The sequence below is a fragment of the Pristiophorus japonicus genome, chromosome 4, assembly GCF_044704955.1.
Source record: "Pristiophorus japonicus isolate sPriJap1 chromosome 4, sPriJap1.hap1, whole genome shotgun sequence".
NCBI classification, from domain to species: domain Eukaryota; kingdom Metazoa; phylum Chordata; class Chondrichthyes; family Pristiophoridae; genus Pristiophorus; species Pristiophorus japonicus.
In genome coordinates this window covers 129,476,692-129,547,540 of record NC_091980.1, presented here as the reverse complement: position 1 = coordinate 129,547,540, position 70,849 = coordinate 129,476,692, and the positions used below count along the sequence as shown (strand labels likewise).

The 70,849-nt window shown below is 45.1% G+C and overlaps 5 protein-coding genes across 5 annotated transcripts; 1 reads left to right on the top strand and 4 right to left on the bottom strand.

Moving 5' to 3' along the window:
• Positions 1-6,190: 6,190 nt before the first annotated feature.
• On the bottom strand, positions 6,191-11,418 carry LOC139262546 (ferritin heavy chain, oocyte isoform-like). Its single transcript, XM_070877710.1, has 4 exons — positions 11,332-11,418; positions 7,468-7,614; positions 6,938-7,063; positions 6,191-6,352 (listed from the first exon to the last, which is right to left on the bottom strand). The coding sequence occupies exons 1-4, from the start codon at positions 11,416-11,418 to the stop codon at positions 6,191-6,193; spliced, it is 522 nt and encodes a 173-aa protein (XP_070733811.1).
• A 4,477-nt stretch (positions 11,419-15,895) lies between these two features.
• Positions 15,896-18,522, bottom strand: LOC139262545 (ferritin, higher subunit-like). The gene is made up of 4 exons (XM_070877709.1): positions 18,421-18,522; positions 16,891-17,037; positions 16,367-16,492; positions 15,896-16,072 (listed from the first exon to the last, which is right to left on the bottom strand). Exons 1-4 carry the CDS (start codon positions 18,520-18,522, stop codon positions 15,896-15,898), a joined length of 552 nt encoding a protein of 183 aa, XP_070733810.1.
• Positions 18,523-37,760: 19,238 nt separating this feature from the next.
• Positions 37,761-39,773, bottom strand: LOC139262544 (ferritin, higher subunit-like). Its single transcript, XM_070877708.1, has 4 exons — positions 39,669-39,773; positions 38,673-38,819; positions 38,296-38,421; positions 37,761-37,967 (listed from the first exon to the last, which is right to left on the bottom strand). The coding sequence occupies exons 1-4, from the start codon at positions 39,771-39,773 to the stop codon at positions 37,761-37,763; spliced, it is 585 nt and encodes a 194-aa protein (XP_070733809.1).
• An 11,400-nt stretch (positions 39,774-51,173) lies between these two features.
• LOC139262205 (ferritin heavy chain, oocyte isoform-like) lies at positions 51,174-53,725 on the bottom strand. Its single transcript, XM_070877350.1, has 4 exons — positions 53,624-53,725; positions 52,143-52,289; positions 51,616-51,741; positions 51,174-51,323 (listed from the first exon to the last, which is right to left on the bottom strand). Exons 1-4 carry the CDS (start codon positions 53,723-53,725, stop codon positions 51,174-51,176), a joined length of 525 nt encoding a protein of 174 aa, XP_070733451.1.
• Positions 53,726-67,821: 14,096 nt separating this feature from the next.
• Positions 67,822-70,376, top strand: LOC139262204 (ferritin heavy chain, oocyte isoform-like). The gene is made up of 4 exons (XM_070877349.1): positions 67,822-67,923; positions 69,262-69,408; positions 69,810-69,935; positions 70,227-70,376. Exons 1-4 carry the CDS (start codon positions 67,822-67,824, stop codon positions 70,374-70,376), a joined length of 525 nt encoding a protein of 174 aa, XP_070733450.1.
• The last annotated feature ends 473 nt before the right edge of the window (positions 70,377-70,849 follow it).

Genomic DNA, 70,849 nt, shown 5'->3' with positions numbered 1-70,849 from the left:
GAATTTTTTCCAGCATCCCCACCCTCTCATTTGATTTTACCTCTTGGTCCTCTTAAGATAGGACACATGCAGCAGAATTCTAAATGAGCGGATATTTACGGAGAGTTGAGGATGGTAGGCTGGCCAGGAGAGCTTTGGAATAGTCGAGACTAAAGGTGACAAAGGCATGGAAGAGAGTTTCGGCAGCAGATAGACTGGGAAGGCAGTGAGCAATATTATGGAGATGAAAGTTGTTATATATGTAAACTTGTATATACTCTGTACAGCCACCAGAGGGCTCATCCCCTGGAGTCCCAAGGGATTCCATAATCCCTTGTGAGCGCAGGTATTTAAGGAGGCCTCACAAGTTGGAGAGGCGCTCTGGAGACCTGCAATAAAAGACTACGGTCACACTTTACTTTGAGCTCAGTCTCACTCTTTCTCCATACATAACAACTGGCAACGAGATACAGATAGCCAACCCAAAGATGCAGAAAACAGTGGGCAGCCTTGAGTAATTCTCGGAGAGAAATGATTGGGAAACCTTTGTGGGTTGACTCGATCAATACTTCGTAACCAACGAGCTGGATGGAAAACAGAACGCTACCAAACGAAGGGCAATTCTCCTCACTGTCTGTGGGGCACCAAAATATGGCCTCATGAAAATCTGCTTACTCCAGCGAAACCCACGAAGAAATCGTACGATGATTTGTGCACACTGGTCCGGGAGCATTTGAACCCAAAGGAAAGCGTTCTGATGGCGAGGTAACGGTTCTACACCTGCAAAAGTTCTGAAGGCCAGGAAGCAGCGAATTATGTCACCGAGCTAAGATGCCTTGCAGGACTTTGTGAATTTGAAGGACATTTGGAGCACATGCGCAGAGGCTTTTTCGTACTTGGCATTGGCCACGAAACCATACTTCGCAAACTTTTGACTGTAGAGGCCCCAACCTTGAGTAAAGCCATAGCGAGAGCCCAGGCATTCATTGCCACCAGTGACAATATGAAGCAAATCTCTCAGCACACAAGTGTTGCTACAAGTACTGTGAAAAAAGTGATGTTGTTTTCAAATCGCAACGTATAGGGCAGGTCACGCATGCCTGCAGCTGCACGTCCGCAGATGTCTCAGAGTCCACCATCAAGGGTGATGAATGCAAGGCCATTAAAACCTTGTTGGCGCTGCGGGGGTGATCATTGTTTTCATTCATGCCAATTCAAAGGGTACAGTTGCAAGGGCTGTGGAACAATGCGGCACCTCCAACGTATGTGCAGGCGAGCTGTAAATCCTGCAAACCACCATGGTGCAGAGGAGGACAGATCCACGGAGGATCACGATGAACCAGAGCATCAGACCGAGGTGGCAGAGGTACATGGGGTGCACACATTCACCACAAAGTGTCCCCTGATAATGCTGAATGTTGAACTAAATGAACTCCCGGTGTCAATGGAGATGGACACAGGTGCGAGCCAGTGAATCATGGGCAAAAAGACTTTGGAAAAATTGTGGTGCAGCAAGGTCTCAAGGCTAGTTTTAACTCCAATTCGCACAAAATTAAGAACTTACACAAAGGAATTGATTCCCGTAATGGGCAGTGCTACTGTAAAGGTCTCCTATGATGGAGCATGGCACAAGCTACCACTCTGGGTGGTACCGGGCGATGGTCTCATGCTACTCGGCAGGAACTAGCTGGGAAAGATATGCTGGAAGTGGAACGACGTCCGAGCCCTATCACCCGCTGACGACACTTCGTGTGCCCAGGTCTTAAACAAGTTCCCTTCGCTGTTCGAACCAGGCACGGGAAATTCCAAGGAGCAAAAGTGCAGATCCATCCATCAGAAGGCGAGAGCAGTATCGTACATGGTGAGAGAATGGATAGATATCAAGCTCGACCGGCTGCAAACAGAAGGCACCATTTCAATGATCGAGTTCAATGAGTGGGCCTGTCCTATTGTCCCAGTCCTCAAGGGAGATTGCACCGTCAGAATCTGTGGTGATTACAAAGTAAATGTCAATCGTTTCTCCCTGCATGACCAATATCCGCTACCACAGGCCAGTGACCTCTTTGCAACGCTGGCGGGAGGAAAGATGTTCACGAAGCTGGGTTTGACTTCAGCCTACATGATGCAGGAACTGGAGGAATCATTGAAGGGCCTCATCTGCATCCACACGCACAAAGGTATTTTCATTGATGACAGATGCCCGCTTGGAATTTGATCAGCGGCGGCGATATTCCAGAGAAACATGGAAAGCTTCCTGAAGTCAGTCCCGCGCACTGTGGTCTTCCAGGACGACATCTTGGTTACAGGTCGGGATACAGTTGAGCATCTGCAGAACCCGGAGGAGGTTCTTAGTGGACTCAACTGCGTGGGGCTCAAGTTAAAATGTTCGAAGTGCGTTTTCCTGGTGCCTGAAGTGGAGTTCCTGGGGAGGAAGGTCACGGCGGACGGCATGAGGCCCACCAATTCGAAGGTGGAGGCAATCGAGAACGCATCGAGGCCACAGAACGTGACAAAGCTGCAGTCATTTCGAGGACACCTGAACTATTTTGGTAACTTCTTACCGGGTCTCAGCACATTGTTATTGTCCCTCGTGAAAAACTGTGTGCTTCACTGGAGCTGGTCCAATGTCCCAGTGGAAATGCAGGAAGAGATAAAGCCGTACCAGTGGCGCAAAGATGAAATATCTATACAGGCAGACTGCCTTCTGTGGGGCAATGGAGTAGTGGTTCCCAGGAAGGGCAGAGACACCTTCGTTAGTGACCTCCACAGTACCCACCCAGGCATCGTAATGATGAAAGCGATAGCCAGATCCTAAGCAATGCACCCAGGGAGGCGCTGCTAAGTTTATGGTCTTGGCCCTCCAATCCATGGTCTAGGGTACACGTCGACTATGCAGGCCCGTTCTTGGGTAAAATGTTCCTTGTGGTTGTAGATGCGTACTCCAAATGGATTGAATGTGATATAATGTCGGCGAGCATGTCCGCTGCCACTACTAAAAGCCTGCGGGCCATGTTTGCCACACACGGCCTACTCAATGTCCTGGTGAACGACAATGGGCCATGTTTTACCAGTGCTGAGTTGAAAGAATTCATGAACCGTAATGGGATCAAACATGTCACATCTGCCCTGTTTAAACCAGCATCCAATGGTCAGGCAGAGAGAGCAGTGCAAACCATCAAGCAGGGTTTGAAGAGGGTAACGGAAGGCTCACTGCAGACTCGCCTATCCCGAGTCCTACTTAGCTACCGCGCGATACCCCATTCGCTCACTGGGATCCCACCTGCTGAACTGCTCATGAAAAGAGCACTTAAGACAAGGCTCTCGTTAGTTCATTCTGATCTACATGAACAGATAGAGAGTAGGCGGCTTCAACAAAGTACATACCATGATAGCACAAATGTGTCATGCGAGATTGAAGTCAATGATCCTGTATTTGTATTGAATTATGGACAAGGTCCCAAGTGGCTTCCCGGCATTGTCATGGCCAAAGAGGGGAGCAGGGTGTTGCTGGTCAAGCTTTCAAATTAACTCATTCACCGGAAACACTTGGACCAAATCAAACTCAGATTCACGGACTAACCTGAGCAACCCACATTGGACCCTACATTTTTTGACCCCCCAACATACACACCAGTGGCAACTGGCACCGCGGTTGGCCATGAAGCAGAACCCATCATCCACAGCAGCCCAGCAGGACCCACCACACCGGGCAGCCCAGCAAGGCCAGCGGCAGAGCAGCCCAGCCAGGGCCCAATAGATGATTCGCTAATACCGGCATTCACACCGAGACGATCAACCAGGGCAAGAAAGGTCCCAGATCGACTCACCTTCTAGTTACACTGTTAACTTTATGGGGGAGTGTTGTTATATATGTAAACTTGTCGATACTCTGTACAGCCACCAGAGGGCTCATCCCCTGGAGTCCCAAGGGATCCCACAATCCCTTGGGAGCACAGGTATTTAAGGAGGCCTCACAGATTGGAGAAGCACTCTGGAGACCTGCAATAAAAGACAAAGGTCACACTTTACTTTGAGCTCAGTGTTCAGTCTGACTCTTTCTCCATACATAACAGAAGTACGTGGTCTTTGTGATGGAAATGATATTGGATCAGATAGATTAACTGTGAGGAAGGCTGTAAGCAACTTTAGGACACAGATAAGTCAGTTGGCTCGGCAGATGGTTGTTCGATGAAATTTTAGGTGCAAAAACATGACATGGATAAATACAGTTGTAGTGTCAACATTTGAATCCATTCCTGCGGTGAAGGAGACACATGGGGATCCAACAGGATTTGGAGAGGATGATTGTTATTTGGTATGGAATGCACAAGTGGATATGTTTATGGAGGAGCTGTATTGGGTTTATTAATTGCTGTAACAGAAAGTGTTGAAGGGTCCGCGGGCAGGAGAAATATCTATTGTTCTTGCTTGGTGTTTTAAGTTAACTGCTTTGTGTGTTTAATTAATACATTTACTCCTTCTAGAAGGATTACATTTTATTCGAGTACAGTTCATGATTACCTCTCCCTTTAATGCCTTGGAAAACTTCTTATTCATGTAAGAACCGAGGTAGACAGGTTATTCAATCAAGAGAGAGACAAACACAGAAAAAATGTTAAGAACCAAGTTCAATCCTCTCCCCAAAAGGAATTCACACTTTCTGCCCCAAGTGGCCAGTGGCTTGGAAGTAAATATGGCATTTCAGCTGCATTTCCCAATCACCCAATTGTATTGCCTTTAGTACTGTAAGCATCAGCGCAAACATCGACACAAACTTCAGGATTTTGGACTTTAAGTTTGGACATTGCTTTTTCATATTTCATTTACTGCAGAAGAGCTGACAGCATGACTGGGACAGGCCCAGACGTGTTCTACAGGAATACACATCAGGTGCGTGTGATTGTCAATGTCTGAAAGCAGGAACCTCATCACAGGTAGATGGCTAATAGGTTCCCATTACATGACAAAGGGGCCCTCCATCAGTGTGTGATCAGATAATCTGGTCAGTGCTCAAGCTATCAAAGTGGAATGAGATAGCCCTGAACACAGGAACCTCAGGACAAAGGAAGCTGACTCATTCGGCCAGACTCATTGGAGCTTTTATCCCCAGGAGGAGCCCAGTAACAAAGGTACAGGCCGGAGATGTGATTTATGCTCTTTAGTTGGACTGCCTCAGGCAAAGGACTGGTTTTTGGCACGAGGATTCAGCAAGCATTGTTCAGGTATAAGAAGTGTCAGTTTGCTGCCATCTCTCTCTCTCTTCGACACTTGCTTGCCTCATTCAATGCATTCAAGGACCGAGCACTCCATCTGGGGCGGAAAGAAGAAACCATCTTTGAAAAAAAGAGCACCTCGCTATTTCAATTATGACTTGGAAACCACAGCTTGATACGGAACCAGAAGATACACCTCGTCTGGAGAAGCAGTGAGTAAGGCAAAGGGGTAACTGATGAGCATTATCCCAACCCACACATCGTTTAGACCACCGCATAGTGTGGAGGGGTGTCGTGTGACCCAACCAAACCTAAGGAGTTTAGTAGGGAGGTTCTGCGCGGATCATAGGCATACGCACAGTCTGTTGCACAGATTCAGTGGTGCGCTATTGGTCCAAGCAGGACTATTAGTTGTGGCTACTTTGCGATTTGGGGGGGGGGGCACGCAGTGTTGTTTGTTGTGCTGTGTTTGTTTTATGCTAGCAGGGTGTGTTTTACAAGAAGCATGTGTGAGATTTAATTTGAATAAAAGCATTGTGACGGTTGAGACCAAAAGATCTGTCTATAACTGAGTATTCTGTTCACTGCTATAATTCCCGGGTCTCAAACTGATGTGGGAGGTGTTGATTTGAGACCACCAACCACTTCCATACCATGGATTCAGGGAGCTCCCACAATGCGCTGAGACATTTCTGGTCTCTCACCAAAGTCATTCTGTGCTACTGTATCCACAAACCCGACCAGCAAGTCAGCAGCAACAATATGGAGTTTGGTTCCATGAAGGACCTGCAGTGTTTCCCACTGAAATAATATATATATTTTGGGATTGTTCCTGGGAATGAAATAGTTCTGCTCTAATTTATTGGCAAACTCTCCTTGCATTTTAACAAAATTACAGCAATTGAGAGTTTGTTGTATTGCATCAGTTACCATTGATGCAAATAGCAGAAAGACTACTTATTACCAGTGGAAACAGTTACTTTGGCCCAAGCTCCAGATCACACACGCGCACACACACTTAGTGTGTGCTTGTCAAACAGATACTCTCCCAGGCCATTCTCAGGGGCTCCCAGTCTCTTCAGGTTGGTGATGTGGTCGCCAAGCTTCTTGATTATCTTCACTTGTTCATCCAAGTAGTGGGTCTCCAAGAAGTCACACAACTGAAGGAGGGAAACTAGTTAAGATGGAGCAGATATCAAGGAACATTGGAGCTTACCCCTCAGGAGTTTGGATTTTAATCGTCTTGAACTGGAGGAGTTAAGTGGTGCAATTGAAATCAATGGAATTACTGGATCATTTAGATTAAACTTGTGCACAATAGTTGCTGGGACACATGTACTAGTCAATGTCCACAATAGACCGACCTCCTGTCCTTTCCTACCCTACTCACCCCCCAAAAAAAAAACCTGTAAATCCTTACACAATACCACAAATCCACACGAGGCACATTATATGGACAAGGTCACTCCATGACCTGAACCTTTAATCACAGGAATAAGAAGTGATGACCCTGCATGGGACCTCCCTTTATATACCTGGATGACCAGGTGAGGAGTGTCTGCGACAAGTTCACCCCGTGGTCAAGGTGTGCATTTCTTACGTATATTCAGTATTGCAGTGTTGTTACATTCATGACAAAACCCACCCCAACATAAAGCTCTTGGGCAGAGATCTTTTGAAACAGCTCAAGGATAGCAAGGTTCCACCACCTCCAACTTATCCAGAAACCTACATGAGGTACTTACATGAGGGTCAGTGCTCCCAGTGGAGAGTTTATGCAGATACAGCAGACTCTGGTTCACATTCTTCTCCATCTGCAGAGCTCTCTGCATCTCCTCCAGACCATTGTTCCACTCCGCCTGCTCTGGTTTCTGAAGAAGAAAGTCACAGTTCCTTGACAATGGATTAAACAAAACACAAGTTTGAAGGAAATAAGGGATGAAAAAATGGCATCAGAAGTCTAGGATACCATGAACCAATGTGTTAGAATATAGAATTACTGCATTCAGCCATCAACCACTGGAGTCAAATTGATGAGGTGAATAGCAGATGGTTTTAAGCTAAATAAGTACACGAGGTTAAAAGAAATAGAAGGATCTGTTGCTAGATAAAGCAAGGTGGGAGCAGATGTTTGGAGCCTGATCACTGGCAGAGACCAGTTTGTCAGAATGGCTGGTTTCTGTGCTGTAAATTGGAACCAACTGCTTTAGAATGTATTGGGAGCAATCAGTTTAAGGAGAGCCAGACAAAAGGCACCTCATTTATTGAGCCAAACCTTGACGTCCACCAAAATGATCTGTCCTCCACGCCGATTCTGGAATTCGATTAGTTTCTCAGCGTGCTCACGTTCCTCATGTGACTGCTCCTTGAAGAACTCAGCAAAGTGACGCAGGGCAACATCATCCCGGTCAAAGTAGAAGGACTGCAGAAAGATCAGAAAATTGGTTGGATATCACATGGCAGATCTATTATTGTCACTATTGTACATAAAGCCAAACTCAATTTTGCTTCCTTCAAATAATTCAAAGTCTCCCTGAATTTCCATGTACAATATTACACAAGCTCGCAACTGCCTACCGACTTCACTAATGTGGTGGAATGAATAATCCCCTAGCAATAGGGAAACTGGCTAATGGAAAATCAAAAAAGTGATTGGCGAAAGGACGAGGACCAGAGGTAACTTTTTTTAAAATGCATGGGCAGCTTGAAAGGATGGTGGAAGTAAATTAAATGGCAACATTTAAAAAAAAAGACTTAATATGGACAAATCTAAAGGGCTATGAGATCAAGCAGGAGAGAGACTAGTTGGATAGCTCCAGCCAACAGTCAGCACAGGCATGATGGGCCAAATGGCCTCCTTCAGTGCTGTAGTATTCCATGGTTATCAATTCAGCTTTGTTAGAACAAGCTCAAAACCATATCCTTAATCTTGGCACCCTATACTCAATTGTAGGTTTAGAAATTAGTGAAAGATTATTAACAGTACCACTGCAATCATGGTTTATTGAACCCAATCTACTGTGTATAGGCTAGCCAAGGGGCACTACTGGAACTAGAAGTAAAGTAAAGTAGCGATTTAGTCACAGTGCACAATTCACATAGTACATCTGGCCCAAGTGTTACTGGCTACATTCATCCCATGGAAGCAAAACTAAGCAGCATTCATTTCATACCTACAGCACTAAATATCAAGGCATTCCAGCAGACAACCATTACCACCCCTCAGAGTTTTAGGTCATCAAAGAAGATCAGGAGAAGCAGAGGGGTTGAGGGAGAGTTCCACCAAGTAGGGGGAAACATGGCTGAAGGCTTTACCACCAATAAAATCAAAAGGGAGTTTGAGAAAAGACAGAAGGGCAAAAACTGGTACCTAAAGCGAAGAGGTCAAGAACATTAGGAACAGGAGCAGGCCATTCAGCCCCTCAAACCTGTTCCACCATTCAATTCGGTCAGATCTGTAGCTAACTCCATTTATCTAGCAAATAATTAGGAAAGCAAATGGTATGTTGAAATCTAATTCCTTTGTAACAAATGTTAAGAGTAAAGAAGTCTTGCTACAATTATACAGGGTATTGGTGAGGACACACCGAGAATACATAAGAACATAAGAATTGGGAACAGGAGTAGGCCATCTAGCCCCTCGAGCCTGCTCTGCCATTCAACAAGATCATGGCTGATCTGGCCATGGATTCAGCTCCACTTACCCGCCGGCTCCCCAAAACCCTTAATTCCCTTATTGGTTAAAAATCTATATCTATCTGTGCTTTGATTACATTCAATGAGCTCGCCTCAACTGCTTCCCTGGGCAGAGAATTCCACAGATTCACAACCCTCTGGGAGAAGAAATTCCTTCTCAACTCAGTTTTTAAATTGGCTCACCCGTATTTTGAGGCTGTGCCTCCTAGTTCTAGTCTCCCCGACCAGTGGAAACAACCTCTCTGCCTCTATCTTGTCTATCCCTTTCATTATTTTAAATGTTTCTATAAGATCACCCCTCATCCTTCTGAACTCCAACGAGTAAAGACCCAGTCTACTCAATCTATCATCATAAGGTAACCCCCTCATCACCGGAATCAGCCTAGTGAATCATCTCTGTACCCCCTCCAAAGCTAGTATATCCTTCCTTAATTAAGGTGACCAAAACTGCACGTAGTACTCCAGGTGTGGCCTCACCAATACCCTATACAGTTGCAGCAGGACCTCCCTGCTTTTGTACTCCATCCCTCTCGCAATGAAGGCCAACATTCCATTCACCTTCCTGATTACCTGCTGCACCTGCAAACTAACTTTTTGAGATTTATGCACAAGGACCCCCAGGTCCCTCTGCACCACAGCATGTTGTAATTTCTCCCCATTCAAATAATATTCCCTTTTACCGTTCCCCCCCCCCCCCGCCAAGGTGGATGACCTCACATTTTCCAACATTGTATTCCATCTGCCAAACCTTAGCCCATTCACTTAACCTATCTAAATCTCTTTGCAGCCTCTGTGTCCTCTACACAACCCGCTTTCCCACTAATCATTGTGTCATCTGCAAATTTTGTTACACTACACTCTGTCTCCCTCTTCCAGGTCATCTATGTATATTGTAAACAGTTATGCTCCCAGCACCGATCCCTGTGGCACACCACTAACCACTGATTTCCAACCCGAAAAAGGAACCATTTATCCCGACTCTCTACTTTCTGTTAGCCAGCCAATTCTCTATCCATGCTAATACATTTCCTCTGACTCCATGTACCTTTATCTTCTGCAGTAACCTTGTGTGGCACCTTATCGAATGCCTTTTGGAAATCTAAATACACCACATCCATCAGTACACCTCTATCCACCATGCTCGTTATATCCTCAAAGAATTCCAGTAAGTTAGTTAAACATGATTTCCCTTTCATGAATCCATGTTGCGTCTGCTTGATTGCACTATTCCTATCTCGATGTCCCACTATTTCTTCCTTAAATGATAGCTTCAAGCATTTTCCCCCACTACAGATGTTAAACTAATCGACCTATAGTTATCTGCCTTTTGTCTGCCCCCTTTTTTAAACAGAGGCGTTACATTAGCTGCTTTCCAATCCGATGGTACCTGTCCAGAGAATTTTGGTAGATTATAAAGAATGCATCTGCTATAACTTCCGCCATCTCTTAATACCCTGTGTACAGTTCTGGTTTCCTGACCAAACAAAGGACATACTTGCCTTAGAGATGGAACAAAGGTTCACTAGACTTGTTCCTGGAATGAGGAGATGGCCCTATGTAGAGAGATTGAGTAGACTGGGCCAATGTTCTAGAGTTTAGTAGAATGAGGTGCAAATCTAATTCTTGAGGGGCTTGACAGGGTTAATGCAGATATAATGTTTACCCTAACTGGAGAAATCTAGAACCAGGGGGTCACAGTCTGAGAATAAGGGGTGGGCCATTAAAGACTGAGAGGAGTTGAAATTTCTTCACTCAGAGGACTGTGGATGCTCAGTCATTGAGTATATTCAAGACAGAGTTCAATCGACTTTTGGGAATGAAATAAATTATGGACTATGGGGATAGTGCGTGAAGGTGGAATTCAGGGAGGAGATCAGCCAAATGGCCTACTCCTATTTCTTATATTCTAATCCCTTGATCCCCTTACCCAACAAAAACCTTGCCTTGGCAACCACAGCGTTGGGTGGGTGGAATTTGGGAAGCAGAGAGAGAGAGAGAGAGAGAGTGTATATGTTCCAGTCCACCACAAATGAGAAAAATTGCTTCCCGACTTCCCCCCCTAAATGGTCTGGTTCTAATTTGAAGACTGAATCCCCTCATTGCAAAAAGCAAGGTAGGGAAAGGCTATGGAGTGATTTAGAAATGAGGATGGGAATTCTGAATTGCATACATTGAATGCAGGGTGTATTCCAAATAAACTTCAACTACAAGCTCACAAGAGCCCAGGAAAGAAAGTCATCAAGATTCTCCAAATATGGCTCAGGTACTGCATGGAACAGAGAGGCAGTTTGTTAATGAATACACAAGGTGATAATTTCTATTATAGTATAGATTTAACAAATGAATTCACTGTGCATCAAGTGGGCAGGATACAGCATAGAATCTAGTAAATTCACATTGCAGAGGTTCCATTGTGAAGTGCTCAGAAATACGAGACTTAAACATAGGAGGAACAGAGCTCCATGTTGACCTGCTGGTTAACAGCAGCCTCACAGTCCTTGTGGTAGTTCTGACACACTTGAGAAGCCATCCTAATTTGCTTTTCCAAAAATCTAAACCTTGTTGAAGCAAGAAACTGGGAATTAGTTAATTGCAAACTCCTATATTTATACTGCTGGATAATCCAGGGCGGGACAGCCCAGCTGTGAGTGACATTCCTCAATACCCAATCACAAGTTGCAGTCTCTGTCAGAGCACCAATCAAGTGAAGGGAGGCGGGGCCACGACTCCAGAGCCAGTCATGAACTTTGAAGAATGAGCATCATTGTTTGACCCTTCTTTTTGCCAGCAACTGTCAATTTAAAGTCAAGCATGGTCCCCTGTTTAAAGGCACACAACTATCTTTGTTGAAACTAATAATCAAGTGCCCCCTGATTAAAGGGGGTGCACACTCCAAAAACTTTTCAAGTGTCCCTTTTTTTTTGTTTTTTTTAGGGCATTGAAACACAAATTATACAAGTGACCCCTGGCTAAAAGTGTGGGGTGGGGGGCGGGGGCCACTAAAACCGGCACAGTAAACGAATTAAACTTTAAACAACAGTAATCAAATTAAAATTTGGTTGCCAGGGGTGATAATGCACTCCAGTCCCTTCGGCACCCACCTCTCACAGAAGGCCGTGAGCGTACCGGTGGACACCGCGTGCTCCATCTCCGGTTGCGAACATAGCCATGGAAGAGAGGCGTACAGTCGGGCAATACGACGACCTCGAACGGCCGCTGGCGTGCCTTGTTGATGGCCCACTTACCCAGATTAGTTGAATCCTCCGTTGTTTGCGAGTCAGTGTCTTTTTAATAGTTCTGCACGGTTCAGTGGGTTGGTCATTTTCAGGTATCTGTAGATGCAACATCCAAAGACAGAGCAGTGAGTCTGCAAAGCAACCGACAGCGGGTCAGGTGAACGGACAGTTCGTGAAATGAATGTGACAAGCGTAAGTGCTCAGATACTCCATCACTTCCAAGTTCAGTGAGCACCTGTACACACAGGAGCTAGAATGTGGCGCGGACCATGGGATTTTGAATTCTTATTATGTTACCATGACATTTTACAAGCAATAAAATGGACTGCTGTCCAAAAAGAAAGAAAGACTTGCATCCGATTATCTCCTTGCACCTGGACTTCATTGTGGCAGCCTTGGGAACGCATATCCACTTAGAAAGAAGAAAGAATTCCATTTATATAGCCCTTTCACGGCCGCAGGATGTCTCAAAGCTCTTTACAGCCAATCAAGTTCAGCAGTGTGTTAATAACCAGAGAATCTGTTTTGGTTAGGGATAGATATTGTCAAGGACACTGGAGAGATCACCTCCTGCGCTTCTTCGAAATAGCATCCTGAGATCTTTGACGTCCATCTAAGAGAGCAGATGGTCTAGCGTCTCATTTTAAAGATAGCACCTCCGATAGTGCAGCGCTCTCGCAGTACTGCCCCCTCCGACAGTGTAGCGTTCCCTCAATACTGTCTGTCTGCATTTCCTCAGTATTGTATGTGTGTGTGTGTGTGTGTGTGTGTGTGAAGGCAGGGTCATTGAATACATTTAAGGTGGAGATAGATAGCTATTTGAGAGATAGTGGAGTCAAGGGTTATGGGGAACAGGCAGGAAAGTGGAGTTGAGGCCAAGATCAGACCAGCCAGCATCTTATTGAATGGCGGAGCAGGCACGAGGTGACAAATGGCATACGCATGTTATTATGTAAATCTCTCTGCCTCCTTTAAGACACTAAAATCTACTTGTGGTCCCACTGCCTTATGTGGCTGAACACACATGAACATTTTCAGCTATTGTATTACAGTATTGCAACGCTAGATTGAAATGCATGAATAGAATTTGCATGATATACTGTTATGTATTAATGTTTGGGGGTCACCAGACACCAGAGCACGCCACGTTCGGACGTCATCGGGCTGCATGCATGTGTGCTTGGTCACCTGTATATAAGCTGGGTGTCTTTGTCACTCTGGTACTCTTGGGCTGGAATAAAGATGGATCAGGTTGCACCTGAGTGAATTTACAGTAACCAGACTTTTGAGTCATTATATACACAAAGAATTGAAATTAGGTCTTCAACATGTCTGAATAGCTATCGTAGATTGGGTATTGTGCAATGAGAAGGGGTTACTTAATAGTCTTGTTGTGCGGGGTCCTTTACGGAAGAGTGACCATAACATGATTGAATTCTTCATGAAGATGGAAAGTGAAGTAGTCCAAGCCAAAACCAGGGTCCTAAATCTAAACAAAGGAAACTACGAAGGTATGAGGAATGGCTATGATAGTTTGGGAAGAGTGATTAAAAGGCATGAGGTGGACAGTCAATGGATAACATTTAAGGAACGAATGCATGAATTGCATTCTGACACAAAAACACAAAAGGAAAAGTGGCCCAACCATGGTTTACAAAAGAAATTAAGGATAGTATTCAATTCAAAGAGTCGTCTGTTATGTATTTAACCCTTTGTAACCTGCATTACACCTGACCACAGAGGGCCCACCCATTGGAGTCCCAAGGGATCCCAGCATCCCTTGGGAGCACAGTATATAAGCAGACCACCCACGAGGTACCTGCACTCTGTAATCTTATTAAAGGAGCTACGGTCACACTAGCTCTTCATACACAGTTCTCAGTCTCACTGTTTATTATGAGTGTAACAGAGTCATACAATGTTGCCAGAAAAAGTAGCAAGCTTGAGGATTGGGAGCAGTTTAGAATTCAGCAAAAAAGGACCAAGAGATTGATTAAGAGGGGGAAAATAGAATATGAGACGAAACGTGCAAGGAACATAAAAACCGACGTAAATGTTTCTCCAAGTGTGTAAAAAGAAAAAGATTAGTGAAGACAAATGTAGGTCCTTTAGTCAGAAATGAGATAATTTATAATGGGGAACAAGGAGATGGCAGAACAATTAAAAAATACTTTGGTTGTGTCTTCTCAGAAGAGAACACAAATAACATCCCAGAAATGCTAGGGAACTAAGGATCTAGTGAGCAAGAGGAATTAAAGGAAATTATTATTAGTCAACATGAATTTATGAAAGGAAAACCGTGTTTGACAAACCTACTGGAGTTTTTTTTTGAGGCTATAACTGATAAATTAGATAAGGGAGAACCAGTGGATGTAATGTATTTGGATTTTCAGAAGGCCTTGGATAAAGTCCCACAAGAGTTGTGTGCAAAATTAAAGCACATCGAATTGGGGGTAATATACTGGCATAGATTGAAAATTGGTTAATTGATAGGAAACAGCGAATAGGAATAAACAGGTCTTTTCCTGGGTGGTGGGCAGTGACTAGTGTGATACAAGGATCAGTGCTTGAACTCTAGTCAATCACAAATAGGTTGAGGAGGAAACCAAATGTATTATTTCCAATTTTTTCCCCAATACATGTCCTGCTACAGTTTTACAGGGCCTTGGTGAGACCACACCTGGAGTATTGTGCGCAGTTTTGGGTCTCTAAGCACGAGAAAGCGCAGCAAAGGCTTACCAGACTGATTCCTGGGATGGAAGGATTGTCGAACAAAGAGATTGGGGTCGATTAGGCCTACATTCACTAGAAGAGCGATAGCAGATCTTATTGAAACATAAAATTCTGACTGGGTTAGATAGACTGGATGCAGGGAGGATGTTTCCCCTGGCTAGGAAGTCTAGAATAAAAAAAAAGGGGCACAAGCTCAGGATACAGGGTAGGAAATTTAGCACTGAGATGAGACATTTTCAGTCAGTCAGAGAGTGGTGAAGCTAGGGAATTCTTCACCACAGAAGGTAGTGGAGCCAAGTCATTGAATATATTTTTTTAGGAAGGATATAGATATCTTGATACAAAGGCATGAAGGACAATGGGGTAAAAGCAGGAATATGGTGACTTAAAGGATCAATTATCATATTGAATGGCATTGAAGGGCATAAAGGGCCAAATAGCCTACTACTGCTTCTATTTATGTTTTTATGAATATATGTCATGAATATTTAAATTACCACAGCAAAAAAAAAAAAATTATAGGACTGTTCCCACCTGCAGAAGGGTAGACAACCAGCAGACAGATTTAAGGCAATTGGCAGAAGAACCACAACTGACTTCAGGAAAAACTTTTATGCAGGGAGTGGTTAATATCTGGACTGCACTGCCTGAGAGGGTGGTCGTGGTAGATTGAATCATGGAATTGGACAAGCACCTGAAGGAAAAAAAAAATTACAGGGCTACAGGGAAAGTGCATGGGAGTGGAACTTGCTGAAGTGTTCTTGCTGAGAGCCAGCACAGGCTCAACCAGCTGAATGGCCTCCTGTGCTGTTAGCATTCTATGACTGAATCCCAGGGCAAGACTATTGTATAGCCTTGTGCAATATTGGGACTGTAACAAGTTATGATAAATAGAAAATAAGCAACCAATCAAATTTGCAAGGAGAGAAAACCAATCCAATATTGGACATTTTATTTACAGTCCAATACTGTAAATTACATTTCACATCAAGAGCCCAGGTCTCTTAGCCTGTACTAAGTCAAAAGTAGGTCAGAGTCTCAATTACATAAACACAAGCTTCCATCACTCTCCCCCAAGGTGTGCTTGTCAAACAGGTACTCTCCCAGGCCATTCTCAGGGGCTCCCAGCCTCTTCAGGTTGGTGATGTGATCTCCAAGCTTCTTGATCATCTTCACTTGTTCATCCAAGTAGTGGGTCTCCAGGAAATCACATAACTGGAGAAGAGGGAAATGAGTTATGGCCAGTAGCAGATATCAAGGAACATTGGAGGTTACCCCTGAAGAGTTTGGATTTTAATCCTCTTGAACTAAGAGGATAGTTAAGTGGTGCAATTGAAATTGATAAAAACTTGCTGTACAAGAGGTGCTGGGATCACAGGGACACATTTACAATATCTACCCCATAAAAGACAACACAACTATTGGGCATGGATATCTTTTTAAATTAGGTTCAAGGACAGCAAGGTTCCAACTTAGCCAAAGGCCCACATTAAAGCATGAGGAACTTACATGAGGGTCGGTTCTCCCAGTGGAGAGTTTGTGCAGATCCAGCAGACTCTGGTTCACATTCTTCTCCATCTGCAGAGCTCTCTGCATCACCTCCAGACCATTGCGCCACTCATCCTGCTCTGGTTTCTGAAGAGGAAATTCTCATGTTCACTTACAATGTATTGAAGGAATTAGGGCTGAAAAAAATGCAATCAGAATTCTAGGATACCATGAAGCAATGTGTTAGAATATAGAATTACTGCATTAAGCCATCAACCACTGGAGTCAAATTGATCAGGTGAATAGCACAGATGTATTTAAGGGGGAGCTTAATAAGTACACCTGGGAAAAATTAACAGAAGGATATGTTGCAAGACAAAGTAAGGTGGGAGATGATGTCTGGAGCCTGATCACCAGCATAGACCAGTTTGTCCAAATGGCTGGTTTCTATGCTATAAATTGGAACCAACCGCTTTAGAGAATGTATTGGGAACATTCAGTTTAAGGGGAGCCAGACAGAAGGCCCCTCGTTTATGGAGCCAAACCTTGATGTCCGCCAAGATAACCCGGCCTCCACGTCGATTCTGGAATTTCATCAGTTTCTCAGCATGTTCACGTTCCTCATGTGACTGCTCCTTGAAGAACTCAGCAAAGTGACGCAGGGCAACGTCATCCCGGTCAAAGTAGAAGGACTGCGGAGAGATCAGAAGAGTAGTTTATTGCAAGGTAGACCCATGATCATGGGCATTGTACATAAAGCCAAGCTCATTGCTCTTGCTTTCAAGGGCTCAGTCTCATTGAACTTGTATGTAGTTATGGAAACTAGCCCCTACACAACTAACCTGGTAAAGATAGTGGATAATCTCACCTCCAACAAAAGGGAAACTTAGTGATTTGCAAGGCAATGGGAACAGAGTGGACGAGTTGTATCGCTCCACCAAACAGTCAGCGACAGACAATAGACTGAATGGCCTCCTGTGTTGCATCATTCCATGATCACCAATTCAGATTTGATAAATTAGAACCTTAGTCTTCGCACACAATATTATTTGTAGTGCTCAAAATTAGTGAAGGAATTCTAACAAGATTTATACCCTGGTTATTATTAGCACACTAATAATAATTGTTTATTGACACAGATCTAATGTTCAGGCCAGTTGAGGGGCAGTATTGGAACACCGAGCAACCCCATTAAAGTAGAGATCTAGTCACAGTGCATAAATATCATACAAAGAAGAGAAAAACAAAATGAGTTTTACTAGCTCCAGTCATGCCAAAGAATTAAACTACCACAAGCAACTTGAATTTAGCACCATCAAAACTTGTAAGAACCAGATGCCACAGAATAAAAGTTATGAAAACCCCTCAGAATTTGAGGTGCTTGGTGAAGTTCATAGAGTAGGAAAGCAGATGGGTTAAGGGAGATGTCACTGAGTACAGACAATTCATCAAGCCTTTATCACCAATAAAGCAAAGACAGAGAGAGGAAAGACAGAAGGATACAAACTGGTATTTAAAATTAAGAGGTTAGAAACACTAGGAACAGGAGGGAAGCAGAAGCATTTGTAACACTTTCTTCCCATCCTCCCCCTGTGGAGGTGAGGGATGGCTGGGAAAGAAAGTGTTTTAGATTTCCACCACACTTGTGGGAAAGAATATCTCCTAACTTCCCTCCTAAATGGCCCAGCTGTATTTTTATGACATCACCCATTGAACCAGCAATGTAAGGAAAGTCCATGGAGTGATTTAGAATGAGAAAACAAATTCTGAATTCCTCGCATTGAGTGCAGAATGCATTCTAGATAAACTTCAAGCTCAAGAGCCCAGGAAAGAATCAAGATTCAATATCAGATGATGATACAGCTGCTACAAGGAACAGAGACAGTTTGTTAATGAGTACACAGGAAGATAAATGATTTCACATTATAGCTTTAAAAGTAAGTTCACTGCATAGATTGGGCTAGGGGAGGGGGGCAGCGCAACAGAGAGAAATAGGTGGGCAGGGTACAGCACAGGATTTGATAAATTCACATTACATAGTCTCCATTGTGAAATGGCAAAAACACAAAACTCACCATAGAGAGATAAACATAGGAGGAATAGAGCTCCATGTTGATCTGCTTGTTGACAGCATCCTCACAGTCCTGGTGGTAGTTCTGATGCACTTGAGAAGCCATGTTAGTGGTGTTTATTTTTTCTGAAGTATAAATTTTATAGAAGTACCAAGATAACATTTAACCAACCTCAAACTCCTGTATTAATACTGAGCGATAATCCAGGGTGTGGCAGTCTAGATGATGAGTGACAGTTCTCAATATCCAATCAGAAGTTGCAGCCTCTCAGAGCACCAATCAATTAAAGGGAGGAGGGGGATGCACTCCCAGAGCCAGTCAGATCTTTGAAAAGTGAGCATCATTGGCTGACAACTCAATGAGGATCTCAATTGTCCGAAATTTCCTCAAACACAGTTCAAATATTCAGAATCACAGGTTTAAATTAATCCTCTACACTTTGGGCTAATTAATTGGGATGATTAAATCAGATATCGGAAACACTTAAACCGTAAGTGCCCACTTTATAAGGGGGAATAAACTGTAAGGTCCACATTATGACAAAACTAACATTAAAAACTTTTCAAATTATAATTTAGTTCCCTGTATCCACGTTGCACTGCAGTCCCTCTGGTGCCCAGCGGTCATGGAAAGCCTGAAGCAGACCGGCAGATATCGCGTGCTCCCTCTCGAGGGAGACCCGGGCACTGACATAGCCGCGGAAGAGAGGCAGGCAGACAGAGAGAATACCCCATCGTCCATGCTCTGCCTGGAGCAGTTAATGGCCACCTTGAAAGATTCATTGAATCCTCTGTTGTTTGCGAGTCAGTGTATTTTTAATAGTTCTGGATTGTTCGGTGGGTTGGTCATTTGCAGGTATCTGCGTGTTTGAAGCAACATCCAAACAACTCATTGGAAATTAGTCGATAGACTGTGTCTAGAAATAGAGACAGAGAAGTTAAGAAAGGGAAGGGAAGGGACAGAGATGGACCATGTGAAGGTGAGTGAAGGGTAGAAATTGGAAACATAGTGAATTAAATTTTCCAGTTTACTGTGAGAGCAGGAAACAGCACCGATGTTATCAATGTGCTGGGAAAAGAGGTGAGGGAGGGGCCATGGTGGGATTTAAATATAAGATTAAACATTTTGAATTTGAGGCGCTGTCATACCGGGAGCCAATGATGGTCCACAATCACAGGGGTTATGGGTGATTGGGACGAGGTGTGTGTTAGGATACGGGCAGCAGAGTTTTGGATAAGCTTAAGTTTATGGAGCATGTAAGGCTAGCAGGGGAGCATTGAAATAGTCAATTCTAGTGAAAAAAGGCACAGATGAGGGTTAGCCATTAGCACAGTTCTGAGCTCAGAGTGAGGAACGCCTGCAGCTGAACCACATCCCTGTGCAGCATGTTAAATTTATCTAGAATCTTGGCTAGACAACACTTGGAGTGTTGTGCACAGTTCTGGTCTCCATAGAATTATATAGAAAGTTAGAATTAATAATCTAAGAGAAACTTCAAGAGAAACTTCTTTACTCAGAGAGTGTTTAAAATGTTTAACTCGCTACCGAAAGGGGTAGTTGAGGCAAAAAGCTTAAATGCGTTTAAGGGGAAGTTGGATAAACACATGCGGGAGGAAAGATTGGAAGGATATGCTGATAAGGTTTAATGAAGTTGGAAGGAGGCTCAGTGTGCGAAGTCAAGTCCTCTCAGTACTTTGCCCTCAATGCTCATGATTGAAAGACTATTAAATCAATCTTGTCCCATTCGGTTCCTCACCGTCTCCTTGATGCCTTTTACGTTGGAGAAAGACCGCTCACCACTGCAATTTGCCAGGCTGAATGGCCTTTTTCTGTGCTGTAAATTCTATGTAATTCTTAAAACATGGGCACCTGTAAATTTTTCACATCAAGTGAGCTGAATAATTTGTTTTGTCTGAGACATGAAGCCGTCAAACCCATCAGCACGCAAACCCAACCTGAATTGTAGAATTGTGACTCATCAACATATGAGTTGTGGTGACATCGATACTCCAAAAGTTCCATTGAGAGATGCAAAGAGTGCGGTAACATAGTGGTTATGTTACTGGATGAGTAATCCAGAGGCCTGGACAAATGAACTCTTTTGGGAGCAAACAAAAAACATTAAACCGTGCCCCCCGATCTGGGGGAAACACCAAACATTTCCAAGGCCCTTTTATTTTTTTGTGTTTTTTTTTTTGGCACAAAATCGTATTTTTCTTCCAAGTGCCCCCTATAAAAAGGCCTGGACTAATGATTCAAAGTCCCACCATGGCAGCTGGGGAATTTTAAATTCAGTTAATTAAATGAAAATCTGGAATAAAAAGCTAGTATCAGTAATGTTGCCCAGCGAGCTAGCGGATTGTCATAAAAACCCATCTGCTTCACTAATGCCCTTAGGGAAGGAAATCGCCGTCCTTACCCGGTCTGGCCTATATGCGACTCCAAACCCACAGCAATGGAGTTGACTCTTAACTGCCCTCTGAAATGGCCTAGCAAGCCACTCAGTTGTAACAAACCGCTACGAGAAACATGAATAAGAATAAATCAGGACTGACCACCCGGCATCGACCTCGGCATCGGCTTCTGACATGACAATGGTACACACAGCCCAGTCGACCCTGCAAAGTCCTCCTCACTAACATCTGGTATCTTGTGTCTAAATGGGGAGAACTGTCCCACAGGTTAGTCAAGACGAGGCCCTCAAAACTGCCACCGAGCTCATGGTCTACAGGACGTAGTAATAACTGCCCTCCTGTATGGCTCAGAGACATGGACTATGTACAGCAGACACCTTAAGTTGCTGGAGAAATATCACCAACGATGTCTCCGCCAGATCCTACAAATTCCCTGGGAGGACAGGCGCACCAACATCAGCGTCCTCGTCCAGGCTAACATCCCCAGCATTGAAGCACTGACCAAGCTCGATCAGCTCCGCTGGGCAGGCCATATAGTTCACATGCCAGACACGAGACTCCCAAAGCAAGAGCTCCACACAGAGCTCTTTCATGGCAAATGAGCCAAAGGTGGGCAGCGGAAACTCTATAAGGTCACTCTCAAAGCCTCCCTGATAAAGTGCGACATCCCCACTGATACCTGGGAGTCCCTGGCCCAAGACCGCCCTAAGTGGTGGAAGTGCATCCGAGATGGCGCTGAGCACTTCGAGACTCATCACTGAGAGTATGCAGAAATCGAGCGCAGGCAGCGGAAAGAGTGTGCGGCAAACCAATCCCACCCATCCCTTTCCTCAGCGACTATCTGTGGCTCTCGTGTTGGACTGTTCAGCCACCAAAGAAATCACTTCAGGAGTGCAAGCAAGTCTTCTTCGATTCTGAGGGACTGCCTATGATGATGATAATCAAGCAACAGCCTGATATAGTCACAATCACAGAATCATAACTTTCAGCCAATGTCCCAGATTCCTCCATCACCATCCCTTCGCATGTCCTGTCCCACCGGAAGGGCAGACCCACCAGAGGTGTCAGCTCAGTGGTATACAGTCAAGAGGGAGTAGCGGTAGTAGTCCTCAAAATTTACTCTGGAGCCGATCAAGTCCAATGGGTTCAGGTTAAGCATGAGCATGGAAACCTCCTGCTGATTACGTCCTATCAGCTTCCCTCAGCTTGAATCAGAACTTTTCCATGTTGAAGGCCACTTGGAAGAAGCACCGATAGTAGCAATGGACTTCAATATCCATCACCAAGAGTGGCTCTGTTGCACTGACCAAGCGGGCTGAGTCCTGAACGATATAGCTGCCTGATTGGGCTTGCGATAGATGGTGAGAGAACGAACACAAGGGTAAAACCTACTTGACCTCGTCCTCACCAATCTACCTTTCACAGATTCATCTGTCCATGACAGCTTTGGTAGCAGTGACCACCACACAGTCCTTGGAGACGAAGTCCTGTCTTCACACTGAGGACACCCTCCTTCGTGGTGAGTGGCTGAACCTCAGTGTTAAATGGAATAGATTCAAAACAGATCTAGCAGCTCAAAATGGGGCATCCATGAGGCACTGTGGGTCATCAGCAACTGCAGTGTTGTATTCCACCACAATCTGTAAATTCATGGCCCAGCATATCCCTCACTCTAGCTTTAAAATCAAACCAAGTGACCAATCCTGGTTCAATGAGGAGTGCAGATGAGGATACCAGGAGCAATGCCAGGTGCATCTAAAAATGAGGTGTCAACCTGGGGAAGCTGCAACTCAGGACGACATGCATGCTAAACAGTGAAAGTAACATGCTACAGACAGAGCTAAGCGATCCTACAATCAATGGATCAGATCAAAGCTCTGCAGTCCTGCCACATCCAGTCACGAATGGTGGTAGATGATTAAACAACAAATGGAGGGAGGAGGCTCCATGAATAACCCCATCCTCAATGATGGCGGAGCCCAGCACTCGAGTGCAAAAGACAAGGCTGAAGTATTTGAACAACCTTCAGCCAGAAGTGTCTCATGGATGATTTTTCTCGGCCTTCTCCTGAAGTGCCCACCACCACAGAAGCCAGCCTTCATCCAATTCAATTCACTTCACATGATATTAAGAAGCAGCTGGGCGCACTGGATACTGTAAATGCAATAGGCTCCGATATCATCCCATCCAGTTCATGGTCCAGAACTAGCCGCGCCTCGAGCCAAGCTGTTCCAGTACAGAGACACTGGCATCTACCCGACAATGTGAAAAACTTCCCAGGTACATCCTGTCCACAAAAAGCAGGACAAATCCATTCAGGTCAATTATCGCCCCATCAGTCAATTCATCATCATCATAGGCAGACCCTCGAAATGTGGATGACTTGCTTCCTCGCCAAAAAGGGATGAATTCACAGGTGTTTCAATGTAGGACCTAATATTCCAGATCCTGAACTACATCTTGGAGGATGGAAGATGCCTGTGCTTGGATTTTTTTAACGTGTGGTGGCTGTTACACACCATCCATCACACGGGCTTGACAGAGCTAGGACTTGGTCCAGTTTAAAGGATTACCCAAGATGACTGGAGACTAGTGCTGCTGCACAAACCGAGCGCGTACACAAATGGCAATGTGGGCTGGCTCGTGCTGCCCCTGGGCCCTCACCTCTTCTGGGCCCCAGACTCACGCCTCTCCTGAGCCCCTGGCACATCCTTCTACAAACTCTCGCCGCTTCTTCGTCCCTCCTGCTGTGCCTGCCCGCACTGCAATGAGCGACCTGACTTCGCAGTCATTATCACATTGTGTGTGGGAGCTTCCTGGGCGCAAATTATCAGCAAAGTGATGGAAGATGTTGTCGACAGTGGTACTCATCAATAATCTGCTCACCGATGTCCAGTTTGGGTTGCGCCAGGACCACTCGGCTCCTGACCTCATTGCAGCCTTGGTCCAAACATGTATAAAGGAGCTGAATTCCAGGTGAGGTGAGAGTGACTACCTTTGACATCAAGGCAGCTTCTGACTGAGTGCGGCATCAGGAGCCCTAGTAAAACTGAAGTCAATGCAAATATAGAAAACTCTCCACTAGCTGGAGTCATATCTAGCACAAAGGAAGTTGGTTGTGATTGCTGGAGGTCAATCATCTCACCCCAGGACATAGCTGCAGGAGTTCCTCAGGGCAGTGTCCTATGCCAACTATCATATGCTGCTTCATCAATGATCATCCCTCCATCATAAAGGCCAGAAGTGGAGATGTTTGTTGATGATTGCACAGTGGTCAGTTCAATTTGCAACACCTGAGAAATGAAGCAGTCCACGCCTAAATGCAGCAAGACCTGGACAACATTCAGGCTTGGGCTGATAAGGGACAAGTAACAATGGCGCCACACAAATGCCAGACCATGGCCATCTGCAACAAGCAAAATTCTAACCACCTGCCCTTAGCATTCACTGTCACTGAATTCCCCAGCATCGTAACCTGGGGTCACCATTGACCAGAAACTTAACTAGACCAGCCGCAGAAACACTGTGGTAACAAGAGCAGGTCAGAGGCTGGGTATTCTGCAGAGTGTATCTCATGTCCTGACAACCAAAAGCCTTTCCACCATCGACAAGGCACAATTCAGGAGTGTGGTGGAATACTCTCCACTGACCTGGATGAGTGCAACTTCAACAATACGGAAAAAGCATGAGACCATCCAGGACAAAGCAGCTCTCTTGATTGGCATCTCATCCACCACCTTCACCATTCGCTGCCTCCACCACCGGCACACGATGGCTGCAGTGTGTACCATCGACAAGATGCACTGCAGCAACTCACCAAGGATTTTTCAGCAGCACTTGCCAACCCAAAAGCTCGAACACCTAGAAGGAAAAGGGCAGCAGATGTTTGGGAACACTATCAGTTGCAAGTTCCCCTTCAACTTACACACCAACCTGACTTGGAAATATATCGCCATTCCTTCTTCGTCACTGGAGGAAAATCCTGAAACTCCCTCCCTAACAGCATTGTGGGAGTATCTTCACCACAAGACTGCAGCGGTTCAAGAAGATGGCTGACCAGCACCTTCTCAAAGGCAATTAGGGACGGGCAATATATGCTGGCCTTGAGCTCAGACATTGCTGGTCTCTGTAGCTGTTACTCGCTTCTTTGCCCACACAGCTTAATAGAGAATCCACAACAGCAGTGGTGCGTTTACTGAGCTACACGCAGTAATAACTCTGAATGCAAAGAGTATAGATGCATTTAAGGGGAAGCTAGATAAACACGAGGGAGAAAGAAATAGAAGGATATGCTAATAAGTCTAGATGAAGTGGGGTGGGAGAAGGCTCACATGGAGCATAAACCACAGCATGGGCCAGTTGGCCCGAATTGTCTTTTTCTGTGCTGTAAATTGTAAGTAATTCTTAAAACATGAGCACCTGTAAAGTTTCACATCGAGTGAGCTGGAGACTTTGTTGAATACATGAATCCATCAGCATGCAGACTCAGACTGACTCGTGGAACTGTGGCTCATCAATATATGAATTTTGTAACATTTATACCTCAAAGGGTCATTTGAGAGTTGCGAAGACATTAACCTGGAATGTCTGCACATGGCAATTTAATTGCACCCAATACAGTTCTCAGCTAAATTCCTAAAAATAACTTGTAAACACTGGATTATTGGAGCTGCAGCATTAACATTTGTATCCATCCATAGCCATGAAGGAGAGAAATGGAGATCCAATCCAGGGTGATGGTTATGTAACGCACAGTGGGACTAAATACAAATTGATAGTGTGCTTATAAATTGAGGGTGAAGGCATTGGGGCCAGGGCAGGGGAAAAATGGGTTTAACTTCTTGGGCCTTTTGCTTTGTGGAATTAATGAAATACATTTACTCCTTCCAGAAGGATTATAGTTTGTTGGAGTACCGTTAGTCCTTCAAACCTTACCCAATTCCTTATTCATGTGAATCTAGGTTGTGTTGGTGTGTTATTCAACCATGATGGGAGCGGGCGGAAGAGAATTTGTCCCAGAACCACACTAACCAATGAAGCTGTAACAGCAAGCTGATGCCACCTGTTGCTTTCCCTCCTCACCCAATTGTAGTGCCCAGAGCTCAGTGTGCTGAGACATTGCTTGTCTGCCTACAAAACTTAACAGAAAGCCTGTAGCAGCAATTGGGAGTTCCATTACTGAACTGCCTGGATAACTGAACAGGATCTGTAGCAGTTACTGAATACAAACTGCTCTTCACAGGACAGCTACACTAAATAGGAAGCTAATCCAGGACTTATTCTTCACTGGACTGAAATAGTGCAAACTGGTTTAATGGAAAACATTCCTGGTGTTGAACACATTTTACAGCTACTTGCATTTTGTTGGATTTAATTGTTATTTATGTAAGGGCAGATAGTGAGATCAGGTAATGTTGTACAGAAATCTAAGGTCCAAGCTCTGGAGATCCCTCCCTAACCATCTCTGTACCTCCTTAATACATACCTCTGATCAGGTTTTTGGTCACTGGGCCAATATCCCATGGGGCTGTCAATTGTCTAAATGCACCCTTCAACGTTTTAGTTCTTACAACAGGTATATCCCAGTTAATACAATCGGCATTACACTAGAGGATAAACAAATTTCATAGGACTTAATGCCATCACACTGTTGCACAGCTTAGATTGATTCTTGTTTGATATAAACCAAGTTATGTAAAATGAAAAATAAGCAACCACTCAAATTTACAAGGAGACAAAACCCAGTCCAATGTTGAACAGTTTATTTACAGTGATGGGTCTCAGCTCTTTGTACAAAATCACAAGCCATCATTCCCGACAGGACTGGGTCTAAATTATAGAAATACAAGTACTAAGCACAATAAGCTTCATCCAGTCAGTTTAGTCACTCTCCCCCAGCGTGTGCTTGTCAAACAGGTAATCTCCCAGGCCATTCTTGGGGGCTCCCAGTCTCTTCAGGTTGGTGATGTGATCACCAAGCTTCTTGATCATCTTCACTTGTTCATCCAAGTAGTGGGTCTCCAGGAAGTCACACAACTGAAAGAAGGAAACTAGTTATGTCCAGCAGCAGATATCAAGGAATGTCAGCTTCCGCTTGAGAATTTAAATTTTAATCCTCTTGAAGTGGAGTATAGTCAAGCAGTGCAATTGATGGAATGAGATTAAACTTACTGCACAATAGGTGATCAGATCCTGGGATCACTGAGACACATTTACTTGTCAATGTCCACAGTAGGCCACCTTCCCCCGTCCCTTCCCAAAGCTCAATAAAAATCCACCAACAAAGCTATTGGGCGTGGAGATCCTTTAATTAGGCGCAAACACAGCAAGGTTCCACAACCTCCAACTTACCCAAAAGCCCACATTAAGAACTTACATGAGGGTCGATGCTCCCAGTGGAGTTTTTGTGCAGATCCAGCAGACTCTGGTTGACATTCTTCTCCATCTGCAGAGCTCTCTGCATCGCCTCCAGACCATTGCTCCATTCATCCTGCTCTGGTTTCTGGAAAGCAACATTTCACGTATAATGGATGAAACAAACCTGCAATCAAATGACAACATTACCATGAAGCAATGTGTTAGAATATAAAATTGCCATGAGGCCATCACAACCATTGGAGTCATATTAATGAAGCAAATAGCATATTTAAGGGGAGGCTAGGTTAAAGAGACCCATCCTGTTCATCCTTTCCTGATAGGTATACCCTCGCATTTCTGATATTATCCTTGTAACTCTTTTTTACACCCTCTTCAGTTGTTCTGTAACTGTGCCTCATCATAGATTCATACAGCACAGAAGGAGGCCATTCAGCCCATCGTGCCTGTGCAGGCTCTTTGAAAGAGCGATCCAATTAGTCCCACTCCTCAGCTCCTTCCCCATAGCCCTGCAATTTTTTGCTTTTCACCTATATATCCAAGTTGCTATTAAAACTGCTACAACCGTAACTTCAGGCAGCGTGTTCCAGATCAAAACAACACTTTGCCGTAAAACAAATTCTCATCTCTCACATCTGGCCCTTTCCCTTTCATGTTGGTGTTTCTCTGAGATCCAAAGCTGTGATGTCTGGTTTCAGTGCAGAAGTGGTTCAGTGCTGGATTAGCTGATGAGAGGTGTTCGCTTGGATTAAAACTCTGCCTTAGATGGATCGGGGGGGTGCCAGTGATTCAGATCCGGAGCCACCAATCACGCCACAGGCATTGCCCTTTTGGGGGAGATGCCAATAATGAGCACAGTTGACCCACCTGAAATGAACATGTGTCTGTGTATTTACACCTGTATTGGTCGAAGGATCCAAGATGCAGTGACTGTCCTGTGGTCACAAAGGGCTTCGAGCAAACTGATGGACATCACATGGTCACACTCAATGGCCACCCCAGTGGGCACCAGAGACTTCGATTCAGGCCTTGGGGTTATTGGGTTTGGGGATCCTTTTATCCTTTCCACATGATCTCTTTGAATTCAGTGTCACTACCTGTGTGGAATTGGGATGGCGATATGCACAGAAAGCCCAAGGTGGTGAGAAGCTTCCTTTGCCATTGATGAATTTTCATACAATAGCACAGATCGAATAAGGTGACGGGAAACTTTGAGAGATGCAAAGACATTAACGAGGAATGACTGAAGACAGCAACTTCATTGCACTCACTGTAGTTCTCAACTAATTAACTTATAAACATTGGAAAATACAGTTGCAGTGTCAACATTTGAATCCATTCTTAGGGTGAAGGAGACACATGGAGATCCAGTAGGATTTGGAGAGGTTGATTGCAAATGGGACTGAATACAAATAGATACATTGATGGAGAAACTGCTTGTTACACTCATAATAAATGATTAGACTGAGTACTGTGTGTAATGAGCAAGTGTGACCTTAGCTCCTTTATTACAATTCCAGAGTGCAAGTACCTCGTGGGTGGCCTGCTTATATACTGTGCTCCCAAGGGATGCCCTCTGCTAGTCAGGTGTGATGCAGGTTACAAGGGGTTAAATACATAACATCATTCCCCCGTGAAGTCAACAGTACACTTATTTACAAGGTGAGACAATCTGGGGCTTTGTGCTCCCTTGTCGATCGTCTCGGTACAAATGCTGGTGAGGGTGGGTTGGTCCGTTCTTCACTGGGCTGTTGGGCAGCCGGCCTTGCCGGGCTGCTGGGGATGGTGAGTTCAGTTTTGTGGTCAACTATGATGTCAGTTGCCACTTGTGTGTGTGTGTTGGAAGGTCAAATTTGGTTGGGTCCTCTTCAGGTTATTTGTCGCTGTTGGTGAACTGCAATTTGATTTGGTCCACATGTTTTCTGTGCATTTGTCCATTGGTCAGTTTGGCCTGAAACACCCTACTCCCCTCTTTGGCTGTGACCATGCTGGCGAGCCATTTGGGACCATGTCCATAATTGAGCACAAACATAGGACCATTGATCTCAATATCGCATGACAAATTTACGCGGACATGGTACACACTTTGTTGATGTCGCTTGCCCTCCACGTGATCATGAACGTCAGGGTGGACAAGAGAGAGCCTTGTTTTAAGCACTCTTTTCAAGAGCAGCTCAGCTGGGCGAATCCCGGTGAGTGAGTGGTGTCTGGTGCGGTAGCTGAGCAGTACTTGGGACAACTAGGTCTGCAGGGAGCCTTTCGACACATGTTGCAAGCTTTGCTTGACGGTCTGAACTGTCCGTTCTGCCTGGCCGTTGGATGCGGGCTTGAACGGAGCAGATGTGACATGTAGATCCCGTTGCGGGTCATGAATTCCTTGAATTCAGCACTGGTGAAGCACGGTCCATTGACGCTGACTAGGACATCAGGCAAGCCGTGCGTGGCAATCATGGCTCGTAGGCTTTCAATGGTATCCGTGGATGTGCTTACAGACATTATTGCACATTCAATCCATTTTGAGTAAGCGTCCACTACAACCAAAATCATTTTTTCCAAGAATGGGTCTGCATAATCTTTATGGATCCTCGACCACAGTTTGGATGGCCATGACCACAAACTTAGCGGTGCCTCTGTGGGTGCATTGCTCAGCTGAGAGCAAGTGCTGCACTGGCGCACGGATGACTCTAGATCTGAGTCGATGCCAGGCCACCACACGTGAGATCTGACTATGGCTTTCATCATTACGATGCCTGGGTGGGTGTTGTGCAGTTCGCAAATAAATGTGTCTCTGACTTTCTTGGGCAAGACCACGCGATTGCTCCACAAAAGACAGTCCGCCTGCAGGGACAACTCGTCTTTGCGCCTGTGGAATGGCTTAATCGCTTCCTGCATCTCCACTGGGATACTGAATCAGCTCCCATGGAGAACACAGTTTTTTTACCAAGGACAGTAACGGATCCTGGCTGGTCCTGATCTGGTGGGCCGTAATGGGGGATTTCTCGTTCTTAAATGCCTCCATGACCATGAGCTAGTCCGCTGGTGGTGCCATTTCTACCCCAGTGGTGGGCAATCGTAGCCGACTGAGAGCATCTGCACAGTTCTCTGTGCCCGGTCTGTGGCAGATTACATTGTTGTATGCCGACAGTGTGAGCGCCCATCTTTGGATGCGGGCAGAGGCATTGGTATTAATCCCTTTGCTCTCCGAGCATAGCAATATGACCGGCTTGTGGTCAGTTTCAAGCTCGAACTTCAGGCCAAACAAGTACTGGTGCATTTTTTTTACACCGTAAAATCATGCCAGAGCCACTTTTTCAACCATGTTGTAGGCCCTTTCGGCCTTGGATAATTTCCTGGATGCATTCGCAACTGGTTGCAAGATCCCCGATTCATTAGCTTCTTGTAACACACACCATACCCCATATAACGAAGCATCTCAATCTAACACTAATCATTGACATGGGTTATAGAGGACAAGCAGTTTGTGAGAACACAATAAGTTTCTGGCTTTCTTAAAGGCAGCCTCTTGTGAATTCCTCCATGCACAGTCGTCTCACTTGCGCATTAGCACATGTACGGGTTCTAGCAGGGTGCTTAACCCAGGTAGGAAATTACCGAAGTAGTTAAGGAATCCCAGGAACGACCGCAGCTCCATCATGTTCTGTGGTCATTGCGTATTCTTGTTGTCCTCCGTCTTGGCGTCGGTGGGTCTGATGCCGTATGCAGCGATTCTCCTTCCTGAGAATTTGACGTCCTGTGCCACGAAAACGTACTTTGAGCGTTTCAATCTGAGCCCCACGCGATCCAACCAACTAAGAACCTCCTCCAGATTCTTCAAGTGCTCTATGGTGTCCCGACCTGTAACCAATAATTCGTCCTGGAAGACCACTGTGCAAGGAACTGACTTTAGCAGGCTTTCCATGTTCCACTGGAAGATCGCTGCGGCCGACCGAATCCCGAACAGGCACAGGTTGTAGATAAATAGACCTTTGTGCGTGTTGATGCAGGTGAGGCCTTTCAAAGACTCCTCCAGCTCCTGCGTTATGTAGACCGAGGTCAGGTCCAGCTTGGTGAACGTCTTCGGTCCAGCCAGGGTCACAAATAGATGGTCTGCTTTGGGTAACGGGTTCTGGTCCTGCAGCGTAAAACGGTTAATAGTACTTTATAGTCCCCGCAAATTCCAACCGGAACGTCCTCTTTGAGTAACGGGACAATCGGACTGGCCTAGTCATTGAATTCCACCGGTGCGATGATGCCATTGCGTTGCAGCCTGTCCAGCTCGATTTCCACTTTTTCACGTGTCATGTACGGTACTGCTCGAGCCTTGTGGTGGATGGGTCATGTTCTAGGAACCAAATGGATCTGCACTTTCGCCCCCAAGAAGCTTCTAATGCTTGGCTTGAATAACAATAGCAACTTGCTTAGAACCTGAGTGCATGAGGCTTCATCGACGGATGAAAACGCTCGGATGTCATCCCAGTTTCAGCGCATTTTCCCCAGCCACCTTCTGCCAAACAACGTGGGGCCATCCCCTGGCACAATCCACAGTGGGAGTTCATGTACTGCTCCATCATAGGAGACTTTGACTTCAGCACTGCCAATTACAGGGATTAGTTCTGTCATGTTTGTAACCTTCACATAACTGTAACAACACTGTACACTGTATACAACTAAGAAATACACACCTTGACCACAGGGGGTGACCTTGTAGGAGACACTCCTCACCTGGTCAGCCAGGTACTTAAAGGGCGGTTTCACGCAGGCTCAGCACTCCGTGGTCCTGGGAATAAAGGTGCAGGTCATGTAGTGACCTTGTCTGCAGTACATGCCTCATGTGACTTTATAGTACAGTGCAGAGACGCCACATTTGGCGACGGGAAACGCGAATCAACGACTCACGAGGATGGCCACCGGTAGCACAGATGAAAGGTACTGTGTTGGTGAGGACTGGGACAATTTCGTTGAGAGACTCCAGCAGAAATTTGTCACGAAGGACTGGCTGGGAGAGGCAGCAGCCGACAAGCGAAGGCAGCACCTGCTGACCAGCTGTGGGCCTAAGACGTACGCGCTGATGAAAGACCTGCTCACACCTGAGAAACCGGCGGACAAAACCTTTGAGGAGCTCAGTAAACTGATCGGTGAGCACCTCAAACTGGCGAGCAGCGTACAAATGGCCCGACACTGATTCTATTCACACAGACGTCAGGAGGGACAAAGCATACCAGACTTCGTTGCAGACCTTCGGCGTTTGGCCAGCCTCTGTAAGTTCACAGATGCCTGAAGGGGGGAGATGTTAAGGGATTTCTTCATTGAGGGCATTGGTCATGCCGGGATTTTCAGGAAGCTTATTGGGACCAAGGACTTGACTTTGCAAAGGTCAGCTTTGATAGCTCAGACTTTCTTGGCAGGGGAAGGGGAGACCAAGACAGTTTACGCGCGCAGCCCTGGTTTCAACTTGGTGATGAACCAGGGAGTTAATTGTAAAAAAGACACAGTAGCCCACAGGCAGGCAAAGGCAATTCGACACTGCCCAGGCAGGCAGGCAAGGGTAATTTGACACCACCCAGGCTGGCAGGCACGGACAATTCGACACCGCCCAGGCAGCAACAGATTCCAGGGTGGGACAGCAACAGAGACAATGGCAGGAGGATCGGCAATTAACACCATCACAAGGGATAATGCGTCCCGGGATGGGACCATTGACACTCAGCAACAGAGTGATCAGAAGTAATCAAAGAGACAATCAGAGAGGAATGCCTGGTAACAGTCCATTTGTCCACAACAATCTCAGCTCATGCTGGAGGTGCGGTGGCAGACACACTGCAAAAACCTGCAGGGTTTAACAATTTATCTGCAATAGCTACAATTTCAAGGGACATTTGGCCAGAATGTGCAGAAAACCCATAGCGAGGTTAATTTACGAGGCAGAGGAACCAGATGAAGAGTCTGCAAGGCAGTTGGATGCTTGGGGCACAGCCATGGATGCTGAAGTTCAGCAGGTTCACATGACAGACATCCACAGCTCATACACTAAAACGCCGCCTATGATGATGAAAGTTCTATTAAATAGCATCCCTGTACGCACGGAGCTGGACACAGGAGCTAGCCAGTCACTTATGAGTGTCCAACAATTCGAAAGACTATGGCCACATAAAGCTTGCAGACCCAAACTAGAACGCATTGAGACGCAATTACGAATGTACACCAAAGAGATCATCCCAGTGCTCGGCAGTGCAAATTTGGTGGTCACACAAAATGGATCAGAGAACGGGCTGCCACTCTGGATTGTCCCGGGGAATGGTCCTGCGCTTTTGGGGAGGAACTGGCTAGCCGAGATGAACTGGAAATGGGGGGATGTGCACACCATTTCATCTGTGGAGCGAAGTTCATGCTCACAGGCCCTCCAGAAATTCGAATCACTATTTCATCCTGGGGTCAGGACTTTCAAGGGCACCAAAGTAGTGGTACGCATCATCCCGGATGCCAGACCAGTGCACCACAAAGCCAGAGCCGTGCCGAATGTGATGCATGAGAAAATTGAGAGGTAGTTGGACAGGCTGCTAAAAGAGGGCATAATATCGCTTGTTGAATTCAGTGACTGGGCAAGCCCCATCGTCCCTGTCCTTAAAGCGGCTAGCTCGGTCAGGATTTGTGGCGACTACAAGGCAACCATCAACCGAGTGTCACTACAGGACCAATACCCGCTTCCGAGAGCGGAGGACCTTTTTGCTACGCTTGCAGGTGGCAAACTGTTCACCAAGTTGGACATCACTTCAGCCTACATGACGCAGGAACTGGCGGATGAGTCCAAGCTACAAACCACCATCACTATGCACAAGGGGCTATTTGTTGTCAACAGGTGTCCGTTTGGCATTCGTTCAGTGGCCGCTATCTTCCAGAGGAACATGGAAAGCTTGCTTAAATCCATTCCTGGCACAATCGTATTCCAAGATGACATCCTAATCACGGGTCGAGACACCGAGGAACACCTCCACAACCTGGAGGAGGTGCTACGCTGACTGGACCGAGTAGGCTTGCGACTAAAGAAGTCCAAGTGAGTGTTTTTGGCCCCAGATGTCGAGTTTTTGGGCAGGAGGGTTGCCGCAGATGGGATCCGGCCTATGTCGGGTAATGGTATCAAACACATCAGGACAGCGTCGTTCAAGCCGGCTTCCAATGGCCAGGCGGAATGGGCAATTCAAATCATGAAACAGGGCATGCTCTGGATTTAAGGACCCTCTCTTCAGTACCGCCTATCGTGCCTCCTGCTGGCCTATCGGTCCCACCCGCATTCGCTCACGTGAGTCCCGCCGGCGGAACTACTCATGAAACGCACGCTTAAAATGCGGCTGTCCCTCATTCATCCTGCTCTGTCGGACATTGTTGAGGGCAAGCGCCAGTCCCAAATCGAGTGCCATGATCGCAACCCAGTGGGGAGAGGCACAGAAATCAATGACCATGTATTCGTTCTCAATCACGCATCGGGACCCATGTGGCTTGAGGGCACTGTAATAGGCAAAGAGGGGAATAGGGTCATAGTGGTCAGACTAAACAATGGGCAGATATGCCGCAAACATCTGGACCAGGTAAAGAAAAGGTTCAGCATGGACACTGAGGAACCTGAAGAAGCCCATGGGATGTCAACCACACCACTGCCAGTGAACGAGCAACAAGGACATTCAACAGCATGCACAGTCCCTGCGGCCAGCCCGGACAGGCCGGAACCAACTCAGGTGACAGAGACGCATACCACGGCTCAACCACCAGAGCCACAACTGCAGCGCTCCACGAGAGAGCGTCGACCGCCTGAAAGACTCAATCTTTGACCCAAAGACATTAGGGGGGAGGTGATGTCATGTTTGTAACCTTCACATAACTGTAACCAATATGTAACAACACTGTACACTGTATACAACTGTGAAATACACACCTTGACCACAGGGGGTGAACTTGTAGGAGACACTCCTCACCTGGGCAGCCAGGTACTTAAAGGGAGGTTCCACGCAGGCTCAGCACTCTGTGGTCCTGGGAATAAAGGTGCAGGTCATGTAGTGACCTTATTTGCAGTACATGCCTCGTGTGACTTTAGAGTACAGTGCTGAGACACCACAAGTTCCTTGGTGTAAGTCCTTAGTTTAGTGTGATTGGGGCTGAGCTTGGGCCTTTGTGCCTTCTTTCCCCACAGCCTGTCAGAGGCCTTTTTACTCATTATGGACTGACTTGTCCCCGCGCCCAGCTCCATAGTTACTGGAATGTCGTTCAGTTCAACTTTCAACATAATAGGTGGGCAGTTCATCATGAACATGTGTACCCTGGACATTTTTGCCCCCCTCAGTATGAGTTTCCAATTCAGTCTGATCCACTGTGGATCAATCTTCCTCTGCAGTGTGGTGGTTTGCAGTGTTTGCAGAGTTTGCAGCTCGCCTGCACATTCATTGGAGGTGTCCCATAGTTCTGCAACCATTGCACGCATGGTGCTTAAAGTGACATTGATGGGGCTGATGATCACCTCCACAGTGCCAACATGGTGTTAACTGCCTTGCATTAACAGATGATGGCTGACTCTGGGTCATTTGAGGTCGGCCACAGCAGCCGGCGTGTACGTTCAGCCATGTACATTTCTGCTCGAGACCGACGTTACTTTATGCACAGTACTGGCAGAAACTTTTTTTTCTGTGAAATCTGCTTAGTGTTGTCGCTGGTGGACCTAAATGCTTGGGCCATCGTTATGGCTTTACTGAGGTTCAGAGTTTCTGCAGTCAACAGTTTGCGAAGGATTGTCTCATGTCCGATGCCCAGTACAAAAAAGTCAATGAGCATTTGTTCTAGGAATCTCTCAAACTCACAATGTCATTCGAGGCGCCTTAGTTCGGCGACATAGCTCGCCACTTCCTTGCCCTCCGATCATTGACAAGTGTAGAACCGATATCTCGCCAACAAAATGCTTTCCTTAGGATTTAGGTGCTCCCGGACCACAATTCTTAGTAGGATTTCTCTGTTGCTTTTGCCGGGGCCAGGAGATCCTTCAAGGTGCCATAGTTTATTGCCCCACAGAAATTTAGGAGGATCGCCCTTTGTTTGTTGCTGTTCTCGTCCCCTTCTAGCTCATTGGCCACAAAGTATTGCTTGAGTCTCTCCACGAAGACCTCCCAATCATGCCTTCTGAGAACTTCTCCAGGATGCCGACTGTTCTTAGCATTTTCACGCAGTTGCTCGTTACCTCGTTGCCAATTGTTAAACTCATATTAAATGCTTAGACTGAGTACTGTGTGTAATGAGCAAGTGTGACCTTAGCTCCTTTATTACAATTCCAGAGTGCAGGTCTGCTTATGTACTGAGCTACCACAGAATACTGGGATCCTTTGGGACTCCAACGCGTGGGTCCTCTGGTAGTCAGGTGTGATGCAGGTTGCAAGGGGTTTAATACATAACACTCATGGTGTTAAGTTTGCAAATGAATGGAGCAGGCCTGTGGTGTTGGGGTGGGGGGGGGGGCGGGCTGTTTCTGAAAGAGGGGAGAGTGCTTCGCACCAGAGAAATATCTATTTAACTTGCTTTATTTTATAAGATATTTGTTTTACGCAGTTAATGAAATACATTTACTCCATACAGATGGATTGTCTAGAGTTGGAGTTCAGTTCCAAAGGTGTAACTCACCCTTCAATACCTTACTTGAGAGTGTGTGGAGCGGGGTTGGGGAGGAAGGTGAAATATTTTCAGAACCATGTTGTATCCTCTCCCACCCAGAAATTTACACATTTCCACCCCAACCATGAGACTTGTACCTGGTGAGTAATTATGTTTCAGATTACTTTCCCAAGTACCCAATTGTAGTTGCCTTCAGTACCATGTGTTCCAGGAGCTCCCACAATGAGCTCTGACACCACAGTGCTATTTTACCCACAAAGCTGACAGCAGCAGCGATGAGTTGGTTAAGTGAGCAAACTGCAGCATATCCCACAAGAGTAACTCAGTCAGATTGATACAAGCTCATTTTTTGAAGAAATACTACATAAAGTGCTTTCCCAGGGCACTTACCATTCTTAATAGGATTGATCCATGGAATGAAATGGTGCAACACTACTTCATTGTTAAAATGCAAGGAGAGTTTCCCAACATTATAGCAGCTGATATTTTGTTGTATTGAGGGATTAAAGAGAGAGTTACCATTGATGCAAATGGCAGAGAGAATCAGGCCAAGCTCTAGAATTCCCATCCCAAAAATTCTCTTTTCTCCCCACCCACAACACTCCTTAAAACCTCCCTCTTTGTCCAACAGTGTCACCTGTGGCTCAGATGCAAATTGTGAATTAAATTAGATCTTCAAAGCAGGAGCCTGATAATCCAGACAAAAATCAGACTTACACAAGAATGAGGGCCATAAAGTGGATACAGAGCCCCGTGTAATTCTGGCCTGAAGTTAATCTGAAAATAAGCAACCACTCACTCAAAGAGACAAAAGCAAGTCCAAAACTGAACAGTTTATTTACATTTCACATCAAGAGCCCAGGTCTCAGCTCTTTGTACAAAGTCAAAAGCCCTCATTCCCTGCAGAATTCAGGGGTGGGGGGATTCCTCAATCATAAACACAGGGACTGAACACAAGCTTCCGTCACTCTCCCCAAGGCTGTGCTTGTCAAACAGGTACTCCCCCAGGCCATTCTCAGGGGCTCCCAGTCTCTTCAGGTTGGTGATGTGATCTCCAAGCTTCTTGATCATCATTACTTGTTCATCCAAGTAGTGGGTCTCCAGGAAGTCACACAACTGAAGGAGAAGAGGAAAACAAGTTATGGCCAGTATCTGAAAGTTGTGATTTTAATCCTCTTGGACTGGGGCATCGTCTAATGGGGTAATTAAGATTGATGTAAATTTGCTTTAATGATCCAGTAACTCTGTACAATGGGTACTTAAATCCTGGAAACACATTCATGTCCACAGTAGGCCAACCTCCCGGTCCTCTCCCCAATTAACTGAAGAACCCAGGAGAGAAACCAAAACACAACACTATTGGGCAGAGATCTTTGGTGTAGGCTCGAGGACAGCAATGTTCCACGGCCTCCAAATTACCCAGAAACCCACATGAGGCACTTACATGAGGGTCGGTGCTCCCAGTGGAGAGTTTGTGCAGATCCAGCAGACTCTGGTTCACATTCTTCTCCATCTGCAGAGCTCTCTGCATCACCTCCAGACCATTGCCCCACTCATCCTGCTTTGGTTTCTGAAGAGGAAGGTCACAGGCCACTCACTTACAATCAATTAAACAAATTACATGAGAAAGTAGAAGGAAGACAAGCGAAAAAGCAACCAGACATCCAGGTAACCATAAACAATGTGTCACAGGATGATGCAATTATTGCATTCCACCACCAGGACCATGAAATCAAATTGGAACCAATTGAAGCAGAAAGTATTTAAAACAATCAGTCCAAGGGGATCCAGAAAGAAAGCTCGTTGTTTATTGAAACAAACCTTGATGTCAGACAAGATGATCTGGCCTCCACGCTGATTCTGGAATTGCATCAGTTTCTCAGCATGCTCACGTTCCTCATGTGACTGCTCCTTGAAGAACTCAGCAAAATGACACAGGGCAACATCATCCCGGTCAAAGTAGAAGGACTGCAGAGAAAATTTTAAACAGCTTCTTCAGACATAGATAATGCAAGATTATTTCCCCCCTCCCCCCGAGTCGGTGAATTCTTAATCTTTCAAAAATACCAACCATTTGTAAACTGGCTTAAGTGCAATTCACTTCACTAATCGGAGTTGGATAGCTGCTCCTCCCGATAACAGGATGAAAGATGTCAAATCAAACTCAATTCTACTCTGGACAAGTAATACTTCCCATCATTCACACATACTGTTAACAAAGGTTGTGTCTGTCCTCAGGTGGATGTGAAACATCAAGAAATTGAATAGATTAGGCCTCCATTTTTCAAGAAAGATGATCTCAGGGAAACATTCAAAATTCTTACAGGGCTGGAGAGTGTAGCTGCAGGAAGGATTCTTGCCCTGGCTGGGGAGTCAAGAACCAAGGGTCAGCCATTTAGGACTGATGAGAAATTTCCTCTGCGGGTGGTGATTCACTACCCCGGAGGGCTGTAATAGCTCAGTAGTTGAGCATATTCAATCTGGGGGACACTGCAAACATTTTCCAACTGCCTTTTTTTTTCAAAAAAACCTTTGTTTTTTTTTGTGATTTTTTTTTGGGCAATAAAATTCTTCTGTCACACACTCAGGCAGCAGCTGAGCTGGTTTCAGATATTAAACCTCAATAGAGGGCAGCTGCTATAGGGAGCAGGCCATGAACTCAACAATTCCCCTATATTACACACCTGAAGCCCTCACTGCCCAAAGACTCTGCTCTCTCAGGGAAGGAAGTTCAGGGAAATACAGCTTAAAGCCAGTTCATGGGACTGGAGAATATCCAACTTTTCAGAATGCAGCAACAAGGAATACAAGACTCACCATGGAGAGGTAAACATAGGAAGAACAGAGCTCCATGTTGATCTGCTTGTTAACAGCAGCCTCACAGTCCTTGTGATAGTTCTGACACACTTGGGAGGCCATCATCACTATTTATATTACTGCATAGTTCAAAAACTAATCCTATCTCTCACAATCATCTGTATTTATACTACTGGGGCAGCCTGCATTCACACACGGAATGACATCACCAATGATGATTGACAATCCCTGAGAGCCAATCAGGAATCTTCCTTGAATCCAGGTGCCAATTAACAAAGGAGAGGGGGTTTTAGGGGCGGGAGGTTGAGGCCCAGAGCCAATCAGAGCTTTGGAAAACAGGCCATTCAGCCCAACCAGTCCATGCCGGTGTTTGTGCTCCACTCGAACCTCCCGTCTTTCCTTGTCCAATCGATGAGCAAAAGCCTCTATTCCTTTCTCCCTCTTATGCTTGTCTAGCCTCCCCTTAAATGCTTCCCGACTATTCACTTAAACCACTTCCTGTGGTAGTGAGTTCCATAATCTCACCACTCTCTGTGTAAATAAATTTCTCCTGAATTTCCTATTTGATTTCTTGGTGACTATCTTATATTGATGGCCTTTAGCTTTGCTCTTCCCCACAAGTGAAAACATTCTCTCTGAATCCACTCTATCAAATCTTTCATAATTATAAGGACCTCTATTAAGTCACCCTCAGCCTCCTCTTTGCAAGAGTAAAGAGACCCAGCCTGTTCATCCTTTCCTGGTAGGTACATCCTCACATTTCTGGTATCATCCTTGTAAATCTTTTTTGCACCCTCTTCAGTTGTTCTGTAACTGTGCCTCATTATAGATTCATACAGCACAGAAGGAGGCCATTCAGCCCATTGTGCCTTTGCAGGCTCTTTGAAAGAGTGATCCAATTAGTCCCACTCCTCAGCTCCTTCCCCATAGCCCTGCAATGTTTTTCGTTTCTCCTATATATGCAATTCCCTTTTCAAAGTTACTGTTGAATCTGCTTCCACTGCCCTTTCAGGCAGTGTGTTCCAGATCACAACAACTCGCTGCATAAAAACAATTCTCATCTCTCCTCTCTGGCCCTTTGCCTTTCATGTTGGTGTTTCTCTGAGATCCAAAGCCGTGATGTCTGGTTTCAGTGCAGAAGTGGTTCAGTCCTGGATTAGCTGATGAGACGCGTTCGCTTGGATTAAAACTCTGTTTTAGATGGATCAGAGTGGGTGGCAGTGATTCAGATCAGGAGCCACCAATCACACCACAGGTCCTTATAATTATGAAAAGTTTTGATAGAGTGGATAGAGAGAGAATGTTGACCCACCTGAACCGAAAATGTATCTGGGTATTTACACCTGAATTGGTCGAAGGATTTATGATGCAGTCACAAAGGGCTTTGAGCAAACTGATGGACATCACATGGTCACACTCAATGGCCACCCAGGTAGGCACCAGAGACTTTGATTCAGGCCTGTGGTTACGGAGTCTGGGGGAACCTTTGATTGATAATTTGCACAGGATCTCTTTGAATTTAGTGTCACTCCCTGTGGGGAGTAGGGATGGCGATAGGCACAGAAAGCCCAAGGTGGTGAGAAGCTTCCTTTGCAATTTATGAAGTTTCATACAATAGCAAAGATCGGATAAGGTGACTGGAAACTTTGAGAGATGCAAAGACATTAACGAGGAATGACTGAAGACGGCAATTTCATTTCACTCACTGCAGTTCTCAACAAATTAATTTATAAACATTGGATAAATCATCAGCATCATAGACAGTCCCTCGAACAAGGATGACTTGCATTCACAGGAGATCATGGATCTCTCAATGAAGGACCTGATGTTCTCGTCTTGAACTCCAATTGAAGGTGTGTTAGATGCCTGTGTATGGATGTTATTATCATGGTGACCATTGCACATCAGCCACCACACGGGCTTGACGGGGCTAGGCCTTTATCCTGTGGCAAGTGGTAACCAAGATGACCTGGAGACCTGCTCTGCTGCATGGACCTAGTGCACACACATATCACAGTGTGGTCTGGCCCTTGCTGCCCTTGGGCCTTCGGCTCTTCTGGGCACCGTACCCTCATTTCCCGCACCTACGCCACGATCTCTCGGCACTCCTCCACCACAAACATTCTCCGCTCCTCTGTCAAACATTCGCCGCACTTCCACCACGATCTCTCAGCGCGTCTCCGCCACAAGAACTAAACTATTTAAGCTTCCTTATTCAGCTAACATCCAGTGGCAACCTGAAGATCATTTGCCACATATGTAAATTCATTCATTCATCTCTCAAATATGAGCATATTTTGGAAACAAATTAACTTTGTTATAAACATCTCTAATAAAGTTAGACTAAATGTTACATCCTCAATACAGAATCAGAATAATTACAGTTCACATTACACTAAATCATAACACATACTAAACGTCAGTCATGAAAATATACCAAATATGATCAATTAATTGTAAATCTATCGCTTAGAACTAATTTTCCATGGAAGTAACTTTCTTGATATTGTCTCTTTTATCCAATCTTTCCTTTTGTAATTGGTCTTCATTATATTCTCTAAACCCTCCTTCTGATTTATCAATCTCCAACTCTCAGATACTGTAGCTCTGTTTATTTTGACTCTCCCTCAGTTATTCTTTCACTGGTCTGCATCTCTCTCCAACTTTGTCCTTCAAAATGTCCAGCTCTTTTTGCTTTCTTGTCCCTTCAAATTCCTCCACCTCTATTTTGTTCATCTCTCTTGCATTCAGAATCCTGCTTTGCCGTCCTCTCTCTTCAGCTCTCTTCCTTTTGTCCATCAGATTTCCAGTTTCATTTTGTTCATCTTAATTTTGAATTTTTTCCAGTATCCCCACCCTCTCATTTGATTTTACCTCTTGGTCCTCTTAAGATAGGATACATGCAGCAGAATTCTAAATGAGCGGATATTTACGGAGAGTTGAGGATGGTAGGCTGGCCAGGAGAGCTTTGGAATAGTCAAGACTAAAGGTGACAAAGGCATGGAAGAGAGTTTCGGCAGCAGATAGACTGGGAAGGCAGCGAGCAATATTATGGAGATGAAAGTTGTTATATATGTAAACTTGTATATACTCTGTACCGTCACCAGAGGGCTCATCCCCTGGAGTCCCAAGGGATCCCATAATCCCTTGTGAGCCTAGGTATTTGAGGAGGCCTCACAGGTTGGAGAAGCACTCTGGAGACCTGCAATAAAAGACTACGGTCACACTTTACTTTGAACTCACAGTGTTCAGTCTCACTCTTTCTCCATACATAACAACTGGCGACGAGATACAGATAGCCAACCCAAAGATGCAGAAAACAGTGGGCAACCTGGAGAAATTCTCGGAGAGAAATGATTGGGAAATCTTTGTGGGTTGACTCGACCAGTACTTCGTAACCAACGAGCTGGATGGAGAAAAGAACGCTACCAAACGAAGGGCAATTCTCCTCACTGTCTGTGGGGCACCAAAATATGGCCTCATGAAAATCAGCTTACTCCAGCGAAACCCACGAAGAAATCGTACGATGATTTGTGCACACTGGTCCGGGAGCATTTGAACCCAAAGGAAAGCGTTCTGATGGCGAGGTAACGATTCTACACCTGCAAAAGTTCTGAAGGCCAGGAAGTGGTGAATTATGTCACCGAGCTAAGATGCCTTGCAGGACTTTGTGAATTTGAAGGATATTTGGAGCACATGCTCAGAGGCTTTTTCGTACTTGGCATTGGCCACAAAACTATACTTCGCAAACTTTTGACTCTTGTAGGGGAGGACAAAAACCCCCTCATTTTACCCAGAAGGAAAAGGGCTGTGGGATCAGTCTGTGCTGTGAATTGAAACCGATGGAAGGAAAACTTTGGGACACAAATGGAGACCCCCCCCCCCCCCCAGTGTTTGGACTCATAGGAAAGGGAATTTAATTTGGAACTATCTACCAGAAAGTTTGAAATCCTAAAGTGCACATGGAAGAAACTACGATCTTTAATCGAATTTGGGATTTTTTAAAAGGTCTGCAAGAAAAGGGGTGGGGTCAGTATCAAAAGGGCCAGTTTGGACATTGGAACTAATCAAATTGTCTGGGAACTGTATACCCTGGAAACTTGCCCCTTGAAAACATTAACATTTAAACAATGCCACATACATATTCCAACACCTTTTTCATCAGGCATAGAAATATCTGGCTCAGGCCAGACTAGCACAATGGCTACAGGAGGCCAATGCAATCAACACCCACTCAAACCTTGAGTAGGTTAACATCAATCTAAAACTGCTGCAATTTTCAAAATCAAAAGGTCCACCAATGAGAAGAATCGACTTCAGCAGGAGAGGCGGACTGGATAATCTGTCTATAAAAAAAGGGTTTCTGATGTCGGAAAAGAAGTGATGATTTTCCCTGCCCTCGTGATTCAACAACCACAACCACAAGCCTCTCGACACTGAAGGAAAACCAGTGTCCGAAGACACCGAAGATAGAAGAAACAAACCACCAGACTGCGGAAGGCACAGTAGTGAGTATAACCTCCGGTCCCCAGAACTCCCAACTCAGTTAGGCCAGGAAAGGTGGGAGGTTGGGCATTGTACTGCTAAACTGGTGTAAAGATTTTCGTTGGGTCCGTTTTAGTGGGATTTAGGGGGATTGTTTGTTGGTGTATTGCTGTTTGTTGAGTTACACCTTGTCAAATAAATTGGAAGCCTAAAGTTCCTCTTGGAATCACCTTGTCTCAGTTCTATTGTATTACATCTCCTGATCGTGAGTCTTATGTCAGAACCGTGTAAGGGAAGCTAGGAGCGCCTCGAAAACGCTCAACTGTGTGTCACAGGCTAGGGAAGAAGGGGTTAGGAGTGTTTGACACTCACAGGTGCCTCACAGGCTAGGCATAAGCTGTGGGGACGCACGAGTCTCAAAACCCCCTTCATAAGCTGTGGACACAGTCTCTCCAGGGGTGCTCTTGCAGCACTCAGGGTACCTCACAGGCCAGGCATAAGCTGTGAGGGCAGAAGCCCAGAGAGAGACACCCAAGGCACAACAACAACCCTGTGAAAACCCCTTACACTATAGAGGCCCCAACCTTGAGTAAAGCCATAGCGAGAGCCCAGGTGTTCATTGCCATCAGTGACAATACGAAGCAAATCTCTCAGCACACAAGTGTTGCTACAAGTACTGTGAAAAAAGTGATGTTGTTTTCAAATCGCAACGTACAGGGCAGGTCACACATGCTTGCAGCTGCATGTCCGCAGATGTCTCAGAGTCCACCATCAAGGGTGATGAATGCAAGGCCATTAACACCTTGTTGGCGCTGTGGGGGTGATCATTGTTTTCATTCATGCCAATTCAAAGGGTACAGTTGCAAGGGCTGTAGAACAATGTGGCACCTCCAACATCTGTGCAGGTGAGCTGTAAATCCTGTTAATCCTGCAAACCACCATGGTGCAGAGGAGAACAGATCGACGGAAGATCACGATGAACCAGAGCCTCAGACCAAGGTGGCAGAGGTACATGGGGTGCACACATTCACCACAAAGTGTCCCCTGATAATGCTGAATGTTGAACTAAGTGAACTCCCGGTGTCAATGGGGATGGACACAGGCGCGAGCCAGTCCATCATGGGCAAAAAGACTTTGGAAAAATTGTGGTGCAGCAAGGTCTCAAGGCTAGTCTTAACTCCAATTCATACAAAATTAAGAACTTACACAAAGGAATTGATTCCCGTAATCGGCAGTGCTACCGTAAAGGTCTCCTATGATGGAGCATGGCACAAGCTTCCACTCTGGGTGGTACCGGGCAATGGTCCCATGCTACTCGGCAGGAACTAGCTGGGAAAGATATGCTGGAAGTGGAACGACGTCCGAGCCCGCTGACGACACTTCGTGTGCCCAGGTCTTAAACAAGTTCCCTTCGCTGTTCGAACCAGGCACGGGAAATTCAAAGGAGCAAAAGTGCAGATCCATCCATCAGAAGGCGAGAGCAGTATCGTACATTTTGAGAGAATGGATAGATATCAAGCTTGACCGGCTTCAAACAGTAGGCATCATTTCACTGATCGAGTTCAATGAGTGGGCCTGTCCTATTGTCCCAGTCCTCAAGGGAGATTGCGCCGTCAGAATCTGTGGTGATTACAAAGTAACTGTCAATCGTTTCTCCCTGCATGACCAATACCCGCTACCACAGGCCAGTGACCTCTTTGCAACGCTGGCGGGAGGAAAGACGTTCACGAAGCTGGATTTGACTTCAGCCTACGTGATGCAGGAACTGGAGGAATCATTGAAGGGCCTCATCTACATCCACACGCACAAAGGTCTTTTCATTGATAACAGATGCCCGCTTGGAATTTGATCAGCGGCGGCGATATTCCAGAGAAACATGGAAAGCTTACTGAAGTCGATCCCGCGCACTTCCAGGACGACATCTTGGTTACAGGTCGGGATACAGTTGAGCATCTGCAGAACCTGGAGGAGGTTCTTAGTCGACTCAACTGCGTGGGGCTCAAGTTAAAATGTTCGAAGTGCGTTTTCCTGGCACCTGAAGTGGAGTTCCTGAAGAGGAAGGTCACGGCGGACGGCATGAGGCCCACCAATTCGAAGGTGGAGACAATCGAGAACGCATCGAGGCCACAGAACATGACAGAGCTGCAGTCATTTCTAGGACTCCTGAACTATTTTGGTAACTTCTTACCGGGCCTCAGCACATTGTTATTATCCCTCGTGAAAAACTGTGTGCTTCACTGGAGCTGGTCCCATTCGCTCACTGGGATCCCACCTGCTGAACTGCTCATGAAAAGAGCACTTAAGACAAGGCTCTTGTTAGTTCACCCTGATCTACATGAACAGGTAGAGAGCAGGCGGCTTTAACAAAGTACATACCATGATCGCGCAAATGTGTCATGCGAGATTGAAATCAATGATCCTGTATTTGTATTGAATCATGGACAAGGTCCCAAGTGGCTTCCCGGCACTGTCATGGCCAAAGAGGGGAGCAGGGTATTGCTGGTCAAACTTTCAAATTGACTCATTCACCGGAAACACTTGGACCAAATCAAACTCAGATTCACGGACGAACGTTAGCAATCCAGTTTGGACCCTACCTTTTTTGACCCCCCAACATACACACCAGTGGGAACCGGCACCGCGGTTGGCAATGAAGCAGAACCCATCATCCACAGCAGCCCAGCAGGACCCACCACACCGGGCAGCCCAGCAAGGCCAGCGGCAGAGCAGCCCTGCGAGGGCCCAATAAATGATTCGCTAATACCGGCATTCACACCGAGACGATCAACCAGGGCAAGAAAGGTCCCAGATCGACTCACCTTCTAGTTACACTGTTAACTTTATGGGGGAGTGTTGTTATATATGTAAACTTGTCTATACTCTGTACAGCCACCAGAGGGCTCATCCCCTGGAGTCCCAAGGGATCCCACAATCCCTTGGGAGCACAGGTATTTAAGGAGGCCTCACAGATTGGAGAAGCACTCTGGAGACCTGCAATAAAAGACAAAGGTCACATTTTACTTTGAGCTCACAGTGTTCAGTCTGACTCTTTCTCCATACATAACAGAAGTATGTGGTCTTTGTGATGGAAAGGGTATTGGATCGGATAGATTAACTGTGAGGAAGGCTGTAAGCAACTTTAGGACACAGATAAGACAGTTGGCTGTTCAATGAAATTTTAGGTGCAAAAACATGACATGGATAAATACAGTTGAAGTGTCAACATTTGAATCCATTCCTATGGTGAAGGAGACACATGGGGATCCAACAGGATTTGGAGAGGATGATTGTTATTTGGTATGAAATGCACAAGTGGATATGTTTATGGAGGGTACTTGATTTAAATGTTTTATTTTGTCTCCTCTAAAAGAGTTGTGGCGCGAACCGTGGGATTTTGAGTTCTTGTTATGTTACCATGACATTTTACAAGCAATGAAATGGACTGCAGTCCAAAAAGGAAGAAAGACTTGCATCCGAATATCTGCTTGCACCTGGACTTCATTGTGGCAGCCTTGGAATGCTTATTCTCTTAGAAAGAAGAAAGAATTCCATTTATATAGCCCTTTCACGGCCTCAGGATGTCTCAAATCTCTTTACAGCCAATCAAGTTCAGCAGTGTGTTAATGACCAGAGAATCTGTTTTGGTTAGGGATAGATATTGTCAAGGAAACCAGAGAGATCTCCCCCTGCGCTTCTTCGAAATAGCATCCTGAGATCTTTGACGTCCACCTAAGAGAGCAGACAGTCTAGCGTCTCATCTGAAAGATGACACCTCCGATAGTTCAGCGCTCCCTCAGTACTGCCCCCTCCGACAGTGCATCAATCCGTTAGTACTGCCCCTCTGACAGTGCAGCGCTCCCTCAGTATTGCCCCCTCTGACAGTGCAGCAATCCCTCAGTACTACCCCTCTGACAGTGCAGCAATCCCTCAGTACTGCCCCTCCAACAGTGCGTCGCTCCCTCAATACTGCCTGTCTGACAGTGCAGCACTCTCTCAGTACTGTATGAGTGTGTGCGTGTGTGTGTGTGTGTGTGTGGATGCAGGTTCATTGAATACATTTAAGTTGGAGATGGATAGCTATTTAAAAGATAGTGGAGTGTAGGGTTATGGGGAACAGGCAGGAAAGTGGAGTTGAGGCCAAGTTCAGACCAGCCATGATCTTATTGAATGGGGGAGCAAGCTCGAGGTGACAAATGGCATATGCATGTTATTATGTAAACCTCTCTGCCTCCTTTAAGACACTAAAATCAACCTGTGGTCCCACTGTCTTATGTGGCTGAAGAAACATAAACATTTTCAGCTGTTGTATTACAGTATTGCAATGCTAGATTGAAATGCATGAATAGAATTTGCAAGATATACTGTTGTGTATTAATGTTTGGGGGTCACCAGACACCAGAGCCATGGTCGGACGTCATCGGGCTGTATGCATGTGTGCTTGGTCACCTGTGTATATAAGCTGGGTGTCTTTGTCACCCTGGCTCTCTTGGGCTGGAATAAAGATAGATCAGGTTGCACCTTAGTGAGTTTACAGTAACCAGACTTTTGAGTCATTATGTATACGAAGAATTGAAATTAGATCTTCAACATGTCTGAATAGCTATCGTAGATTGGGTATTGTGCAATGAGAAGGGGTTACTTAATAGTCTTGTTGTGCGGGGTCCTTTAGGGAAGAGTGACCATAACATGATTGAATTCTTCATGAAGATGGAAAGTGAAGTAGTCCAAGCCAAAACTAGGGTCCTAAATCTAAACAAAGGAAACTACGAAGGTATGAGGAATGGCTATGATAGTTTCGGAAGAGTGATTAAAAGGCATGAGGTGGACAGTCAATGGCTAACATTTAAGGAACAAATGCAGGAATTGCTTTCTGACACAAAAACACAAAAGGAAAAGTGGCCCAACCATAGTTTACAAAATAAATTAAGGATAGTATTAGATCCAAAGAGCTGTCTGTTATGTATTTAACCCTTTGTAATCTGCATTACAGCTGACCACAGAGGGCCCACCTGTTGGAGTCCCAACATACCTTGGGAGCACAGTATATAAGCAGGCCACCCACTAGGTACCTGCACTCTGGAATCTTATTAAAAGCTCAGGTCACACTAGCTCTTTACACACAGTACTCAGTCTCACCATTTATTATGAGTGTAACAGACTCATACAATGTTGCCATAAAAAGTAGCAAGCCTGAGGATTGGGAGCAGTTTAGAATTCAGCAAAAAAGGACCAAGAGATTAATTAAGAGGGGGAAAATTGAATATGAGACGAAACTTGCAAGGAACATAAAACCGATGTAAAAGTTTCTCCAAGTATGTAAAAGGAAAAAGATTAGTGAAGACAAATATAGGTCCTTTAGTCAGAAACGGGATCATTTATAATGGGGAACAAGGAGATGGCAGAACAATTAAATACTTTGGTTCTGTCTTCAGAAGAGAACACAAATAACGCAGAAATGCTAGGGAACTAAGGGTCTAGTGAGCAAGAGGAATTAAAGGAAATTATTATTAGTCAACATGAATTTATGAAAGGAAAACCATGTTTGACAAACCTACTGGAGTTTTTTTTTAGGCTGTAACTGAGATTAGATAAGGGAGAACCAGTGGATGTAATGTATTTTGATTTTCAGAAGGCCTTGGTTAAAGTCCCACAAGAGTTTAGTATGCAAAATTAAAGCACATAGAATTGAGGGCAATATACTGGCATGGATTGAAAATTCGTTAATTGATAGGAATAAACAGGTTTTTCCTGGGTGGTGGGCAAGGATTAGTGCTTGGACCCCAGCTAATCACATCTATAAATAGAGGAGGAAACCAAATGTAATATTTCCAATTTTTCCCCCAGTACAGGAGTAAGGATGTCCTGCTACAGTTTTACACGGCCTTGGTAAGACCACACCTGGAGTATTGTGCACAGTTTTGGGTCTCTTTAAGCAAGAGAGAGCACAGCAAAGGCTCACCAGACTGATTCCTGGGATGGAAGGATTGTCTTATGAAGAGAGATTGGGGTCGATTAGGCCTGTATTCACTAGAAGAGCGATAGGGGATCTTATTGAAACATAAAATTCTGACTGGGTTAGATAGACTGGATGCGGGGAGGATGGTTCCCCTGGCTGGCAAGTCTAGAATTTAAAAAAAAGGGGCATAAGCTCAGGATAGGGGGGTAGGAAATTTAGCACTGAAATGAGACGTTTTCACTCACTCAGAGGGTAGTGAAGCTAGGGAATTCTTGACCACAGAAGGCAGTGGAGCCCAAGTCACTGAATATATTTAGGAAGGAAATAGATATCTTGATAGAAAAGACATGAAGGACGATGGGGTAAAAGCAGAAATATGGTGTTGTGTTAAAGGATCAATTATGATCATATTGAATGGCAATGAAGGGCTTAAAGGGCCAAATGGCCTACTACTGCTCCTATTTATGTTTTTATGAATATACATGTCAATATCTTGAAATTACCACAGCAAAAAAAAAAATTATAGGACTGTTCCCACCTGCAGAAGGGTAGACAACCAGCAGACAGATTTAAGGCAATTGGCAGAAGAACCACAGCTGACTTGAGGAAAGCTTTTATGCAGGGAGTGGTTAATATCTGTACTGCACTGCCTGAGAGGCTGGTAGTGGTAGATTGAATCATGGAATTCGACAAGCACCTGAAGGGAAAAAAATTGCAGGGCTACAGGGAAAGTGCAGGGGAGTGGAACTAGCTGAAGTGTTCTTGCTGAGAGCCAGCACAGGCTCGACCAGCTGAATGTCCTCCTGTGCTGTTAGCATTCTATGACTGAATCCCAGGGCAAGACTATTGCATAGCCAAGTGAAATATTGGGCCTATAACAAGTTATGATAAATAGAAAATAAGCAACCAATCAAACTTGCAAGGAGACAAAACCAATCCAATATTGGACAGTTTATTTACAGTCCAATACTGTAAATTACATTTCACATCAAGAGCCCAGGTCTCTTAGCCTGTACTAAGTCAAAAGTAGGTCAGAGTCTCAATTATATAAACACAAGCTTCTGTCACTCTCCCAAGGTGTGCTTGTCAAACAGGTACTCTCCCAGACCATTCTCAGGGGCTCCCAGTCTCTTCAGGTTGGTGATGTGATCTCCAAGCTTCTTGATCATCTTCACTTGTTCATCCAAGTAGTGGGTCTTCAGGAAGTCACACAACTGAAGGAGAAGAGGGAAATGAGTTATGGCCAGTAGCAGATATCAAGGAACATTGGAGGTTACCCCTGAAGAGTTTGGATTTTAATCCTTTTGAACTGGGAGGATAGTTAAGTGGTGCAATTGAAATTGATGAAAACTTGCTGTACAAGAGGTGCTGGGATCACAGGGACACATTTACAATATCTACCCCAAAAAAGACAACAGAGATCTTTTTAAATTAGATTCAAGGACAGCAAGGTTCCACCACCTCCAACTTAGCCAAATGCCCACATTAAAAGCATTAGGAACTTACATGAGGATCTGTCCTCTCAGTGGAGAGTTTGTGCAGATCCAGCAGACTCTGGTTCACATTCTTCTCCATCTGCAGAGCTCTCTGCATCACCTCCAGACCATTGCTCCACTCATCCTGCTCTGGTTTCTGAAGAGGAAATTCTCATGTTCACTTACAATGTATTGAAGGAATTAGGGCTGAAAAAAAAATGCAATCAGAATTCTAGGATACCATGAATCAGTGTGTTGAATAGAGAATTACTGCATTAAGCCATCAACCACTGGAGTCAAATTGATCAGGTGAATAGCACAGATGTATTTAAGGGGGAGCTTAATAAGTACATGTGGGAAAAAGGAATAAAAGGATATGTTGCAAGATAAAGCAAGGTGAGAGATGTTGTCTGGAGCCTGATCACCAGCATAGACCAGTTTGTCCAAATGGCTGGTTTCTGTGCTATAAATTGGAACCAACCGCTTTAGAGAATGTATTGGGAACAATCAGTCTCAGGGGATCCAGACAGAAGGCCCCTCTCGTTTATTGAGCCAAACCTTGATGTCCGCCAAGATAATCCGGCCCCCACGTCGATTCTGAAATTCCATCAGTTTCTCAGCATGCTCTCGTTCCTCATGTGACTGCTCTTTGAAGAACTCAGCAAAGTGACGCAGGGCAACATCATCCCGGTCAAAGTAGAAGGACTGCAGAGAGATCAGAAGAGTAGTTTATTGCAAGGAAGACCAATTATCATGGGCATTGTACATAAAGCCAAGCTCATTGCTCTTGCTTTCAAGGGCTCAGCCTCATTGAACTTGTATGTAGTTATGGAAACTAGCCCATACACAACTAACCTGGTAAAGATAATGGATAATCTCACCTCCAGCAAAAAGGGAAACTTAGTGATTTGCAAGGCAATGGGAACAGAGTGGACGAGTTGTATCGCTCCACCAAACAGTCAGCGACAGACAATGGACTGAATGGCCTCCTCTGTTGCATCATTTCATGATCAATTCAAATTTGATAAGATTAATGTTCTAATTTACCACTCAAAATTAGTGAAGGAACCCTAACAAGATTAATATCCTGGTTACCATTAGCACACTCTAATAATCATTGTTTATTGACAGATCTAGTGTGTTCAGGCCAGTTGAAGGGCAGTATTGGAACACCGAGCAACCCCATTAAAGTAGAGATCTAGCCACAGTGCAGAATTCATAATCATACAAAAGAGGAGAAAAACAAAAATGAGTTTTACTAGCTCCAGTCATGCCAAAGAATTAAACTACCACAAGCAGCATGAGTTTAGCACCATCAAAACTTTTGAGAACCAGGTGCTATGGAATAAAAGTTATGAAAACCCCTCAATGTGAGGTGATTGGTGAAGTTCACAGGGGTTAAGGGAGAGGCCACTGAGTACAGACAATTGATGAAGCCTTTACCACCAATAAAGCAAAGACAGAGAGGAAAGACAGAAAGGAAACAAATGGGTATTTAAGATTAAGAGTTTAAAAACAACAGGAGGGAAGCAAGCATTTGTAACACTTTCTTCCCATCCTCCCCCTGTGGAGGTGAGGGATGGCTGGGAAAGAAAGTGTTTCAGATTTCCACCACACTGGTGGGAAAGAATACTTCCTGACTTCCCTCCTAAATGGCTGAGCTGTTTATGACATCACCCATTGAACCAGCAATGTAAGGAAAGTCCATGGAGTGAGTTAGAATGAGGAAACAAATTCTGAATTCCTCACATTGAGTGCAGAATGCATTCAAGATAAACTTCAAGCTCAAGAGCCCAGGAAAGAATCATCAAGATTCAATATCAGAGTATGGTACAGCTGCTGCAAGGAACAGAGGCAGTTTGTTAATGAGTACACAGGAAGATAAATTATTTCGCATTATAGCTTTAAAAGTGAGTTCACTGCATAGATTGGGCTGGGGGGCAACAGAGAGAAATAGATGGGCAGGGTACAGCACGGGATTTCATAAATTCACATTACATAGTCTCCATTGTGAAGTGGCAAAAAAACACAAAACTCACCATAGAGAGATAAACGTAGGAGGAATATAGCTCCATGTTGATCTGCTTGTTGACAGCATCCTCACAATCCTGGTGGTAGTTCTGACGCACTTGAGAAGCCATTTTAGTGATGTTTATTTTTCTGAAGTATAAACTTTGTAGAAGTACCAGGATAACATTTAACCAACCTCAAACTCCTGTATTAATACTGAGCGATAATCCAGGGTGTGGCAGTCCTCAATATCCAATCAGAAGTTGCAGCCTCTCAGAGCACCAATCAATTAAAGGGAGGAGGTGGATGCACTCCCAGAGCCAGTCAGATCTTTGAAAAGTGAGAATCATTGGCTGACAACTCAATGAGGATCTCAATTGTCCGAAATTTCCTCAAACACAGTTCAAATATTCAGAATCACAGGTTTAAATTAATCCTCTACTCTTTGGGCTAATTAATTGGGATGATTAAATCAGCTATCAGAAACACTTAAACCATAAGTGCCAACTTTATAAGGGGGAATAAACTGTAAGGTCCACATTATGACAAAACTAACATTAAAAACTTTTCAAATTATAATTTAGTTCCCTGTATCCACGTTGCACTGCAGTCCCTCTGGTGCCCACCGGTCACGGAAAGCCTCAAGCAGACTGGCAGACACCGCGTGCTCCCTCTCCAGGGATACCCGGGCACTGACATAGCCGCGGAAGAGAGTCAGGCAGACAGAGAGAACACCCCAATGTCCGTGCTCTGCCTGGAGCAGTTAATGGCCACCTTGAAAGATTCATTGAATCCTCTGTTATTTGCAAGTCAGTGTATTTTTTATAGTTCTGAATTGTTCAGTGGGTTGGTCATTTGCAGGTATCTGCAGGTTTGAAGCAACATCCAAACATCTCATTGGATATTTGTCGATAGGCTATGTCTAGAAATAGAGACAGAGAAGTTGAGAAAGGGAAGGGAAGGAACAGAGGTGGACCATGTGAAGGTGAGTGAAAGGTAGAAATTGGAAACGTAGTGAATTAAATTTTCCAGTTTACTGTGAGAGCAGGAAACAGCACCGATGTTATCAATGTGCTGGGAAAAGAGGTGAGGAAGGGGCCATGGTGGGATTTAAATACAAGGATAAACATTTTGAATTTGAGGCGCTGTCAGACCGGGAGCCAATGATGGTCCACAATCACAGGGGTTATGTGTGTTAGGATACGGGCAGCAGAGTTTTGGATAAGCTTAAGTTTATGGAGCATGTAAGGTGAGCAGGGGAGCATTGAAATCGTCAATTCTCGTGAAAAAAGGCACAGATGAGGGTTAGCCATTAGCTCAGTTCTGAGCTCAGAATGAGGAATACCTGTAGCTGAACCACATCCCTGTTCAGCATGTTAAATTTATCTAGAACCTTGGCAAGACAACACTTGGAGTGTTGTGCACAGTTCTGGTCTCCATAGAATTATATGGAAAGTTAGAATTAATAATCGAAGAGGAACTTCAAGAGAAACTTTTTTACTCAGAGAGTGTTTAAAATGTTTAACTCGCTACCGAAAGGAGTAGTTGAGGCAAAAAGCATAGATGCGTTTAAGGGGAAGCTGGATAAACACATGAGGGAGGAAGGATTGGAAGGATATGCTGATCGGGTTAAATGAAGTTGGGAGGAGGCTCAGTGTGTGAAGTCAAGTCCTCTCAGTACTTTGCTCTCCATGCTCATGATTGAAAGACTATTAAATCGATCTTGTCCCATTCGGTTCCTCACCTCCTCATTGATGCATTTTACGTTGGAGAAGGACCGCTCACCACTGCAATTTGCCAGGCTGAATGGCCTTTTTCTGTGCTGTAAATTCTTTGTAATTCTTAAAACATGGGCACCTGTAAAGTTTTTCACATCAAGTGAGCTGAATAATTTGTTTTGTCTGAGACATGAAGCTGTCAAACCCATCAGCACACAAACCCAACCTGAATTGTCGAATTGTGAGTCATCAACATATGAATTGTGGTGACATCGATACTCCAAATATGCCATTGAGAGATGCAAAGAATACGGTAACATAGAGGCCTGGACTAATGATCCAAAGACCCACCACGGCAGCTGGGGAATTTAAATTCAGTTAATTAAATTTAAATCTAGAATTAAAAAACTAGTATGTTGCTCAGGGAGCTATCGGATTGTCATAAAAACCCATCTGCTTCACTAATATCCTTAGGGAAGGATCTCCAAGCCCAGCAATGTGGTTGAGTCTTAACTGCCCTCCGAAATGGTCTAGCAAGTCAGTCAGTTATAACAAACCGCTACGAGAAACATTAAGAACAAAACAGGAGGACCACCCGGCATCGACCTCGGCACCGACCTCTGACATGACAATGGTACACCCAGCCCAGTCAATAATGCAAAGTCTTCCTCACTAACATCCGGAATCTTGTGGCAAACTGTGGAGAGCTGCCCCACAGGTTAGTCAAGCAACAACCCAACATAGTCATAATCACAGAATCATATCTTCCAGCCAATATCCCAGATTCCTCCATCATCATCCCTGCGTATGTCCTGTCCCACCGGAAGGGCAGACCCACCAGAGGTTGCAAAGATCATGTCCGTTGTTCCCCGTAGGGGACGAAATCCACACTGTGACTCCGGGAGGAGCTCCTCGGCCACAGGGACAAGACAATTGAGGTGAACTGAACCACATCCCCGTGCAGCATGTTAAATTTATATAGAACCTTGGCTAGACATCACTTGCAGTATTGTGAACAGTTCTGATCTCCATAGAATTATATAGAAAGTTAGAATTAATAATGAGAGACTTCAAAAGAAACTTCTTTACTCAGAGAGTGTTTAGAATATTTAACTCGCTATCGAAAGGAATAGTTGAGACAAAAAGCATAGAAGGTGTTTTAGGGGAAGCTGGATAAACATCCTGGATAAATGAGGGAGGAAGGATTGGCAGGATATGCTGATAGGGTTAAATGAAGTTGGGAGGAGGCTCAGTGTGTGAAGTCAAGTCCTCTCAGTACTTCGCTCTCCATGCTCATGATTGAAAGACAATTAAATCGATCTTGTCTCATTCGGTTCCTCACCTCATCCTTGATGCGTTTTACGTTCAAGAAGAACCGCTCACCACTGCAATTTGCCAGGCTGAATGGCCTTTTTCTGTGCTATAAATTTTATGTAATTCTTAAAACAAGGGCACCTGTAACGTTTTTCACATCGAGTGAGCTGAAGAATTTGTTTTATCTGAAACATGAAGCTGTCAAACTCATCAGCACGCAAAACCCAACATGACTTGTAGAATTGTGTCTCATCAACATATGAGTTGTGGTGACATCGATAATCCAAAAGTGCCATTGAGAGATGCAAAGAATGCGGTAACATAGTGGTTATGTTACTGGATGAGTAATCCAGAGGCCTGGACTAATGATCCAAAGTCCCACCACGGCAGCTGGGGAATTTAAATTCAGTTAATTAAATGAAAATCTGGAATAAAAAGCTAGTATCAGTCATGTTGCCCAGCGAGCTATCGGATTGTCATAACAACCCATCTGCTTCACTAATGCCTTTAGGGAAGGAAATCTCCGTCCTTACCTGGTCTGGCCTATATGCGATTCCAAACCCACAGCAATGGAGTTGACTCTTAACTGCCCTCTGAAATGGCCTAGCAAGCCACTCAGTTGTAACAAACCGCTACGAGAAACATGAATAAGAATAAATCAGGACTGACCACCCGGCATCGACCTCGGTACCGGCTTCTGACATGACAGTGGTACACCCTGCCCAGTCGACCCTGCAAAGTCCTCCTCACTAACATCTGGTATCTTGTGTCTAAATGGGGAGAACTGTCCCACAGGCTAGTCAAGACCAGGCCCTCAAAACTGCCACCAAGCTCATGGTCTACAGGGCGTAGTAATTCCTGCCCTCCTGTATGGCTCAGAGACATGGGCTATGTACAGCAGACACCTTAAGTTGCTGGAGAAATATCACCAACGATGTCTCCGCCAGATCCTACAAATCCCCTGGGAGGGCAGGCGTACCAACATCAGCGTCCTCGTCCAGGCTAACACCCCAGCATTGAAGGACTGACCACGCTCGATCAGCTCCGCTGGGCAGGCCACGTAGTTCACATGCCAGACACGAGACTCCCAAAGCAAGAGCTCCACACAGAGCTCTTTCATGGCAAACGAGCCAAAGGTGGGCAGCGGAAACGCGATAAGGTCACCCTCAAAGCCTCCCTGATAAAGTGCGACATCCCCACTGATACCTGGAAGTCCCTGGCCCAAGACCGCCCTAAGTGGTGGAAGTGCATCCGAGACGGTGCAGAGCACTTCGAGACTCATCACCGAGAGTATGCAGAAATCGAGCGCAGGCAGCGGAAAGAGCGTGCGGCAAACCAATCCCACCAATCCCTTTCCTCAGCGACTATCTGTGGCTCTCGTGTTGGACTGTTCAGCCACCAAAGAAATCACTTCAGGAGTGCAAGCAAGTCTTCTTCGATTCCGAGGGACTGCCTATGACGATGATAATCAAGCAACAGCCTGACATAGTCACAATCACAGAATCATACCTTTCAGCCAATGTCCCAGATTCCTCCATCACCTTCCCTTCGTATGTCCTGTCCCACCGGAAGGGCAGACCCACCAGAGGTGTCAGCTCAGTGGTATACAGGCGGGAGGGAGCAGCGGTAGGAGTACTCAAAATTTACTCTCGAGCCGATCAAGTTCCATGGGTTCAGGTTAAGCATGGGCATGGAAACCTCCTGCTGATTACCTCCTATTAGCCTCCCTCAGCTTGTACCAGTACTTTTCCATGTTGAAGGCCACTTGGAAGAAGCACTGATACTAGCAATGGACTTCAATGTCCATCACCAAGAGTGGCTCTGTTGCACTGACCAAGCGGGCTGAGTCCTGAACGATATAGCTGCCTGATTGGGCTTACGACAGATGGTGAGAGAACGAACACAAGGGTAAAACCTACTTGACCTCGTCCTCACCAATCTACCTTTCACAGATTCATCTGTCCATGACAGCTTTGGTAGCAGTGACCACTACACAGTCCTTGGAGACGAAGTCCTGTCTTTACATTGAGGACACCCTCCTTCGTGGTGAGTGGCTGAACCTCAGTGTTAAATGGAATAGATTCAAAACAGATCTAGCAGCTCAAAATGGAGCATCCATGAGGCACTGTGGCCCATCAGCAACTGCAGTGTTGTATTCCACCACAATCTGTAAATACATGGCCCAGCATATCCCTCACTCGAGCTTTAAAATCAAACCAAGTGACCAATCCTAGTTCAATGAGGAGTGCAGATGAGGATACCAGGAGCAACGCCAGCTGCATCTAAAAATGAGGTGTCAACCTGGGGAAGCTGCAACTCAGGACGACATGCATACTAAACAGTGAAAGTAACATGCTACAGACAGAGCCAAGCGATCCTACAATCAATGGATCAGATCAAAGCTCTGCAGTCCTGCCACATCCAGTCACGAATGGTGGTGGACGATTAAACAACAAATGGAGGGAGGAGGCTCCATGAATAACCCCATCCTCAATGATGGCGGAGCCCAGCACGTGAGTGCAAAAGACAAGGCTGAAGTATTTGCAACAACCTTCAGCCAGAAGTGTCTCATGGATGATTTTTCTCGGCCTTCTCCTGAAGTGCCCACCACCACAGAAGCCAGCCTTCATCCAATTCAATTCACTTCACATGATATTAAGAAACAGCTGAGTGCACTGGATACTGTAAATGCAATAGGCCCCGACATCATCCTATCCGGTTCATGGTCCAGAACTAGCCGCGCCTCGAGCCAAGCTGTTCCAGTACAGAGACAGTAGCATGCACCCGACAATGTGAAAAACTTCCCAGGTACATCCTGTCCACAAAAAGCAGGACAAATCCATTTAGGCCAATTATCGCCCCATCAGTCAATTCATCATCATCATAGGCAGACCCTCGAAATGAGGATGACTTGCTTCCTCGCCAAAAAGGAATGAGTTCACAGGTGTTTCAATGAAGGACCTAATATTCTAGATGCTGAACTACATCTTGGAGGGCGGAAGATGCCTGTGCTTGGATTTTTTTAACGTGTGGTGGCCATGCACACCAGCCATCACATGGGCTTGACAGAGCTAGGTCTTGGTCCAGTGGCAAGGATTACCCAAGACAACTGGAGACTAGTGCTGCTGCACAAACTGAGCGCGCACACATATGGCAGTGTGGGCTTGCTTGTGCTGCCCCTGGGCTCTCACCTCTTCTGCGCCCCAGACTCACGCCTCTCCTGGGCCCCGGTCACTTCCTTCTACTCTCGCCGCTTCTTCGTCCCTCCTGCTGTGCCTGCCTGCACTGCAATGAGCGACCTGACTTCGCAGTCATTATCATTTGCTGCTTGTGGGAGATTCCTGTGCGCAAATTATCAGCAAGGTGATGGAAGATGTTGTTGACAGTGGCACTCATCAATAATCTGTTCACCGATGCCCAGTTTGGGTTGCGCCAGGAGCCTGATCTCATTGCAGCCTTGGTCCAAACATATACAAAGGAGCTGAATTACAGGTGAAGTGAGAGTGACTGCCTTTGACATCAAGGCAGCTTCTGACTGAGTGCGGCATCAAGGAGCCCTCGTAAAACTGAAGTCAATACGAATATAGAAAAGTCTCCACTAGCTGGAGTCATATCTAGCACAAAGGAAGTTGGTTGTGATTGCTGGAGGTCAATCATCTCACCCCAGGACATAGCTGCAGGAGTTCCTCAGGGCAGTGTCCTATGCCAACTATCATATGCTGCTTCATCAATGATCATCCCTCCATCATAAAGGCCAGGAGTGGAGATGTTTGTTGATGATTGAACAGTGGTCAGTTCAATTTGCAACACCTGAGAAATGAAGCAGTCCACGCCTAAATGCAGCAAGACCTGGACAACATTCAGGCTTGGGCTGATAAGGGACAAGTAACAATGGTGCCACACAAATGCCAGACCATGGCTATCTGCAACAAGCAAGATTCTAACCACCTGCACTTAGCATTCACTGTCACTGAATTCCCAAGCATCAAAACCTGGGGTCACCGTTGACCAGAAACTTAACTAGACCAGCTGCATAAGCACTGTGGTAACAAGAACGGGTCAGAGGCTGGGTATTCTGCAGTGTGTATCTCACATCCTGACAACCTAAAGCCTTTCCACCATCTACAAGGCACAAGTCAGGAGTGTGGTGGAATACTCTCCACTGACCTGGATGAGTGCAACTTCAACAATACGGAAAAAGCATGAGACCATCCAGGACAAAGCAGCTCTCTTGATTGGCATCCCATCCATCACCTTCACCATTCGCTGCCTCCACCACCGGTGCACCATGGCTGCAGTGTGTACCATCGACAAGATGCACTGCAGCAACTCACCAAGGATTTTTCAGCAGCACTTGCCAACCCAAAAGCTCTAACACCTAGAAGGAAAAGGGCAGCAGAAGTTTGGGAACACTATCAGCTGCAAGTTCCTCTCCAACTTACACACCAACCTGACTTGGAAATATATCACCATTCCTTCTTCGTCACTGGAGGAAAATCCTGAAACTCCCTCCCTAACAGCATTGTGGAAGTATCTTCACCACAAGACTGCAGCGGTGCAAGAAAATGGCTGACCAGCACCTTCTCAAGGGCAATTAGGAACGGGTAATATATGCTGGCCTTGAGCTCAGACATTGCTGGTCTCTGTAGCTGTTACTCACTTCTTTGCCCACACAGCTTAATAGAGAATCCACAACAGCAGTGGTGCGTTTACTGAGCTACACGTAGTAATAACTCTGAATGCAAAGAGTATAGATGCAATTAAGGGGAAGCTAGATAAACACAAGGGAGAAAGGAATAGAAGGATATGCTAATAAGTCGAGATGAAGTGGGGTGGGAGAAGGCTCACATGGAGCATAAACCACAGCATGGGCCAGTTGGCCCAATGGTCTTTCTCTGTGCTGTAAATTGTAAGTAATTCTTAAAACATGAGCACCTGTAAAGTTTCACATCGAGTGAGCTGGAGACTTTGTTGAATACATGGAGCCTTCAAATCCATCAGCACGCAGACCCAGGCTGACTCATGGAACTGTGGCTCATCAATTTTTGAATTTTGTAACATTGATACCTCAAAGGGTCTTTTGAGAGTTGCTAAGACATTAACCTGGAATGTCTGTACATGGCAATTTAATTGCACCCAATACAGTTCTCAGCTAAATTCCTAAAAATAACTTGTAAACACTGGATTTTTAGAGCTGCAGCATTAACATTTGAATCCATCCATAGCCATAAAGGAGAGAAATGGAGATCCAATCCAGGGTGATGGTTATATAACGCACAGTGGGACTAAATACAAATTGATAGTGGGCTAAAAAATTGAGAATGTTGGCATTGGGGCCAGGGCATTTGAAAAATGGGTTTAACTTCTTGGGCCTTTTATTTTGTGGAATTAATGAAATATATTTACTCATCCCAGAAGGATTATATTTTGTTGGAGTACCGTTAGTCCTTCAATACCTTACCCAATTCCTTATTCATGTGAATGGAGGTTGTGTTGGTGCGTTATTCAACCATGATGGGAGCGGGCGGAAGAGAAGCTGTCCCAGAACCACACCCATAGGGTATCCACACTAACCAATGAAGCTGTGACAGCAAGCTGATGCCACGTGTTGCTTTCCTTCCTCACCCAATTGTAGTGCCCAGAGCTCAGTGTGCTGAGACATTGCTTGTCTGCCTACAAAACTTAACAGAAAGCCTATAGCAGCAATTGGGAGTTCCATTACTGAACTGCCTGGATAACTGAACAGGATCTGTAGCAGCTACTGAATACAAACTGCTCTTCACAGGGCAGGTACACTAAATAGGAAGCTAATCCAGGACTTATTCTTCACTGGACTGAAATAGTGCAAACTGGTTTAATGGAAAACATTCCTGGTGTTGAACACATTTTACAGCTACTTGCATTTTGTTGGATTTAATTGTTATTTATGTAAGAGCAGATAGTGAGACCAGGTAATGTTGTACAGAAATCTAAGGTCCAAGCTCTGGAGATCCCTCCCTAACCATCTCTGTACGTCCTTAATACATACCTCTGATCAGGTTTTTGGTCACTGGACCAATATCCCATGGGGCTGTCAATTGTCTAAATGCACCCTTCAACGTTTTAGATCTTACAACAGGTATATCCCAGTTAATACAATTGGCATTACACTAGAGGATAAACAACTTTCATAGGACTGAATGCCATCACACTGTTGCACAGCTCAGTTTAATTCTTGTTTGATGTAAACCAAGTTATGTTAAATAAAAAATAAGCAACCACTCAAATTTACAAGGAGACAAAACCCAGTCCAATGTTGAACAGTTTATTTACAGTGATGGGTCTCAGCTCTTTGTACAAAGTCACAAGCCATCATTCCCTACAGGACTGGGTCTAAATTATAGAAATACAAGTACTAAGCACAATAAGCTTCATCCAGTCAGTTTAGTGACTCTCCCCCAGCGTGTGCTTGTCAAACAGGTACTCTTCCAGGCCATACTTGGGGGCTCCCAGTCTCTTCAGGTTGGTGATGTGATCACCAAGCTTCTTGATCATCTTCACTTGTCCATCCAAGTAGTGGGTCTCCAGGAAGTCACACAACTGAAAGAAGGAAACTAGTTATGTCCAGCAGCAGATATCAAGGAATGTCAGCTTCCACTTGAGAATTTAAATTTTAATCCTCTTGAAGTGGAGTATAGTCAAGCAGTGAAATTGATGGAATGAGATTAAACTTACTGCACAATAAGTGATCAGATCCTGGGATCACTGAGACATATTTACTAGACAATGTCCACAGGAGGCCACCTTCCCCCGTCCCTTCCCAAAGCTCAATAAAAATCCACCAACAAAGCTATTGGGCGTGGTAATCCTTTAATTAGGCGCAAACACAGCAAGGTTCCACAACCTCCAACTTACCCAAAAGCCCACATTAAGAACTTACATGATGGTCGATGCTCCCAGTGGAGAGTCTGTGCAGATCCAGCAGACTCTGGTTGACATTCTTCTCCATCTGCAGAGCTCTCTGCATCACCTCCAGACCATTGCTCCACTCAGCCTGCTCTGGTTTCTGGAAAGCAACATTGCACGTATAATGGATGAAACAAACCTGCAATCAAATGTCAACATTATCATGAAGCAATGTGTTAGAATATAAAATTGCCATGAGGCCATCACAACCATTGGAGTCATATTAATGAAGCAAATAGCATATTTAAGGGGAGGCTAGGCAAGTGCATGGGAGAGAAAGGAATAGAGTGATATGTTGATCGGATTAGATGAAGCAAGGAGAGAGGAGGCTCTTGTGGAGCATTAAAACTGGCACTGACCAGCTTGGCCAAATTGGAATCAGTTGCCTTATATTGATGGCCTTTAGTTTTGCTCTGCCCCACATGTGAAAACATTCTCTTTGTATCTACTCTATCAAACATTTCATAATTATATGGAACTCTATTTGCTCACCCCTCAGCCTTCTCTTTTCAAGTGACCCAGTGGAGAGTTTGTGCAGATCCAGCAGACTCTGGTTCACATTCTTCTCCATCTGCAGAGCTCTCTGCATCACCTCCAGACCATTGCTCCACTCATCCTGCTCCGGTTTCTGGAAAGCAACAGTTCACATATAATGGATTAAACAAACCTACAATCAAATGTCAACATTACCATGAACCAATGTGTTTGAATATAAAATTGCCATGAGGCCGTCACAACCATTGGAGTGATATTGATGAAGCAAATAGGGGAGGCTAGGCAAAGAGACCCAGCCTGTTCATTCTTTCCTGATAGGTATAGCTATACCCTCACATTTCTGGTATCATCCTTGTAAATCTTTTTTACACCCTCTTCATTTGTTCTGTAAGTGTGCCTCATCATAGATTCATACAGCACAGAAGGAGGCCATTCAGCCCATTGTGCCTGTGCAGGCTCTTTGAATGAGCGATCCAATTAGTCCCATTCCTCAGCTCCTTCCCCATAGCCCTGCAATATTTTTCTTTTCACCTATATATCCAATTCACCTTTTTAAAGTTGCTATTAAATCTGCTTCTACCATACTTTCAGTCAGCATGTTCCAGATCAAAAGAACTCGTAGCGTAAAAAAAATTCTCATCTCTCCCCTCTGGTACTTTTCCTTTCATGTTGGTGTTTCTCTGAGATCCAAAGCTGTGACGTCTGGTTTCAGTGCAGAAGTGGTTCAGTCCTGGATTAGCTGATGAGAGGTGTTGGCTTCGATTAAAACTCTGCTTTAGATGGGTCAGAGGGGATGGCAGTGATTCTGATCCGGAGCCAATCACGCCACAGGCATTGCCCTTTCGGGGGAGATGCCATCAATGAGCACAGTTGACCCACCTGAACCGAACACGTGTCTGTGTATTTATACTTGTATAGGCCGAAGGATCCAAGATGCAGTGACTGTCCTGCAGTCACAAAGGGCTTCGAGCAAACTGATGGACATCACATGGTCACACTCACTGGCCACCATGGTAGGCACCAGAGACTTCGATTCAGGCCTTGGGGTTATTGGGTTTGGGGATCCTTTTATCCTTTCCACAAGATCTCTTTGAATTCAATGTCACTCCCTGTGATGAATCGGGATGGCGATAGGCACAGCAAGCCCAAGGTGGTGAGAAGCTTCCTTTGCCATTGCTGAATTTTCATACAATAGCACAGATCGAATAAGGTGACGGGAAACTTTGAGAGATGCAAAGACATTAACGAGGAATGACTGAAGACAGCAATTTCATTTCACTCACTGCAGTTCTCAACTAATTAACTTATAAACATTGGATAAATACAGTTGCAGTGTCAACATTTGAATTCATTCTTGGGGTGAAGGAGACACATGGAGATCCAGTAGGATTTGGAGAGGATGATTGTGATTTGGTATGAAATGCACAATGGGACTGAATACAAATAGATACATTTATGGAGAAGCTGATTGTTACACTCATAATAAATGGTTAGACTGAGTACTGTGTGCAATGAGCAAGTGTGACCTTAGCTCCTTTATTACAATTCCAGAGTGCAGGTACCTTGTGGGCAACCTGCTTATATACTGTGCTCCCAAGGGATGCTGGGATCCCTTGGGACTCTAACAGGTGGGCCCTCTGGTGGTCAGGAGTGATGCAGGTTACAAGGGGTTAAATACATAACATCACTCCCCTGTGAAGTCAACAGTACACTTATTTACAAGGTGAGACGATCTGAGGCTTTGCGCTCCCCTATCGATCGTCTCCGTACAAATGCTGGTGAGGGTGGGTTGGTCCGTTCTTCACTGGCCTGTTGGGCAGCCGGCCTTGCCGGGCTGCTGGGGATGATGAGTTCGGTTTCGTGGTCAACTATGATGTCAGTTGCCACTTGTGTGTGTTGGAAGGTCAAATTTGGTGGGGTCCTCTTCAGGTTGTTCGTAGCTGTTGGAGAACCGCAATTTGATTTGGTCCATGTTTTCTATGCGTTTGTCCATTGGTCAGTTTGACCTGAAAAACCCTATTCCCCTCTTTGGCTGTAACCGTGCCAGCGAGCCATTTGGGATCATGTCCATAATTGAGCACAAACACAGGATCATTGATCTCAATATCGTGTGACAAATTTGCATGGCCATGGTACACACTCTGTTGATGTCGCTTGCCCTCCACGTGATCATAGAGGTTAGGGTGGACAAGAGACTTGTTTTAAGCGCTCTTTTCATGAGCAGCTCAGCTGGGGGAATCCTGGTGAGTGAGTGGGGTCTGGTGCAGTAGCTGGGACAATCTGCAGGGAGCCTTTCAACACACATTGCAAGCTTTGCTTGATGGTCGCACACACACACACACACACACACAGTAGTGAGGGAGTGCTGCACTGTCAGACAGGCAGTATTGCGGGAGCGCCGCACTGTTGGAGGGACAGTACTGAGGGATTGGTGCACTGTCGGAGGGGGCAGTACTGAGGGAGTGCTGCACTATCGGAGGTGCCATCTTTCAGATGAGACGCTAAACCGTCTGCTCTCTTAGGTGGACGTCAAAGATCTCAGGATGCTATTTTGAAGAAGCGCAGGGAAGATCTCTCTGGTTTCCTTGACAATATGTATCCCGAACTAAAACAGATTCTCTGGTCATTCTCTGCTGAACTTGATTGACTGTAAAGAGCTTTGAGACATCCTGAGGCCGTAAATGGAATTCTTTCTTCTTTCTAAGAGGATAAGCATTCCCAAGGCTGCCACAATGAAGTCCAGATGCAAGGAGATATTCGGATGCAAGTCTTTCTTTCTTTTTGGACAGCAGTCCATTTCATTGCTTGTAAAATGTCATCGTAACATAACAAGAATTGAAAATCCCACGGTCCGCGCCACATTCTAGCTCCTGTGTGTACAGGTGCTCACTAAACCTGGAAGTGATGGAGTATCTGAGCACTTGCGCTTGTCACATTCCTCACACGCACTGTCCAGTCACCTGACCCGCTGTCGGTTGCTTTGCAGACTCACTGCTCTGTCTTTGGATGTTGCATCCACAGATACCTGCAAATGACCAACCCACTGAACAATTCAGAACTATAAAAAATACACTGACTTGCAAATAACAGAGGATTCAATGAATCTTTCAAGGTGGCCATTAACTGCTCCAGGCAGAGCACGGACGATGGGGTGTTCTCTCTGTCTGCCTGACTCTCTTCCGCGGCTATGTCAGTGCCCGGGTATCCCTGGAGAGGGAGCACGCGGTGTCTGCCGGTCTGCTTGAGGCTTTCCGTGACCGGTGGGCACCAGAGGGACTACAGTGCAACGTGGATACAGGGAACTAAATTATAATTTGAAAAGTTTTTAATGTTAGTTTTGTCATAATGTGGACCTTACAGTTTATTCCCCCTTATAAAGTTGGCACTTATGGTTTAAGTGTTTCTGATAGCTGATTTAATCATCCCAATTAATTAGCCCAAAGAGTAGAGGATTAATTTAAACCTGTGATTCTGAATATTTGAACTGTGTTTGAGGAAATTTCGGACAATTGAGATCCTCATTGAGTTGTCAGCCAATGATTCTCACTTTTCAAAGATCTGACTGGCTCTGGGAGTGCATCCACCTCCTCCCTTTAATTGATTGGTGCTCTGAGAGGCTGCAACTTCTGATTGGATATTGAGGACTGCCACGCCCTGGATTATCGCTCAGTATTAATACAGGAGTTTGAGGTTGGTTAAATGTTATCTTGGTACTTCTACAAAGTTTATACTTCAGAAAAATAAACACCACTAAAATGGCTTCTCAAGTGCGTCAGAACTACCACCAGGATTGTGAGGATGCTGTCAACAAGCAGATCAACATGGAGCTATATTCCTCCTACGTTTATCTCTCTATGGTGAGTTTTGTGTTTTTTTGCCACTTCACAATGGGGACTATGTAATGTGAATTTATGAAATCCCGTGCTGTACCCTGCCCATCTATTTCTCTCTGTTGCCCCCCAGTCCAATCTATGCAGTGAACTCACTTTTAAAGCTATAATGCGAAATAATTTATCTTCCTGTGTACTCATTAACAAACTGCCTCTGTTCCTTGCAGTAGCTGTACCATACTCTGATATTGAATCTTGATGATTCTTTCCTGGGCTCTTGAGCTTGAAGTTTATCTTGAATGCATTCTGCACTCAATGTGAGGAATTCAGAATTTGTTTCCTCATTCTAACTCACTCCATGGACTTTCCTTACATTGCTGGTTCAATGGGTGATGTCATAAACAGCTCAGCCATTTAGGAGGGAAGTCAGGAAGTATTCTTTCCCACCAGTGTGGTGGAAATCTGAAACACTTTCTTTCCCAGCCATCCCTCACCTCCACAGGGGGAGGATGGGAAGAAAGTGTTACAAATGCTTGCTTCCCTCCTGTTGTTTTTAAACTCTTAATCTTAAATACCCATTTGTTTCCTTTCTGTCTTTCCTCTCTGTCTTTGCTTTATTGGTGGTAAAGGCTTCATCAATTGTCTGTACTCAGTGGCCTCTCCCTTAACCCCTGTGAACTTCACCAATCACCTCACATTGAGGGGTTTTCATAACTTTTATTCCATAGCACCTGGTTCTCAAAAGTTTTGATGGTGCTAAATTCATGCTGCTTGTGGTAGTTTAATTCTTTGGCATGACTGGAGCTAGTAAAACTCATTTTGTTTTTCTCCTCTTTTGTATGATTATGAATTCTGCACTGTGGCTAGATCTCTACTTTAATGGGGTTGCTCGGTGTTCCAATACTGCCCTTCAACTGGCCTGAACACACTAGATCTGTGTCAATAAACAATGATTATTAGAGTGTGCTAATGGTAACCAGGATATTAATCTTGTTAGGGTTCCTTCACTAATTTTGAGTGGTAAATTAGAACATTAATCTTATCAAATTTGAATTGGTGATCATGAAATGATGCAACAGAGGAGGCCATTCAGTCCATTGTCTGTCGCTGACTGTTTGGTGGAGCGATACAACTCGTCCACTCTGTTCCCATTGCCTTGCAAATCACTAAGTTTCCCTTTTTGCTGGAGGTGAGATTATCCATTATCTTTACCAGGTTAGTTGTGTATGGGCTAGTTTCCATAACTACATACAAGTTCAATGAGGCTGAGCCCTTGAAAGCAAGAGCAATGAGCTTGGCTTTATGTACAATGCCCATGATAATTGGTCTTCCTTGCAATAAACTACTCTTCTGATCTCTCTGCAGTCCTTCTACTTTGACCGGGATGATGTTGCCCTGCGTCACTTTGCTGAGTTCTTCAAAGAGCAGTCACATGAGGAACGAGAGCATGCTGAGAAACTGATGGAATTTCAGAATCGACGTGGGGGCCGGATTATCTTGGCGGACATCAAGGTTTGGCTCAATAAACGAGAGGGGCCTTCTGTCTGGATCCCCTGAGACTGATTGTTCCCAATACATTCTCTAAAGCGGTTGGTTCCAATTTATAGCACAGAAACCAGCCATTTGGACAAACTGGTCTATGCTGGTGATCAGGCTCCAGACAACATCTCTCACCTTGCTTTATCTTGCAACATATCCTTTTATTCCTTTTTCCCACATGTACTTATTAAGCTCCCCCTTAAATACATCTGTGCTATTCACCTGATCAATTTGACTCCAGTGGTTGATGGCTTAATGCAGTAATTCTCTATTCAACACACTGATTCATGGTATCCTAGAATTCTGATTACATTTTTTTTTCAGCCCTAATTCCTTCAATACATTGTAAGTGAACATGAGAATTTCCTCTTCAGAAACCAGAGCAGGATGAGTGGAGCAATGGTCTGGAGGTGATGCAGAGAGCTCTGCAGATGGAGAAGAATGTGAACCAGAGTCTGCTGGATCTGCACAAACTCTCCTCTGAGAGGACAGATCCTCATGTAAGTTCCTAATGCTTTAATGTGGGCATTTGACTAAGTTGGAGGTGGTGGAACCTTGCTGTCCTTGAATCTAATTTAAAAAGATCTCTGTTGTCTTTTTTGGGGTAGATATTGTAAATGTGTCCCTGTGATCCCAGCACCTCTTGTACAGCAAGTTTTCATCAATTTCAATTGCACCACTTAACTATCCTCCCAGTTCAAAAGGATTAAAATCCAAACTCTTCAGGGGTAACCTCCAATGTTCCTTGATATCTGCTACTGGCCATAACTCATTTCTCTCTTCTCCTTCAGTTGTGTGACTTCCTGAAGACCCACTACTTGGATGAACAAGTGAAGATGATCAAGAAGCTTGGAGATCACATCACCAACCTGAAGAGACTGGGAGCCCCTGAGAATGGTCTGGGAGAGTACCTGTTTGACAAGCACACCTTGGGAGAGTGACAGAAGCTTGTGTTTATATAATTGAGACTCTGACCTACTTTTGACTTAGTACAGGCTAAGAGACCTGGGCTCTTGATGTGAAATGTAATTTACAGTATTGGACTGTAAATAAACTGTCCAATATTGGATTGGTTTTGTCTCCTTGCAAGTTTGATTGGTTGTTTATTTTCTATTTATCATAACTTGTTATAGGCCCAATATTTCACTTGGCTATGCAATAGTCTTGCCCTGGGATTCAGTCATAGAATGCTAACAGCACAGGAGGACATTCAGCTGGTCGAGCCTGTGCTGGCTCTCAGCAAGAACACTTCAGCTAGTTCCACTCCCCTGCACTTTCCCTGTAGCCCTGCAATTTTTTTCCCTTCAGGTGCTTGTCGAATTCCATGATTCAATCTACCACTACCAGCCTCTCAGGCAGTGCAGTACAGATATTAACCACTCCCTGCATAAAAGCTTTCCTCAAGTCAGCTGTG

Excerpts from the sequence above, each read along its gene's own strand:
- LOC139262546 (XM_070877710.1), bottom strand. The coding sequence starts at position 11,418 with ATGGCTTCTCAAGTGTGTCAGAACTACCACAAGGACTGTGAGGCTGCT. Across the intron at positions 7,064-7,467 it reads TCATTTTGGTGGACGTCAAG|AAACCAGAGCAGGCGGAGTG; the intron begins GTTTGGCTCAAT and ends TTTCTTCTTCAG. Across the intron at positions 6,353-6,937 it reads CTGGGAGCACTGACCCTCAT|TTGTGTGACTTCTTGGAGAC; the intron begins GTAAGTACCTCA and ends TCCCTCCTTCAG.
- LOC139262545 (XM_070877709.1), bottom strand. The coding sequence starts at position 18,522 with ATGGCTTCTCAAGTGCATCAGAACTACCACCAGGACTGTGAGGATGCT. Across the intron at positions 17,038-18,420 it reads CCTATGTTTATCTCTCTATG|TCCTTCTACTTTGACCGGGA; the intron begins GTGAGTTTTGTG and ends ATCTCTCCGCAG. Across the intron at positions 16,073-16,366 it reads CTGGGAGAACCGACCCTCAT|TTATGTGATTTCCTGGAGAC; the intron begins GTAAGTTCCTCA and ends CCTCTTCTCCAG.
- LOC139262544 (XM_070877708.1), bottom strand. The coding sequence starts at position 39,773 with ATGATGGCCTCCCAAGTGTGTCAGAACTATCACAAGGACTGTGAGGCT. Across the intron at positions 38,422-38,672 it reads TCATCTTGTCTGACATCAAG|AAACCAAAGCAGGATGAGTG; the intron begins GTTTGTTTCAAT and ends CTTCCTCTTCAG. Across the intron at positions 37,968-38,295 it reads CTGGGAGCACCGACCCTCAT|TTGTGTGACTTCCTGGAGAC; the intron begins GTAAGTGCCTCA and ends CTTCTCCTTCAG.
- LOC139262205 (XM_070877350.1), bottom strand. The coding sequence starts at position 53,725 with ATGGCTTCTCAAGTGCGTCAGAACTACCACCAGGATTGTGAGGATGCT. Across the intron at positions 52,290-53,623 it reads CCTACGTTTATCTCTCTATG|TCCTTCTACTTTGACCGGGA; the intron begins GTGAGTTTTGTG and ends ATCTCTCTGCAG. Across the intron at positions 51,742-52,142 it reads TTATCTTGGCGGACATCAAG|AAACCAGAGCAGGATGAGTG; the intron begins GTTTGGCTCAAT and ends TTTCCTCTTCAG.
- LOC139262204 (XM_070877349.1), top strand. The coding sequence starts at position 67,822 with ATGGCTTCTCAAGTGCGTCAGAACTACCACCAGGATTGTGAGGATGCT. Across the intron at positions 67,924-69,261 it reads CCTACGTTTATCTCTCTATG|TCCTTCTACTTTGACCGGGA; the intron begins GTGAGTTTTGTG and ends ATCTCTCTGCAG. Across the intron at positions 69,936-70,226 it reads CTGAGAGGACAGATCCTCAT|TTGTGTGACTTCCTGAAGAC; the intron begins GTAAGTTCCTAA and ends CTTCTCCTTCAG.